Genomic DNA, 55747 nt, shown 5'->3' on the forward strand with positions numbered 1-55747 from the left:
GAGGGGGGAGAGAGAGAGAGAGAGAGACGGGGGGGGGGGGAAAGAGAGAGAGAGAGAGATGGGGTGGGGAAGAGACTGGGGGGTGGCAGAGAGAGAGACTGGGAGGGGAGAGAGAGAGAGAGAGAGACTGGGAGGGGAGAGAGAGAGAGAGAGACTGGGAGGGGAAAGAGAGAGACTGGGAGGGGAGAGAGAGAGACTGGGAGGGGAGAGAGAGAGACTGGGAGGGGAGAGAGAGAGAGACTGGGAGGGGAGAGAGAGAGAGACTGGGAGGGGAGAGAGAGAGAGACTGGGAGGGGGGAGAGAGAGAGAGAGAGAGAGATGGGGTGGGGAAGAGACTGGGGGGTGGCAGAGAGAGAGACTGGGAGGGGAGAGAGAGAGAGAGACTGGGAGGGGAGAGAGAGAGAGAGAGATTGGGAGGGGAGAGAGAGAGAGAGAGACTGGGAGGGGAGAGAGAGACTGGGAGGGGAGAGAGAGAGAGAGACTGGGAGGGGAGAGAGAGAGACTGGGGGGGGGGAAAGAGAGAGAGAGATGGGGTGGGGAAGAGACTGGGGGGTGGCAGAGAGAGAGACTGGGAGGGGAGAGAGAGAGAGACTGGGAGGGGAGAGAGAGAGACTGGGAGGGGAGAGAGAGAGAGAGACTGGGAGGGGAGAGAGAGAGAGAGACTGGGAGGGAGAGAGAGAGAGAGACTGGGAGGGGAGAGAGAGAGAGACTGGGGGGGGGAGAGAGAGAGAGAGAGATGGGGTGGGGAAGAGACTGGGGGGTGGCAGAGAGAGAGAGAGAGACTGGGAGGGGAGAGAGAGAGAGAGTCTGGGAGGGGAGAGAGAGAGAGACTGGGAGGGGAGAGAGAGAGAGACTGGGAGGGGAGAGAGAGAGAGAGACTGGGAGGGGAGAGAGAGAGAGACTGGGAGGGGAGAGAGAGAGAGAGACTGGGAGGGGAGAGAGAGACTGGGAGGGGAGAGAGAGAGAGAGACTGGGAGGGGAGAGAGAGAGAGAGAGACTGGGAGGAGAGAGAGAGAGAGAGAGACTGGGAGGGGAGAGAGAGAGACTGGGAGGGGAGAGAGAGAGAGAGAGAGAGAGACTGGGGGGGGAAGAGAGAGAGAGACTGGGGGGGGAAGAGAGAGAGAGACTGGGGGGGGGGAAGAGAGAGAGAGTTGGGGTGGGGAGGAGACTGGGGGGTGCAGAGAGAGAGAGAGACTGGGAGGGGAGAGAGAGAGAGACTGGGAGGGGAGAGAGAGAGAGAGAGACTGGGAGGGGAGAGAGAGAGAGACTGGGAGGGGAGAGAGAGAGAGAGACTGGGAGGGAGAGAGAGAGAGAGACTGGGAGGGGAGAGAGAGAGAGAGACTGGGAGGGGAGAGAGAGAGAGAGACTGGGAGGGGAGAGAGAGAGACTGGGAGGGAGAAGAGAGAGAGAGAGAGAGACTGGGAGGGGAGAGAGAGAGAGGACTGGGAGGGGAGAGAGAGAGAGAGAGAGAGAGAGAGAGCGAGACTGAGACTGAGACTGGGAGGAGAGAGAGAGAGAGAGACTGGGAGGGGAGAGAGAGAGAGACTGGGAGGGGAGAGAGAGACTGGGAGGGGAGAGAGAGAGAGAGAGAGAGACTGGGAGGGGAGAGAGAGGAGAGAGAGAGAGACTGGGAGGGAGAGAGAGAGAGACTGGGAAGGGAGAGAGAGAGAGAGAGAGAGAGAGAGAGAGAGAGACTGGGAGGGGAGAGAGAGAGAGAGACTGGGAGGGGAGAGAGAGAGAGAGACTGGGAGGGGAGAGAGAGAGACTGGGAGGGGAGAGAGAGAGACTGGGAGGGGGAGAGAGAGACTGGGAGGGGAGAGAGAGAGAGAGAGACTGGGAGGGGGGGGAGAGAGAGAGAGACTGGGAGGGGGGGAGAGAGAGAGAGACTGGGGGGGGGGAGAGGGGGGGGGGGGGGAGAGGAAGGGGGGGGGGGGAGAGGAGGGGGGGGGGGGAGAGGAGGGGAGGAGAGAGAGACTGGGGGGGGGGGGAGAGAGAGCGAGTGGGGAGGAGAGAGAGCGAGTGGGGAGGAGAGAGAGCGAGTGGGGAGGAGAGAGAGCGAGTGGGGAGGAGAGAGAGCGAGTGGGGAGGAGAGAGAGCGAGTGGGGGGGGGGGGAGAGCGAGTGGGGGGGGGGGAGAGCGAGTGGGGGGGGGGGGGAGCGAGTGGGGGGAAGGAAAGCGAGTGGGGGGGATGGAAGAGAGAGAGAGAGCGCGAGTGGGGGGGGAGGGATAGAGAGAGCGAGGGGGGGAAGAGAGTGAGTTGGGGGGGAGAGAGAGACGGGGGGGGGGATTGAGAGAGAGACTGGGGGGGGGGATTGAGAGAGAGACTGGGGGGGGGGATTGAGAGAGAGACTGGGAGGGGGATTGAGAGAGAGACTGGGGGGGGGGATTGAGAGAGAGACTGGGGAGAGAGAGGGAAGCGAGGGGGGCAGGAGAGAGACAGTGGGGAGATTGAGAGAGAGACTGGGGGGAGGGAGGGGTGAGAGAGCGAGGCTGGGGGGAGGGAGGAGAGAGAGAGAGAGAGAGAGGGAGGCTGAGGGGAGAGAGAAAGGCTTGGATGAGGGAGGGTGAGAGAGAAAGAAAGAGTGGGGGGAGAGAGAGACTAGAGAGAGAGTGGTGGGGGGGAGAGAGAGTGGTGGGGGGGGGAGAGAGAGAGTGGTGGGGGGGACAGTGGTGGGGGTGGGGGAGAGGGGTGGGGGGGAGAGGGGGAGAGAGAGAGGCGGGGGGGGAAGAGAGAGAGAGAGATGGAGGGGAGAAGAGAGAGTGATGGTGGTGGGGGGGAGAGAGAGTGAGTGGTGGTGGGGGGGGAGGAAGAGAGTGGTGGCGGGGAGGGGGGGAGAAGAGAGAGTGGTGGTGGGGAGGGGGGGAGAAGAGAGAGAGTGGTGGTGGGGGGGGGGGAAGAGAGTGAGTGGTGGGGGGTGGGGAAGAGAGAGAGAGAGAGTGGTGGTGGGGGGGAGAGAGTGGTGGTGGGAGGGGAGAGAGAGAGGTGGTGGGGTGCGAGAGAGAGAGAGAGAGAGTGGTGGTTGGGGGGGGAAGAGAGAGAGAGAGAGTGAGAGAGGTGGTGGGGGAGAGAGAGAGAGAGAGAGAGAGAGAGAGAGGTGGTGGTGGGGGGGGGGAGAAGAGAGAGAGAGAGAGAGAGAGAGAGAGAGGTGGTGGGGGGGAGAGAGAGCGAGAGGTGGTGGGGGGGGGAAGAGAGAGAGTCGTGGGGGGGAGCGAGAGAGAGAGAGTGGTGGGGGGGAGAGAGAGAGAGTGTGTGTGGTGGGGGGGAGCGAGAGAGAGAGAGAGAGAGAGAGTGTGTGTGGTGGGGGGGGGGAAGAGAGTGGGGGGGGGAGAGAGTGGTGGGGGGGGTGAGTAGGGGGAGAGTGAGACTGGCTGGCATGAGAGTGAGAGACTGGTTGGTGAGAGTGAGACTGACTGACTGGAGAGTGAGTGAGAGACTGACTGGAGAGTGAGTGAGTGAGAGACTGGCTGGAGAGTGAGAGACTGAGGGGAAAGAATGAGAGAGATGGGGGAGAGAGACACAGAGACTGGGGGGAAGGGGAAGAGAGTGACTTGGGTTGGGGGAGAGGGGGGGGAGAGAAAGGTTCTTCCAACCACCTTTACACCCACACCCAATTTCTCAGAAAGCTCGGTGCATGTGTTACAAGGAATATCGTTGGATCACTTCATACCCAATAAACCTGTTAACAATCTGCACACAATGCATCACCTATCTGCACACAATGCCTCACCTATGGCGGGGGGTAAGGTCATGCATATGCTTGGGTAAGGGACTTCGGTTGGGGGAGGCAGCACGCGCTGGGGTTGTTGTGTCTGTTACTACTCTAGTAATTACTCCACGAGGTAAAGTCCACTTGAACTATTGTGACCTTAGTCTATTTATTACAGCTCCTGAATGAGGGTACAGTAAGGTGAGCTCCCTTTTATACTTGGTTACCTGCGGTGTGCAGGTGACCTCTAGGTCTCCGCCAGTTGCACCCTCTGGTGGTACAGGTATATTGTATACAGTGTAAAGATACATTCAGTGGTCTTTTGCAACTGTGCATTGAGTGTACAGGGTATATATATATATATACATACACAACATCACTCCCCCCTAAGTCTTGTGCCACTGGCCTTTGCACTGTGTGCTCTGGCCCTCGACTTGAGTGCCCAAAGCCCTTGCACTTTGTCTGTGCTTGGGGATGGCTCGCTCGATGTGGACCCCCAAGTCCTTATTGCCGCGACATTGGGAAATGGTCAGCAGTGGATGGTTGGAGGTTGCACTGGGGTTTGAGTGGGTTCTGGGTGTGATCCATGTGTGTCCATGGCTACATACCCCCATTTCCACCCCTCCCCCTCCCCCCCCACCCATAGACTATGTGTGTGGCTTGACATATGCATTTACATACATGTACAGAGAATGGAAAAAAAAGTAGGATTGGTTACATCACTGTTTGGGTCTTGCAGAAGTGGAATGAGTACATATGACAGGTAAGGTACATACATGATATTACCCCTGGGGTGTAGGTGCAGGTGAGTGAGGACGCTAGTTCCAGAGTGACCGGACTGTGTCCAGGTTGTCTGATGGTGGCGCTGCGCCACCTGCCAGCTGGGTGGGCTCAGATCGCTCCCCTGGCTGGTTCTCTGGACCTTTGCCGTTGCCTAGTGGTGGGCGGAGCCACAGGACTGTGTGGCCTCCCTGTCCTCCTTTGAGGGCTGCAAGGTCTCCCTGCTGCCCTTCAGCAGTAGTGGGAGCCTGGTCATCCCAGGTCCCGTCTGGAGGGTGCTGACCTCTTACTCCCAGTGCTGGCCCTGGTGGCCAGAGAGGTGGGGCCGATCTGGGGCAGGGTGCCAGTAGAGGTGCCTGTGCTGCCCGCTGATCACTGTCCCTGCAGTGGGTATGCTCCCACTGTGTGTGGCCACACTCCCTGGGGCATCACATAGGTCCCGGAGGCGCAGGCTACATGATCAGGTAGCTCGCTGGACCTGGGTGCTTCAAACGGGAGGTTGCCCTTGGTTTTGTCGGTGTGCATATTGAACCCGGCATCACACATTATTCCATCGTTTACATTCATGATACATTGGCTCCGATCGCACTCGGGTACTAGTTCACCTTTGTCAATTACATCTTTTTCCTCAATTACATATTTTCCGTGTATATTACCGGCATCGCTGAAAATATTACATTTAGATACTTGAATTCATCAATTACATATTTTCCACATATCCTACCGGCATCGTTGTTCAACAGTACATTTAAATACTTGCATTTGTTAATTACATCTGACATTAGTATCACCGGCATCGCTGTACAAAAAGTGGAACTGTCCCTTTAATTGTTCTGGGTTGCCAGTCCTCTTTAAGAGGGCCTTGCAATCTTTACCCCAATCCGGTTCGCTGCTCGGCATCACATGCTGCTCCCTCAACGCTGCCCCTCGTGGTTTGGTGGCGGCCATCTTGATTTCAGGTGGTGCGGGCGCCATCTTCTTTCTCCACGAGATAGGCTGCGGTGATCCTTTTCTCCCCAGGTTCTGCCATTGAAGCCGAAAATTTACCTTCTGCGTCGATCTTCCTTCGGAGTCCTGCCCAACGAAGCTGGTCGAGTGTGGTCAGTGCTTCACTGCTGGGGACGTTGGCCTGATCGAAGACACCAACGTTGATGTGGCTGTCCTGCCAGGGATTTGCAGGATCTTACGGAGATTTGAGGTGTCTACTGTACACTGTCCACGTCTCTGAGCCATGCAGGAGGGCGGGTATCACTACAGCCCTGTAGACCATGAGCTTGGTGACAGATTTCAGCACCTGATCTTCGGCTGCCTGAGGAAGAGAGTGTTCGAAGGCATGCGCTGGTGCACTGGAGGCGGTGTTGAACCTCGTCGTCTATGTCTGCCCTTGCTGATAATAGGCTCCCAAGGCATGGAAAGTGGTCCACGTTGTCCAGGGCCGCGCCGTGGATCTTGATGACTGAGGGGGCAGTGCAGTTTGGCGGGGTCAGGTTGGTGGAGGATCTTTGTCTTATGGATGTTTAGTGTAAGGCCTATGCTTTCGTACACCTCAGTGAAGATGTTGACTATGACTTGGAATTCAGCCTCTGAGTGTGCGCAGACGCAAGAGTCGTCCGCGTATTGTAGTTCGACGATGGAGGTTGGGACGGTCTTGGATCTGGCCTGGAGACGACGAAAGTTGAACAGGTTCCCACTGGTTCTGTCGGTTACTTCCACTCCAGCGGGGAGCTTGTTGAGTGTGAGGTGGAGCATTACAGCGAGGAACATCGAAAAGATGGTTGGCACAATGACTCCTCCCTGCTTGACCCCGGTCCGGACCTGGATTGATTCTGTGATGGATCCGTTGGTCAGGATCACAGCTTGCATGTCGTCATGGACCAGGCAGAGAATGGCGACAAACTTTTGGGGGCAGCCGAAACGGAGGAGGACGCTCCATAGTCCCTTGCGGTTGACCATGTCAAAGGCCTTTGTAAGGTCAAAGAAAGCCATGTACAAAGGTTGATGCTGTTTCCTGCATTTTTCTTGCAGCTGTAAAGATAATGTCCGTTGCAATCTGTAGGTGACGAAATCCAAACTGACTCTGGGAGGAGCTCCTCAGCCACAGGGAGAAGACGGTTGAGAAAGATTCTAGTGACGATTTTCCCAGTGGCTGATAACAGGGAGATTCCTCTGTAGTTGTCCCCTTTTTAAAAGATGGTCACGATTACTGCATCTCGAGATCTCTCAACATGCTCCTCACCTTCTAGATGAGAGAACCCTGGTGGCCATCTTAAAATTCCCCCTTCCACTGTTTAAGCTTCCCCTGGCCCTAATAGGGGATGCATTTCTTACCCCTAAAGCAAAAATCCATGCTGCAAGGGCAGCTACCCGTGTCCACTGCCCATCCCCCAAGCATGCCTGCTTTTCATCTTCAACCTATCGGACTTTCCTGCTGCCAAGTGGAGAATTAAAGTGACAGGCGACCAGAAGCTCAGAGTCACACTTACAGACCAAAATGGAGGTGTTCTGCAAAGCAGTCTCCCAATCTACGCTTGGTTTCCTCAATATAGAGGAGACCACATAGTGAGCAGCGAATACAGTATACTAAATTGAAAGTAGTACAAGTAAATCGCTGTTTCACCGGGAAGGAGTATTTGGGGCCCTGGATAGTGGGAAGGGAGGAGGTAAAAGATGTTGAATCTCCTGTGCTTGAAGGGGAGGGGGTGCCTGCGGAATGGACCAGGGTGTCGCGGAGGGAGTGGTCCCTTCGGAATGCTGAGGAGAGGGGAAGATGTGATTGGTGGTGGGATCATGCCGGAGTTGGCGGAAATGGCGGAGGATGAGCCGTTGAACGTGGAGGCTGGTGGGGTGAAAGGTGAGGATAAGGGGAACCCTGTCGTGGTTCTGAGAGGGAGGGGAAGGGGTGAGAGCAGAGGTGCGGGAAATAGAATGGACACGATCGAGGGCCATGTTAACCATGGCAGAGGGGGCTCCTAGGTTGAGGAAAAAAGACATGTCAGAGGCACTAAAATGAAAGGTGGAGTCATCAGAGCAGATGCAACGGAGTCGGAGAAACAGAGAATGGAATGGAGTCCTGATAGGATGCTGGGTGGGAGGAAGTGTAGTCCAGGTAGCTGTGGGAGTCAGTGGGCCTATATTGGGTACTGGTTGAAAGCCTATCCCTAGAAATGGAGACAGAGAAGTTGAGGAAAGGAAGAGTCGGAGATGGACCATGTGAAGGTGAGGGAAGGTGGAAATTGGATGCAAAGTGTCCTCTTCTTTGCTGTCTCTGCTCCATCTGCCGGTTATGCAGCAGGCCAAGAGGGATGACAACTACAGCACCCATGTCTGGTAGCAAGTGGCCGGACCAGAATTCTTGAAGTCAGAACCAAGGCCTTCTCCACTTGCAGCGTCACTCCGTCACCTCACCAACTTTAAATTATTCTAGAAAGCTCCAAATAGTTCCACAAACTTACACAGAGTCAGTAGAAATCAAATAATTACCTGAAAGTTGATGATTCTTTAAATAGCGCTGGTCGGAGGTTCTTCCTGCTGCTGAGCACATGTTCAGCTGTGCGAGGTTAAGAGATGACGTTAGCTTCAGCGATGATGATGAAAATGGCAGCACTAGTGTGATTGCTATCGCGATCTGCCTACTTACCATACTTCTAGCACATGCTCCGAACAGCCACTTTAACCAAGCTGGCGTCCGGCATGGCCTACACCAGAAGTGTGCGTGCGCTGCTCGGACACCATTTTGACCCCAATTCAACATCCGTAGCACCCAAACAACAAGTTCTACGCAACCAAATTTCTAGGCCCATATTTCTAATCCAAATGTATAGCATTCCATTCAGTGAGATGATTGTGATATCATTTTGTTTGTTTTTTGTTTAAAACAATGTTCTTTTTAATATTATTGGTGCAATGTCACATAATTAATAAATTACTTGCATTATGCATTCCCTAAAAATGTTGCAAGCTTGAATAGCATGGTATTCTGTTTGCCTTTTGGTTGTTTCCACAGAAATTTCTCTCACTATGGCATAACACCTAGTGTAAGCTGAAAACTGCTACTGCTATTACATTTTTGTAAAAGTATCAGGTTTTGGGCTCTCCCGACTCAGTGTAAATTATATAATGTAGTACTACACCATAGAGCACAGGAAGATCCCAAATTGGGTTCCTAACCTGTGCTGAATGAATTGATCTGAATCAGGCAGTGATGGAGTTCTGAAACTGGCCTCCGCACCCCAGAATTAGGGAAGGGGAAAACATTAGTCGGGATTCCTGCTCCGGATCGCTACTCAGTGACTCCTGTTACAAAGTGCGCATGTATGGATAAGATCAGGGGGTGCCGAAGGGATCAGTGCTGGGAACCCAACTATTTACAATCTATATTAATGACTTGGAAGAAGGGACCGAGTGTAATGTAGCCAAGTTTGCTGACTATACAAAGATGGGAGGAAAAGCAATGTGTGAGGAGGACACAAAAAATCTGTAAGAGGAAAAAGACAGGCTAAGTGAGTGGGCAAAAATTTGGCAGATGGAGTATAATGTTGGAAAGTGTGAGGTCATGCACTTTGGCAAAAAAAAAATCAGAGAGCAAGTTATTGTTTAAATGAAGATTGCAAAGTGCTGCAGTGCAGCGGGACCTGGAGGGTACTTGTGCGTGAGACACAAAAGCATAGTATGCAGGTACAGCAAGTGATCAGGAAGGCCAATGGAATCTTGGCATTTATTGCAAAGGAAATAGAGTATAAAAGCAGAGAAGTCCTGCTACAATTGTACAGGGTATTGATGAGGCCACACCTGGAATACTGCGTGCAGTTTTGGTTTCCATATTTACGAAAGGATATACTTGCTTTGGAGGCAGTTCAGAGAAGGTTCACCAGGTTGATTCTGGAGATGAGGGGGTTGACCTATGAGGAAAGGTTGAGCCTCTACTCATTGGAATTAAGATTGAGAAGTGATCTTATCGAAATGTATAAAATTATGAGGGGGCTTGACAATGTTTCCACTGATGGGGGAGACTAGAACTAGAGGGCATAATCTTAAAGAGATGAGGAATTTCTTTTCTCAGAAGGTTGTAAATCTGTGGAATTCGCTGCCTCAGGGAGCTGTGGAAGCTGGGACATTGAATAGATTTAAGACAGAGATAAACATTTTAACCAATAAGGGAATAAGGGGTTATGGGGAGCGGGCAGGGAAGTGGACCGGAGTCCATGATTGGATCAGTCAAGATCGTATTAAATGGCGGAGCAGGCTCGAGGGGCCGTATGGCCTACTCCTGCTCCTATTTCTTATGTTAACTGTTCAACAACCTTCAAATCTCATTGTCTTGTCTCCTATATTCAGAATGGCCACATATGCGAGGTACTGGAAGGTTGCTGGTACCTGTAGGACTGTATACTCGTACAAGTCAGCCTCTTATCCCCCTCCACATCGATCATGACTTCCACCCACCCCCCAGCTCGATTTCCTCTCCTGGTCGTCCCCTCTCTCAAATCACCTTCCCCTTTGAGCACTTACCTGATGGCTGCAGCAGCCTAATATTCAAAGCGATATTCCCCAGCAAGCTGCTGGAGGCATTCAGGTAGGTGTCCACAGCTGGCCAGTGCCACTGAAATGAGGCGCGAGGCCCAACATCAGGCACGCCTCGGGTTCTCCCCTTGAGGCGCAAATGAGCTTCTATACCAATGTATAGCAAATTGATCCACTGTGTACACAATATATTTTGGTCATATTTATTAATTTTATCAAGAAATATAAAGCTTGATCACTCTACACATGATAATGTTCCTCAAATTTTAGTCAAAATATTATTGTACCCAGATGTTCTATCATAGCCAACATATTCGGAAGATGCTAAAGTCATGGTACTATGATGGGCTACACAAGGTTGCAAAGCTACATACACCATAGCAAAGAACAGTTGTGTTGGAGTGAACTATGGCTGCAGTAATTTGCGTTTTGATGAATAAATATATCCTTATTTAGGCTGCAACTGGAATATTATGTGCAGTTGCAAAGACCCTAGTGCAAGGATATGAAAGGAATGGAAGAAGTGCAGCATAAATTCACTACCATGATGCTAGGAATAGTAAGTTACAATTATGGAGAGAGACTTGAGAAATTAGGATTATTTTTCCTTCATGGCTGAGGTGATTAAAGATCTTCAAGATTTTAAAGGGTTATAATAAAGATAAATAGTAAACAATTGCTTCTACTGGTTGGCAAAACAACCAGCGGACACAAATTTAACAATCACACACAAGAGGGGAGGTTGGAAAAACGTCTTTACAGAGGGTGGTCAGAATGTGGAAGACGGGACCATGAATTATTTTATAAGCAAATAGATGTTGCTTGAAAAAGAGGAATGTTAAAGGGTGTGGAAACAAGCAGGAAGTGGGATTGAACAAGATAGCTCATTTGGGTAAAACACAGCCACAGACTTGATGGGCTGAGCGACCCGTTTCTGTGCTCTTATAACATTATGAATTTTGGATGGATTCAGTGGCATTAGTATTGTAAAGTAAATGGATTAATAAACCTTTCAAGGCTTCATTCTAAGTTTGGGAAGTCATCAGAATACTCAGTTGTATTACAGCCGTTAAAGCAATCCAAATCAACTGGTAGGTTACACATAAAAACAGAGCATACAGTAAAGTGACAATCTTTGCATATATGTAGGAAGTGCTGGTATCCACATTAAAATAATTTCTGGGAGCTTACAACCAATGCATCTCATGCAGACTAATGTCACCATAGATGGAAACCTTGGTAACTTCTTTTAAAGTCTTGAAACGATGTTTGTATTCCAACGAATGTTGACCATCCACAGCCACCTTGTACTGATTTGGTTCACCAAGAATCAGAATCTGGAGAATTTAAAAATAAATCGATTTATTACTTTCTAATTTTTATTGAGGTTGGTGCAATGAAGGGACTTATGAATAAAATTGAAACTCAGCACCTTTATCTTTATTAGAATTGTGTAAATGGTATAATTATTTGGGGATTCCATTGCATATCAGAGGATTTCCTTCGTAAATGATTGCAATGGACTCCTGCTTTGTGATTGGAGGACTGGGCCCATGTGATCCCACGGGACATTTCCAAACCGTCTGCACCCCTGGGATCTGTGGGCCTTTACGCTAACGTCTGTCTGGAGGCCTGAGACTGGACCTTTCTGCAGCCTGGATGCCTGGAGGTAGGTTCTCATTTGCATCATCCGGAGGTAGGCCTCCAATTGCAATTTCTACCCCATTGTGTTTTTTTTAAAAAGCATTTAAAAAAACAAGGCATTGCCAAACTGGCACAACTTAGAATACTCAGAAATGGATGGTTAATCAGTGAAGCTAAAATGTACCACTACGAAAGTTACAAACAGCATTACCCCTCCTCAACCTCTCTGCAGCCTTTGGCATGGTCGACAACACCAACCTGTTCCACCATGTCTCTTCAATGTCCAACTCAGCCGAACTGCCATTGCTGGTTTCCATATTTCCTATCCAATAATAACCAGAGCATCTCCAACAGTGGCTTTTCCTCCTACCTCCAGACTTTTACGTCTGGATTCCACAAGGGTCTATCATCCTTGGCCCCCTCCTTATCTTTTATCTATATTCTGCCCATTGGTGAAATCATCCGCTGACCTGGGGTCAGTTTCCACATGTACTCCGACAACACCTGGCTCTCCGGTTCTCGATCCCTCCATTGCCTCTGTGTTGTCAGACTGACACAAATGGATGGATTATTAGTGAAGTTAACAAATGTACCAAAGTTACAAGTGACATTTTCTGTAACATCATTATCCCTCCACAGCCTCTTTGTGTTGCCAGACTGCTTCTCCAACATCCAGTCTTTACCTGACAATCACACATACATTTCCATAGTAATCAAGAGGGGGATCCCTGGCTGATGTCCTTCCCTCCCTCCATCCATCCTTCCCAAATCAATGAAGTACTGAGGCCAAATATTTATTTTTATTTAATCACAGAATTTAACCCTCATTACCCTCGAGAACTCAGTTGTAGTGGTTTAATATGACTGAGTGGTTTACTAGACCATTTCAGAGGGCAGTTAAAAATCAACCAAGTTGATGACAACTAGATTTGCATGAAGGCCAGTTTGAGTTAGGATGTCAGGTTTCCTTCTCTAAAGGATATTGGTGAACCAGTTGCTTTTTTTTTTAAACTGGTAAAAACACTTTTTTTATACCCAGATGTTTGAAACAAAAACTGAATTGAAATTCTCAAATTGCCATGAATTGATTTGAAAAGACTTTATCTGGATTATTAGTCCAGGCCTCCGGATTACTATTGTAGTAACATAACCATGCTACCATATCTGTTGCCCACTTACCTGCACCATTCTGCTGAGATCAGCTGATTCACCACTGTTCAAAAATTAAACCCAGTTTGTATGGCTATTTATTAAGATCGTGGAGAATACAAAACATTTTAATATCTTAACATTTATGAGTTGGCTGATTCAACTGGGGCAACAGTAAGGGTTCCATAATTCCCACAGCACAACTGGATTAAGGATGGAAAAAAGCATGTTATCCCACTCAATCACAATCCAGGTGTTCTGTTCCCTCCTGAAAACCACATGCGAGATTGCTGGCTGCTTGGAGGAGTCCGTGTTCCACATATACGTGGAGTGCGAGAGGTTGCAGTCCCTCTTCCACTACTTGAAGGGGCTGCTCCTCGATTTTTTTTGGTTGCACTTCAGTCCCACGCTCCTGATCTGTGGTCACATGGTGTGTGGGGGGTGGGAGGTTGGGCAAGTCGTAAGACTACCTCGTAGGACTGCTCCTGGGCCTGACCATTAACAGGTCCAGGCAGCGGGTGGTTTGGCATGACTGTCTGCTTCTCTTCCACAGCTACATTTGCGGCAGGTGTCTGGAGATGGAGCACACGGTGTCCACCGGCATTCTTGAGGACTTCCATGACTGGTGGGCACTGGAGTGCATCATCACCCCGGGGAATAGAATTTTTTATTTAATTTAAGTTTCCTTTTAATTTTTGGTTAAGTTACAGTCCTTATTGGTTGTGCCCCTTTAAAAAGGGGGCACACGCTTAACTTTAAATTGGCAATTGCCAGTAAGCAGAAGAGTGAGCACAGGATGGGCCCCAAAAGGATTAGCAATGGAGGTCAGTAAGTACCGCAATGCAAAGTGGCTCAGAAATGTTCTATTTATAAAACTTACAAAATAAAATTGTAAGAAAGGAGTTCTGCATAATGTACAGGTTAAGTGCTTGTTGACACCAAAGTTAATGTAACAGTGAGTGAGGGGGGGACGATACATAAGCCATAGGCTTCTGAGAGCTCCATATCTGCAGTAGGGGTGCAACTTTAAGAAGTTATATAAAATGTCAGAATGACCAAGGCAAGGTAGTATAGCTCTAAGAAATTATTGACCTTAATTGCTTTTAAATCAGGAACAACTCCCAGCATGCAAGGATAAAAGGCAGTGAATTAGTTCAGTTGAAGAGAGAAAGGACCCGAGAGTGAGGAGGTATAGACTGGATCTTGCGGAAACATCTTTGGTGGTATTTCTCCAGCGACTTGAGGTGTCTACTGTACACGGTCCATGTTTCTGAGCCATACTGGAGAGTAATGCCTGTTGCTGCCTTGTTCGTCTAATTAACCACTGGGCCTGCTTTGGTGGTTTCAGAAGTGGGAGTTTGACACTCCGAGAAAGGCCAAGACCCACCATCATGGAGGCAATGCTGTGAGCATTCATGCAGACCTCATTGGCATAACAGGAGCAGACTAACAAGATGCTAGAACTCCAGCAAGAAACAAATTGGATCATGATGGCAAAAGTGGAAAGAACTGAGGCCAAGATTGAGCATTTGACGCAGAGACTGGTATCTGGATCCAAGGCGACAAACTCAGCCTGTTCGGCTGAGCTTGGTATGACAAAAGATGACTCCGGACGATGATATGGAGGCAAACCTTCTTGTCTTTGAACAATGTGCTGAGTGAGAAAAGTGGTCAAAAGAACAGTGGCCCAGGATTGTGATCCTTTTATTTTGGTAGGAGATGCCCAAAAGACTTGGAACCAAGGGGTGCAGCCTATACCCTGGCCCGTACTGGAGTAACCCCCATGGTGAGAGCTCGACTGTTTCAAGCCTGGGCCTATGAGGTGGTGAAACATCTGAGATCAGATGTACGACCTGATATAACTGGTAGTATAGCTTTAAAAATTGTTGACCTTAATTGTCTTTAATCAGGAATGACTCCCAGCCTGCAAGGATAAAAGGAAGGGAAATAATTCAGTTGAGGAGTTTGGAGAGGAAGGAGCAGAGAATGAGAAAGGTGTAGGCTAGAAAGTAATCCCTGTTACTGTCTTGTTCATTGCTGTACTTAAAGACGTAACTGCCGAGGGTTAATAAGCCTCACTTCTTTTCAGCTCTTTGTGTTTAACTAACCACTAGGTCAGATGCTACCTGACCGCTGAGATTTCCAGCATTTTCTATTTTTAGTTCAGATTCCAGCATCCGCAGTATTTTGCTTCAGTTTGTTAGATTAAATATTTTGTAATGTTTGCTGCTCTCTTTATCGTGGTCCTGAATTGCTGGCCCATTTCCAGGGTTGTGGTGGGAATGGCCCCACATGTGGCAACGAATGGAAGAACAGAGGGGCCACAAGAGTTCATCTCCTCCCTCCGATCACTTACCTGAAAGCCTTGGTCTCAGCCAAGGCCTTCTGCCCTGTACTGCTCCATTTTCTGAGTGCCTGTGGCCCTTTCAATGTCGTTCTTGCCTCTTCAGGTGCTTCAGCAGCGATCCTTTGGGCCACTGGCAAGAATCCAGAAAAAGCGTGCCAGGAATCCCAACCTAAAACTAGGCAAGGGTCGTGGCTGGGCAACATCCCTAGCCTCATGGGTCCCTGTCCTGAGTTTCAAATAATTTAACTTCATTTAAGCTTATTTATCTGGCATTACTAATGGGGGACAACGACAAAGAATCTAGGCTATGGAGTTAGCACATTATCGATTCACCTCTCGGATTGGGTTTGAGTTTAACCTAAATCAGGACTATTTCACTTACTTCAAATTTTTCTCCTGGTTTGAATGGAAACTTTAGTGCTTCCCTTTCTTCTCTACCCCACTGATTATTGATTCTGCTATTACGAACGAGTGCTTGACGGCCGTACTCATTAAAACGAGCGTTGAAGTGAAAAACAGTATCATTGCCGGAGTACACATCGATGCCAAACCTGTGAAAATAAAATGATTTAGGCAAATCACTTTTTTCCCCCTGTTATTGCATAGAATGTACAGCATGGAAGCATGCCATTTGGCCCAAGAGGTCTATGCCAGTGTGTACACTTCACACAAGCCTCCTCACATCCCTCTTCTTCTTACCCCATCATCATAATCTTCCGTTATTCTTCATTTAACAAATTAAAAAAACTAGCCCAAATTTTCAGATTGGTATTGAGGGCATAGGTTGCTTGCTGGAGTTTACAGGCATTGCCCTGGAAAGAGGGTGCAGCGTGACCCTACTCCCCTCTCGCCCCACCATCATGGACACCAATTCTGCCAGAATTTTGAGGGTCAACTTCATTTAACAATCTGGGGCAAGCTCCAGGCATCAGAATGCCGCTGATTTGGAATATACCTGTGAAGGCAGGAAATAACATGCTGCTACAAGACTTAAGGACCAGGCATCATTACCGGTTTCTGACCACCCAAAAAGCTCCTTTGCCAAAAAAAAACATCTACAAGGTCGGTTGCGGGACAGACAGCCCCCTGTTCATCCGGTGCTGCTGCAGGAGATCAGAGGAGAGAAGCCCTGTTTGGGATGCATCAACCTTTTCCCCCCCACCGCCCCCACCCCAGGCTCAGCTGCTCATGCCAATACAGATTGCCAGGGCAGCAAGTGCCAGCTCCAAAGCTTCATGCACTCTGTGCACCGTACTGAGTTATCAACCTTATTACTTATGCTGCATTTATATTATGTTATATTGTTGCTGAAATTAGTCCCAACTCTGGCAGCAGAAATCCCCCCCCCACCACCCCCCCATCCCCTCAAAAACCCAAAGCACTGATGGCGAAAAAATCTCCATCTGATACTTGATGTTGAAATCTGCCATTTCTCAGGCTCTCAAGCTACCAATACAAGCCAGCAATACCTCAGACCCCAGGCAAGTACCATGTGCACGAGTAGAAACTCTTATCAGCCAAGCTCCACACACTCCTACCAAATTCTTATGTATGTTATTTTTACACAAGATGTTATCCCAGCTAATATAAACTTTAAAATAGTACAGACAAAAATGCAGTACGAATGTGTTAAGCACGTTATGTGAATTTTGCCGGTCAGAATTTCTGCCCGATGATTGCTACTTGCAAGCAACTGTGTAATGTTGCACATGCAACATCGTGTTCACAACTGGCCTGTCTCCAAAATCCATTTAACAAGTTGTTTGGGGTAGAGTGAAATTTATATTGGACCTGATTTCTATGCAACGTCTCAAAGCATTTCACCTATTTCACTTTTGCATTTGCCCATTAAATGAATGAGTGCATCTTTCACTCATGAATGATAACCTGATATTGATTACATTACTGAGGTAGAGCAAAAATCGTGCAACAAACCTCTCAAATCACAGTTCACGTTTCAGCAATAAAATAAAATTAATGTCCGCTGGAAAAAAGTGAAAGCTGAATAGAAAATATTACTGGCCTCAGCCAATGTCCCCTGTAAGCTGCACTTTGTTCTGCGTGGCCTGCTTCTTTTAACGCACAGTCCTTTTAAATTTCTGCACCTGCGTGGTCTTTGCAATGTAAAAGCTGGTAAGCAACCTGCGTGGGACCGTTCAGATGACTGCGCAGGCTCGCATATTCGCAGAAACATTCTCAGCCAAAAGGTTAACTCATTTTTTTTGCTGACTAACCTGCTGTGCATTATGTTTTTGTTTAAGTAATTGAGCAAAATCCCATGTCAATTAACCCAAGCCAATATTTTTAGATAACAAATTATGCAGTGCTTCAATTTCCTTTCTCTGTATCTTCCAGATGTCACCCAGAAACAGATCATACTTTAATGCAACTGAGATGGGCTTTCAATCAATGTGCAGAGGGAGAGGGTGAGGGTTGGAATAAAGAGAGTTGGTACCTCCGGTCAAAGCAATGCAACAACTTTGGTTTTCCCGGCCCTTATTAAGGAGAAGCAGAGAAAATGCATGTGTGTGGCCAAGATTGGGCTCGGGTATCATGCGCCACTAGATAAAATAGTTTGTCAATACACATCGTCTAGGCTCATACAAGAAGAATGAGCATTTGGGAAATGTCACTGGCACGCAAGGAAAGCTAACTCAGCAATGGTCAGTCCCTGCAGCAGAGGGATGAAATAAAAACAAAACTAATTTCAAATGAGGGATCATGCAGACAAAGAAAGGAGCCAAGCGAGATTATGCCAAGGGGTTTAGCCACAATGAGGATACTGCCAACCAGAGAGACTAGGACCCCAAATTTCTCTCGATAAAGAGTTCATAGAATCATAGAAATTTACAGCACGGAAGGAGGCCATTTTGGCCCATCATGTCTGTCAGCCAACAAGAGGCTATCCAGCCTAATCCCACTTTCTTGCTCTAGGTCCGCAGCACTGCAGGTTACAGCACTTCAAGTGTAAATCGAAGTACTTTTTAAATGTGGTGAGGGTTTCTGCCTCTATCACCCTTTCAGGCAGTGAGTTCCAGACACCCACAACCCTCTGGGCGAAGAATTACTTTAAATTTATGACTGTGGATCCCTCTGCTAATGGAAATAGGTCCTTTCTATCCACCAAATCTAGGCCCCTCGTAATTTTATACACCTCAATAAGGTCTCCCCTCAGCCTCCTCTATTCCAAGGAGAACAAACTCAGCCTGCCCAATCTGTCCTCATAGCTAAGATTCTCCACACCCGGCAACATCCTCGTAAATCTCCTCTGTACCCTTTCCAATGCAATCACATCCTTCCTGTAGTGTGGTGACCAGAACTGCAAGCAGTACTCTAGCTGTGGCCTAACTAGTGTTTTATGCAATTCAAGCATAACCCCCCTGCTCTTGTATTCTATGCCTCGGCTAATAAAGGCAAGCATATCGGATGCCTTCTTAACCACCTTATCTACCTGGCCTGCTACCTTCAGGGATCTGTGGACATGTAATGCAAGGTCCTTTGTTCCTCTACACTTCAGTGTCCTACCATTTGCTCCAGTCGATGGTCTGCGGAGGTTTACATGAGAATTTCCTCAGTCTCTTCATTTGCATATCCATTGGAGTAGTGATTCACTTGAAACCCATGTAAAATGGGAGGTATGTACTGGAGTTCCAGACACCCACAACCCTCTGGGTGAAGAAATCTTCTACCAATTACTTTAAATTTATGATTGTGGATCCCTCTGCTAAGGGAAATAGGTCCTTTCTATCCACCAAATCTAGGCCCCTCGTAATTTGCAGAACTGCAGAACACCAAAGGGCAAAAAACGTTAGTGGGAGTTATGTACAGACCTCCAAACAGTAGTAGTGATGTTGGGGAAGGCATCAAACAGGAAATTAGGGGTGCATGCAATAAAGGTGCAGCAGTTATCATGGGTGACTTTAATATGCATATAGATTGGGCTAACCAAACTGGAAGCAATACGGTGGAGGAGGATTTCCTGGAGTGTATAAGGGATGGTTTTCTTGACCAATATGTCGAGGAACCAACCAGGGGGGAGGCCATCTTAGACTGGGTGCTGTGTAATGAGAGAGGATTAATTAGTAATCTCGTTGTGCGAGGCCCCTTGGGGCAGAGTGACCATAATATGGTGGAATTCTGCATTAGGATGGAGAATGAAACAGTTAATTCAGAGACCATGGTCCAGAACTTAAAGAAGGGTAACTTTGAAGGTATGAGGCGTGAATTGGCTAGGATAGATTGATGAATGATACTTAAGGGGTTGACAGTGGATGGGCAATGGCAGACATTTAGAAACCGCATGGATGAACTACAACAATTGTACATCCCTGTCTGGTGTAAAAATAAAAAAGGGAAGATGGCTCAACCGTGGCTATCAAGGGAAATCAGGGATAGTATTAAAGCCAAGGAAGTGGCATACAAATTGGCCAGAAATAGCGTGAACCTGGGGACTGGGAGAAATTAAGAACTCAGCAGAGGAGGACAAAGGTTTTGATTAGGGCAGGGAAAATAGAGTACGAGAGGAAGCTTGCAGGGAACATTAAGACGGACTGCAAAAGTTTCTATAGATATGTAAAGAGAAAAAGGTTAGTAAAGACAAACGTAGGTCCCCTGCAGTCAGAATCAGGGGAAGTCATAATGGGGAACAAAGAAATGGCAGACCAATTGAACAAGTACTTTGGTTCGGTATTCACTAAGGAGGACACAAACAACCTTCCGGATATAAAAGGGGTCAGAGGGTCTAGTAAGAAGGAGGAACTGAGGGAAATCCTTATTAGTCGGGAAATTGTGTTGGGGAAATTGATGGGATTGAAGGCCGATAAATCCCCAGGGCCTGATGGACTGCATCCCAGAGTACTTAAGGAGGTGGCCTTGGAAATAGCGGATGCATTGACAGTCATTTTACAACATTCCATAGACTCTGGATCAGTTCCTATCGAGTGGAGGGTCGCCAATGTAACCCCACTTTTTAAAAAAGGAGGGAGAGAGAAAACAGGGAATTATAGACCGGTCAGCCTGATATCAGTAGTGGGTAAAATGATGGAATCAATTATTAAGGATGTCATAGCAGCGCATTTGGAAAGAGGTGACACGATAGGTCCAAGTCAGCATGGATTTGTGAAAGGGAAATCATGCTTGACAAATCATCTGGAATTTTTTGAGGATGTTTCCAGTAGAGTGGACAAGGGAGAACCAGTTGATGTGGTATATTTGGACTTTCAGAAGGCTTTCGACAAGGTCCCACACAAGAAATTAATGTGCAAAGTTAAAGCACATGGGATTGGGGGTAGTGTGCTGACATGGATTGAGAACTGGTTGTCAGACAGGAAGCAAAGAGTAGGAGTAAAATGGGTACTTTTCAGAATGGTAGGCAGTGACTAGTGGGGTACCGCAAGGTTCTGTGCTGGGGCCCCAGCTGTTTACATTGTACATTAATGATTTAGACGAGGGGATTAAATGTAGTATCTCCAAATTTGCGGATGACACTAAATTGGGTGGCAGTGTGAGCTGCGAGGAGGATGCTATGAGGCTGCAGAGTGACTTGGATAGGTTAGGTGAGTGGGCAAATGCATGGCAGATGAAGTATAATGTGGATAAATGTGAGGTTATCCACTTTGGTGGTAAAAACAGAGAGACAGACTATTATCTGAATGGTGACAGAATAGGAAAAGGGGAGGTGCAACGAGACCTGGGTGTCATGGTACATCAGTCATTGAAGGTTGGCATGCAGGTACAGCAGGCGGTTAAGAAAGCAAATGGCATGTTGGCCTTCATAGCGAGGGGATTTGAGTACAGGGCAGGGAGGTGTTGCTACAGTTGTACAGGGCCTTGGTGAGGCCACACCTGGAGTATTGTGTGCAGTTTTGGTCTCCTAACTTGAGGAAGGACATTCTTGCTATTGAGGGAGTGCAGCGAAGGTTCACCAGACTGATTCCCGGGATGGCGGGACTGACATATCAAGAAAGACTGGATCAACTGGGCTTGTATTCATTGGGGTTCAGAAGAATGAGAGGGGATCTCATAGAAACGTTTAAAATTCTGACGGGTTTAGACAGGTTAGATGCAGGAAGAATGTTCCCAATGTTGGGGAAGTGCAGAACCAGGGGTCACAGTCTAAGGATAAGGGGTAAGCCATTTAGGACCGAGATGAGGAGAAACCTCTTCACCCAGAGAGTGGTGAACCTGTGGAATTCTCTGCCACAGAAAGTTGTTGAGGCCAATTCACTAAATATATTCAAAAAGGAGTTAGATATAGTCCTTAATACTAGGGGAATCAAGGGGTATGGCGAGAAAGCAGGAATGGGGTACTGAAGTTGCATGTTCAGCCATGAACTAATTGAATGGCAGTGCAGGCTCGAAGGGCCGAATGGCCTACTCCTGCACCTATTTTCTATGTTTCTATGAGTGCATGAAAATTAGAGTGCAGCCTTTAAAAGATCAGTTCTGGCTGAAGATTGCAGTAGCAGCTGGGGAAGCAGCGGTTAAGCCTGGCTCATTTAGCTAAGTATCAGCTCGCTCGACTGCAGGTTGTCGTTAATGTTATTGTGCCATTTGTCAAGAATGTCTAGCACAGGCAGCCAAACAAGGGACCAGGGCATAGCACAGAGGTAGAGAAGAGGGCACAATTTCTTAGAAACAGACCTGTAAACCCTCCTGGGTGAAAGTGAGCTCTAGAGACACAGACTACTGGGTGTTCAGGCCAGGAGACCTCCAAAAATGTCAAATGAGTGCCAACTCCCTCACCCCTAGGACTGCAGACCAGTGCCACAAAAAATTCAATGACCTGACCAGCCACTACAAGTTAATACACCTATCACTCTGCACTTCTTCCTTGTACACCAGCATACTCTTCACTCGCAAAGTAACAGCTGTACAACTAACCCTCTGCAATACACTCTGGTTAAGCAGGGCACGAACTGAGGATCCTACATTATGGCTATCCAAGTACCCCCCTACTCCTCATCACCCAACACCAATTACTTACATGCACATCCCTAAAACGCTTTCCTCCATTTTAAGAGAATGATCCCATTGCGTTTCTTACATTAGCTCTCCCATGCCACTTTGCTGGAGCAAATGCTGCACAATGCCAGAGAGGCAGGCCACCAGAGGGGACATCCCCAATCTGAAGCACCTCATAATCTACAAGAAGGTGGTCTTTGAGATCATGGGGAGACATTTTTGCTCTTGCTATCAGGGATGATGAGGTCAGAGGAATATTGCCGGTGCCAGGTTAATGATTGAACACCTCCACTATTACCATAGTATTCCCAGGACGAACCACACAGCCACAAGCTTCCACCCCTTTCTCTGTCCCCTGAATCCCAAGCAGCCAATATTCATTCATACTTAGCTTCAATCCTCATTTCCTGTAAATCTACCACAGCAATAGGGGAGAGGAAGGGCACAGGAAGAGGAGCAGCAGGGCATAAATGTCTTCCTTGTTGACTAGAATGATCAACTTGCATCCTATAGCGCCTTTAACATGGTAAAACATCGCAAGCCGCTTCACAGGAGCATTATAAAACAAGATTTGACACCGAGCTACATAAGGAGATATTGGGGTAGATGCTTGGTCAGAGGTGGGTTTTAAGGAGCTTCTTAAAGGAGGAAAGAGAGGCAGAGAGGTTTAGGGATTGTAATTCCAGAGCTTAGGGCCTTGGCAGCTGAAAGCACAGCAACCAATGGTGGAGCGATTAAAATCGTATGAGAAAATTAGAGGAGTGCAGATATCTTGCAAGGTGGCGGAGCTGGAAGAGATTAGAGATATGGAGGGGGCGAGGCCAGGGAAGGAATTGAAAACAAGGATGAGAATTTTAAAATCTGGCACTGCTTAACCAGGAGCCAATGTAGGTCAACAAGGTGATGGGTGAACGGGACTTGGTGTGAGTTACGACATGGGCAGCAGAGTTTTGGCTGACCTCAAGTATACAGAGTGTAGAACATGGGAGGCTGGCTAGGAGTGCATTGGAATAGGCAAGTCTAGACGTAACAAAGGCATGCATGAGGGCTTCAGCAGCAGATGAGCTGAGGCAGGGCGGTGTCGTGGGATATTCTGGAGGTGGAAATAGGAGGTCTTACTCATGGCGTGGAAGTGTGTTCGGAAACCCATTTCAGGATTAAATATGACACCATGGTTAAATCATGACGAGGCACATGAGGAGGAGGACCAGGCTACAATGGAGTCCATGGAGCATGAATCTGCCTCATTTTCCCAATCTCTTAATGTCATCCTCTGCATCAGCTTCTTTAGCACATCCACACACCAGCTCAGACACTTTCACTCTGTTGGGGGGAGGGGGTGGGTGGGGGGAATTAGATAATATCAGTGATGATGTGGTATCAGGTGATTCATGGGAGCACGAGGTAGTTGAGGTATGGCAAGTAGGCACGAATGTGCCACCTTCCTAGCAGAGGAAAAAACTGCCCAAAGCTTTAGAGTCATGGGTCTCTGAACTCATAGGTACTTCCCTGAAAAGAAAGATGCTCAAGAAAAATAATTTCTAAGTACAGGCTCAGAGGTCAGTCTCTAAGGATCTGCAGCAACTGTCACTCTCTAGTCTAGAAAAGCTTTCTCTTTGTTGCCGAAATCAATGGAGCGCGTGGCAACTTCATTGAAATTGCAGCAGACCCCCAACTAAGAAGTATCGAGGGACCAATGGAATGCAAGTCATTTTCAATCTTCTGTCATGCAGGCAATCGATCCCTTCCAGGATTAAATACTTTTGGCAGTCAAAGTTTTGGGGCCTTTCACCAGTTTTAAAGAGATCCACCCATGGCCCACTCACTGGAAAATGGCAGGACAGAAAACAGAGGCAGAATTCGGGTTCCACACGATTTTCCGATTTCACAGCTGGCAATCCATCCCTGTTGGGCCCAGGACCCAACTGGAACTGCAGCACTTGTGTTCAAGCTCACATATTAAAAATGGCCATGTGAATGAAGAACCAGAGGACCACAACATCTATGCAAGTGCATCCCAGCAAAATTGAGCACCTTCAAGGGAAGAGTCAGGGGAGATAATATAGGAACAGGAGTAAGAATAGAAGGATAGAGAGGATGAACGCATGGCTGGCGAGTTGGTGTAGGAGGGAGGGCTTTAAATTCCTGAGGCATTGGGACCGCTTCTAAGGGAGATGGGACCTGTACAAACCGGACGGGTTGCACCTCAACAGTGCCGGGACCAATATCCTTGAGGGGAGATTTGCTAGTGCTGTCGGGGAGAGTTCAAACTAGCTTGGCAGGGAGATGGGAACTTGAGAACAAATTCAATAGGGAAGGAAGTAAAGCTGAAATTGGAAAGCAAGAATGTAGAAAGTGAATCTGTAAGACAGAGGAAACAAGGGTATAGTAATCAAGGAGGTCTTCCTGTGCTAAATGGTATATACTTCAATGCAAGGAGTATAGCAAATAAGGCAGATGAGCCGAGAGCACAGGTAGACACTTGGGAGTATAACATTATAGCCATTACGGAGACATGGTTGAAAGAGGGGCAGGTTTGGAAACTAAATATTCCTGGTTACAGGATTTTTAGACAAGACGGAGAGGGTGGTAAAAAGGGAGAGGGGGTCGCGGTATTGATTAAAGAAACTATTACAGCGGTGAGGAGGGGTGATATGTTAGAGGGATCACCAAATGAAGCCGTATGGGTCAAACTGAAAAATAAAAAAGGGGCAATCACACTGCTGTATTACAGACCCCCAAACAGTGGGAGGGAGATAGAAGAGCAAATATGTAGGCACATTTCTATGAAGTCCAAAAACCACAGGGCAGTAATAGTAGAGGATTTCAACTTTCCTAATATTGATCGGGATAAATATAGTGTGAAGGGTCTAGAGGGTGCCGAATTCTTAAAATGCATTCAAGAGAACTTCAGTATGTAACAAGCCCAACTCCGGAGGGGGGCGGTTCTGGATTTAGTTTTGGGGAATGAAGCTGGTCAGGTGGAGGGGGTCTCAGTGGGAGAGCACTTAGGTGCCAGTGACCATAATTCAGTCAGATTCAAGGTAGTTATGGATGAGGACAAGGAATGACCAAGAATAAAAGTCCCAAATTGGGGAAAAGCTAACTTTGCTAAGTTGAGAAGTGATTTGGCCACAGTGGACTGGAAACAGCTACTTGTCGGAACAGTGGGAGGCATTCAAGGAGAAGATCCGGAGGGCTCAGGCCAAGTGCCCTTAAAGAAAAAGGGTGGGAATAACAATTCTAGAGCCCCCTTGCTTTTTGTGGTATACATCAATGATCTAGATTTGAATATAGGAGGTGTGATTAAGAAGTTTGCAGATGACACTAAAATTGGCTGTGTGGTTGATAATGAAGAAGAAAGTCATGGACTGCAGGAGAATATCAATCTACTAATCAGGTGGGCAGAACAGTGGCAAATGGAATTTAATTTGGAGAATGTGAGGTAATTCATTTGGGCAGGACTAATAAGGAAATGGTATACACATTAAATGGAAGGCCACTGAGAAGTGTAGATGAACAAAGGGACCTTGGAGTGCTTGTCCACAGATCCCTGAAAGTAGCAGGCCAGGTGGTTAAGAAGGCATACGGAATGCTTGCTTTTATTGGCCGAGGCATAGCATACAAGACCAAGGTGGTTATGCTTAAATTGTATAATACTCTGGTTAGGCCACAGCTGGAATACTGCATGCAGTTCTGGTCACCCCCCTATTATAGGTAGGACGTGATTGCAATGGAAAGGATGCAGAGGAGATTTACGAGGATGCTGCCTGGAATGGAGAATCTTAGCTATGAGGACAGATTGGATAGGCTGGGTTTGTTCTCATTGGAACAGAGGAGGCTGAGAGGAAACCTCATTGAGGTGTATAAAATTTTGAGGGGCCTGGATATAGTGGATAGCAAGGGCCTATTTCCCTTGGTGGAGGGGTCAATTACGAGGGAACATAGTTTTAAAGTAGTTGGTGGAAGGTTTAGAGGTGATTTGAGGGGAAGCCTCTTCACGCAGAGGGTTATGGGGGTCTGAAACTCACTGCCTGGAAGGGTGGTAGAGACAGAAACCCTCACCACATTTAAAAGGTGCTTGGTTGGCACTTGAAATGCCGCAACCTGCAGGGTTACGGACCTAGAGCTGATGTGGGATTAGACTGGATAAGCTCTTGTTGGCTGGCACAGATATGATGATAAGTATTTCAGGGAATCGATTACGACCAGGGTGATCTCCTGGACGGGTCGGAGAGAAATTTTCCAAGATTTTTTCCCCCCCAATTGGCCTTGGTTTTTACCTTTTTTTTTTGCTTCCCCAGGAGATTGCATGACTCTGGTTGGGGTGGAGTGTAAACTGTTGCGAAGCATGGGGTATCGCAGTTGTGTGGGTGGACTAGCTGAGCCGGATGCTCTTTACCTTTCCGCCATTGTTCATAGGTTTATATGTAACCTTCAGGGCTGCTGATCGAGGGCCGTGTGGCTCTTTGTTGGTCGGCGCAGACACGATGAGCTGAAATGGCCTCGTTCTGCGCTGTTGATTTTTATGTTTCTAAGCCATTTAGCCCTCGAGCCTGTTCTGCCATTCAGTGAGATCATGGCTGATCTGTGACCTAACTCCATATACCCACCTTTGTCCCATATCCCTTAATTACTTTGGTTAACAAAAAGCCAGCAATCTCAGATGTAAAATGAACAATTGATCTAGCATCAATTGCCGTTTGCGGAAGAGAGTTCCAAACTTCTACCACCCTTTGCGTGTAGAAGTGTTTCCTAACTTCATTCCTGAAAGGCCTGGCACTAATTTTTAGGCTGTGTCCCCTAGTTCTAGACTCCCCAAACAGTGGAAATAGTTTCTCTTCATCTACCTTATCTGTTCCACTTAATATCTTAAACTTGGATCAAATCATTCCTTAATCTTCTAAATTTCAGGAAATACAACCCTAGTTTGTGTAATCTCTCCTTGTAATTTAACCATTTGAGTCCAGGTATCATTCTGGTAAACCTATGCTGCACTCCCTCCAAGGCCTATATATCCTTCCTAAGGTGTGGTGCCCAGTAGTGCTCACAGTACTCCAGGTGTGGTCTAACCAGGGCTTTGTGTAGCTGTAGTAAACTTCTACCCCATTGTATTCCAGTCCTCTAGATATAAAGGCCAGCATTCCATTAGGCTATTTCATTACTTTCTGTACCTTCCCATGACATTTTAATAAGATTACGTAATCTTCATTTTCTTTACTATTATGTGAACATCTAACAATTGACCAATATTATTGCATAAGTTGGAACTGTAAATGAATGGTACAATATTCAATGAATTTTAAAATAAAAAGGTTTCATCCACATCAAAATTTACCTGTCAACATTCTTTTTGATAGTCCCGCTAATCTTGATCATTTTTTGTGGCATCCAACCTCCTGGGATATCAATGTTGTAAGGTAATGGCTGTAAATACCAAAATAAAAAGGTTAAATGTTATGAATAGGGAATGTAAAGATTTGCCAGTAGCTGTGGCATCACTATTCTATTTATATTGTAGAACATCCAGTGAAAACAGTTCTGAATTATGACTAGTTTCACAGTGTGCCAAATTCATCTCCAGGATAGATTCAGACACGAACAAAAGACAATGCACGTTGGAGTTTTTAGCAGTTTAGCTTCTCACTTTCTTTTTATATTGAAGGAAGGTGCATACACACTGATTAGGTTTTTTTAAAAAAAGGCACATGGATTGGTCATACAAGTGGTTCGAGTGTGCCACTCATCCAGAATAAAATGGCAATTCCAAGCAGAATTCCTCCCCTCCCCTCCCAGCAAGACATTGACTCATCCCCTGTAGAGGGTGCTGCACTAAAATAGCTCTGTAATTAAAGTAAGTTCCAGTGAAAAATCCCATAGAAAGGCTATGTGCAAGTGTAATGAATGGCTAGTGCTGTTCGTTTGTAAACTAAGAGCAAAATCCGGCCCATCGACTTCAATATCCTTTCTATAATTGGATAACCAAAACTGTACACAGTACTCTAACTGGTCTAACAAATGTTTTGTATCATTACTTATTCTTGTACTTTATGTCCTTATTTATAAAACCCAAAATTATCGTGCCCTTTTTAATGGCTTTATCTACCTGCAATTGTACTTTTGGGAAATGATGTATTAAACCACTAGTTCTCTGTTTATCCTGCAGCGTCTTTTCATTGTGTATACTCCCATTTCCTGTTTTTCCTCCTAAAATGCATTTCTGTACACTTATCCATACTAGCTTGCATCAACCCTCTTCCAATTCCACAAACATAAGAACATAAGAAATAGGAGCTGGAGTAGGCCATATGGCCTCTTGAGCCTGCTCCGCCATTCAATAAGATCATGGCGGATCATTGATCTCAACTCCACTTTCCCGCCCCATCTTCATATCTCTTGATTCCTCTTGACTCCAAAAATCTATCTACCTCAGCCTTAAATATATTCAGAGACTCAGCATCACAGCCCTCTGGGGCAGAGAATTCCAAAAATTTACAACCCTCTGAGTGAAGAAATTCCTCTGCATCTCTGTCTTAAATGGCCTCCCCCTTATCCTGAGACTGTTCCCGATAGTCCTAGACACTCCAGCCAGTGAAAACAACCTCTCAGCATCTATGCTGTCAATCCCCTTCAGAATCTTGTATGTTTCAATGAGATCATCTCTCATTCTTCTAAATGCCAGAGAGTATAGGCCCATTCTACACAATCTCACACCTTAAGACAGCCCTCCCATCCCAGGAATCAGTCTTGTGAACTTCCGTTGTATTGCCTCCAGGGCAAGTATATCCTTCCTTAGATAAGGAGACCAAACCTGTACGCAGTACTTCTCACCAAGGCCCTGTACAATTGTTACATGACTTCCTTACTTATACTCCAAACCCCTTGCAATAAAAGACAACATGCCATTTGTCTTTTGCCTTCCTTATAGCTTGCTGTACCTGCATGCTAGCTTTCTGTGTTTCTTGCACAAGAACACCCAAATTTCTCTGAACACCAACATTTAAAAATTTCTCACCCTTTAAAAAATATTGTTTTTCTATTCTTCCTATCAAAATGAATAACCTCACATTTCCCTAAATTATACTCCATCTGCCACCTTACTGCCCACTCACTCACTCAATCTATTTATATCTTTTTGCAGACGCTTTGTGTTCTCCTCACAGCTTACTGTCCGACTTAGCTTTGTATCGTCAGCAAACTTGGATACATTACACTCGCTCCCTTCATCTAGGTCATTAATATAGATTGTAAATAGCTGAGGCCCCACCACTGATCCTTGCGGCACCCCACTAGTTAGTGCTCAGCTAGGTACTGCTCAGTTTGTGGGGTGCGAGGTAATTACAATATTTCAGCTCAGTGTATGGGAGAGCTCAAATGTGGATTGGGAGCTTCCTTCCTTCCACTCTGTTTCTCTCCACAGGGAAGAAAGCGTGGTTGAGGGTCATGCGTGATTGGAACCTTCTGTGCACATGCACTGCCACAATGTCAAGATTGCATGTGCCTGCGCGGCTTTATTGGGGACGATGTTTAAGCTCCACCCGCAGTTCATGCAAATAATCGCTCCGTAGAAGGATATGTTGATAGGGCGAAATAAAGTAAGGCGGGACGAGGCTCGTATGGAGCACAAAAACTGGCATAGACCTGCTGGGCCAAATGTCCGGATTTTGTGCATAAAATTCAATGTAATTCTATGTAGTATCTGTGCTCACCAGGGAGAGGGGGACCAAAGCACAGGAGAGGGAATTCAATGTGCGGTTGGGGTATGATCATGATATAAAGGCTGCAACAGCATTCAGCTGACAAGGGTGGTGCTGTTGTCGTTTGGCAGACCGACTTCTACCTTGCAGAGGCTAATCGCCAACTCTGACACCTCCTCCTACCTCCCCCTGGACCATGACCCCACCACTGAACATCAAGCCATTATTTTCCAGACCGTCACTGACCTCATCTCCTCTGGAGATCTTCCCTCTACAGCCACCAACCTCATAGTTCCCCAACCCCACACAGCCTGCTTCTACCTCCTTCCCAAGATCCACAAACAGGACTGCCCCAGTAAACCCATCGTTCCAGCCTGTTCTTGCCCCATAGAACTTATTTCTTCCTATCGCGATTCTATTTTTTCTCCCCTTGTCCACTCTCTATCCATCTACATCCGCAACTCCTCCGGCACCCTCCACCACTTTAATAGTTTCCAGTTTCCTGGCCCCAACCGTCTCCTGTTCACCATGGACGTCCAATCCCTCTACACTTCTATCCCCCAGCAGGATGGTCTGAGAGCGCTCCGCTTCTTCCTCAAGCAGAGTTCCAACCAGTCCCCATCCATCACCACCCACCTCCGCCTGACTGAACTAGTTCTCACATTGAACAACTTCTTCTTTAACTCCACTCACTTCCTCCAAATTAAAGATGTTGCTATGGTAATCCGCATAGGTCCTAGCTGTGCCTGCCTTTTTGTGAGATATGTGGAACATTCTTTGTTCCAGTCCTACTCGGGTCCCCCTCCCTCACTTCTTTTTCTAGTACATTGATGACCGTATCGGTGCAGTTTCCTGCTCTCACCCTGAACTAGAAAATTTCCACCCTTCCCTCACCTTCACATGGTCCACCTCCGACTCTTCCCTTCTCCGACTTCTCTGTTCCATTTCTGGGGATAGGCTATCCCGTAAGGACTCCATTCCATTCTCCCAGTTTCTCTGTCTCTGTCACAGCTGTTCTGATGACGCTAGCTTTCACACTAGTGCCTCTAACACATCTTCCTTTTTCCTCAACCAAGAATTCCCCTCCACTGTGGTTAACATGGACCTCTATCGTGTTCATTCTATTTCCCACACCTCTGCTCTCACCCCTTCCCCTCCCTCTCAGAACCACGACAGGGTTCCCCTTGTCCTCACCTTTCACCCCACCAGCTTCCACATTCAACGGATCATCCTCCAGCATTTCCACCACCTCCAGTGTGATCCCACCACCAATCACATCTTCCCCTCCCCTCTCAGCATTCCGAAGGGACCGCTCCCTCCGCGACATCCTGGTCCATTTTGCAGTCACCCCCACGCCTTCCCACGGCACCTTTCTGTGCAAGCGCAGGAGATGCAACACCTGCCTTTTTACCTCCTCCCTTCCCACTATCCAGGGTCCCAAACACTCCTTCCAGGTGAAACAGTGATTTACTTGTACTTCTTTCAATTTAGGGTACTGTATTCGCTGCTCACGATGTGGTCTCCTCTACATTGGGGAGAACAAACGCAGATTGGATGACCGCTTTGCGGAACACCTCCATTCAGTCCGTAAGCGTGTCCCTGAGCTTCCGGTCGCCTGTCACTTTAATTCCCTGCTCCACTCCCACTCACTCAGACACCTTCGTCCTCGGCCTCCTACAATGTTCCAATGAAGCTCAACGCAAGCTCGAGGAACAGCACCTCATCTTTTGTTTAGGCACTTTACAGCCTTCTGGACTTAACATCGAGTTCAACAATTTCAGATAACCTCCGCCCATTTTTGGCTCCCTTCCCCCGATCTTATTTTTCTCTCTCTTTGTCTCCAATGGCAGCTAGACATTAATCCGCCATTCACACCCCATCTTGACTAACCTTTTTCTAACTTCTATCATTACCATTTCAATTCGGCCCATCATCTCTTTTGTGTCTCTAATCTCTCCTGCCTTCCACCCTATCACAGACCTTCCCTTTTGTTCTTTCTTCTGCTCCCCTTCCAGTGCTCCTTCAGAATCTGTTCTTTTCGAACACTCACTAGTTCTGACGAAGGGTCATCGATCTGGATCGTTAACTCGGTTTTTCTCTCCACAGATGCTGCCTGACCCGCTGAGATTTCCAGCAAGTTCTGTTTTTATTTCAGGTTCCTGCATCCACAGTTTTTGCTTTTGTATCAGCATTTATTGCCCAACTCTAATTGCCCTCGAGAAGGTGGTGGTGAACTGTTGTAATCCTTGTGGTGAAATAACTCCCACAGTTCTGTTAGGGAGGAAGTTCCAGGATTTTGACCCAGAGACGATGAAGGAACGGTGATATATTTCCACGTCAGGATGGTGTGTAACTTGGAGGGGAACTTGCAAATGATGGTGTCCCCATGCGCCTGCTGCCCTTGTCCTTCTAGGTGGTAGAGGTCGCGGGTTTGGGAGGTGCTGCCGAAAAAGCCATGGCGAGCTGCTGCAGTGCATCTTGTAGATGGTACACACTGCAGCCACGGTGCTCTGGTGGTGAAGGGAGTGGATGGGGTGCCAATCAAGTGGGCTGCTTTGTCCTGGATCATGTTGAGCTCCTTGAGTGTTGTCAGAGCTACACTCATCCAGGCAAGTGGAGACTATTCCATCATACTCCTGACTTGTGCCTTTTAGATGGTGTAAAGGCTTTGGGAAGTCAGGGGGTGAGACACTTGCCGCAGAATACCCAGCTTCTGACCTGCGCTTGTAGCCAAAGTACTTATGTGGCTGATCCAGTTAAATTTCCGGTCAATGGTGACCCCTCAGAATGTTGATGCTGGGGGATTTGGCGATGGTAAGGCTGTTTAATGTCAAGGGCGGTGGTTAGACTCTCTCTTGTTGGAGATAGTCATTGCCTGGCACTTGTGTGGCACGAATGTTACTTGCCACTTATCAGCCCAAGCCTGAATGCCATCCAGGACCTGCTGTATTCAGGCATGGCCTGCTTCATTATCTGAGGAGTTGCGAATGGCACTGAACACTACGCAATCATCAGTGAATATCCCCACTCTGACCTTATGATGGAGGGAAGGTCATTGATGAAGCAGCTGAAGATTGTTGGGCCCAGGACACTGCCCTGAGGAACTCCTGCAGCGATGTCCTGGGGCTGAGATGATTGACTTTCAACAACTGAAACCATCTTCCTTTGTGCTAGGTATGACTCTAACCACTGGAGAGTTTTCCTCCCGATTCCCATTGACTTTTGTGTTCCATATGGCTGGATTTTTGTAACAAGCCTTATGACCATAAGTGTAATTGCCTCTGCTGCAAACTCCACTTCCTCCATCTCCTCCTTGCTCCTGACCGCCCAACTCTCCTATCCACTTTACTCCTATCCCTATCACTCTCACTCTGCATTTTTTTCTTGACCTCTCCAAGTCCCATATTCTGTTCCCTCAACACCCTCCCCACTCAAGTACCCCTCCTGGCCAACATACTCATCAACAATATTACTGGCTCCCTTTCCTAAATGCTGTTAAGATGCCCACCTCCACCTGTCAACCACTCCATCTACTACCCAATGTCTAAACTGACTTTCCTCTTGCTCTAAGGTCCTCAAATATGCTTAGCCTCTTAGCTCTACAATCAGCTCTTCCAAAACTTCCTGTTCAAAATTCTTCAGTAGAGTTTCAACCATACAGCACCAAGATTGTGTTAGGGCTGTAGATGATGCTTGTCTGCTTCAGGCAGATCTTAATGTGTTGGGAAATTGGGCTCGTGACTGGCAAATGATATATAACTTAGATAAGTTATGCATGTGGGCAGGGCAAATGCTCAACATTCACACAACCTTCAGGGAAATGCATTAAAGAAAGTGGAGATAGAATGAGATTTGGGCAGTCTACTGCATACATCTTTAAAGAATCATGAGCAAAACCGTGAAGCGATAGCTAGGACAGACAGGGTGTTGGGGTGTAACCCTAGGACAATTGAGTACAGGATGAGGCATGCTATTTTGTCCTTGTGCAAGACCTTGGTCAGACGTCACTTGGAATACTGTGTCCAGTTCCGGTTTCCTCACATGGTGGGTGATATTGATGCTTTGGACATGGTACAGAGGAGGGCCACTAGACCAAGGTTAAAGCATCTTAGTTATCAAGATGGGTAAAAAAAAGTTGGGACTCTGCACTTTAGAGAAGCATAGACTTAGAGGTGCTCTGATTGAGGTTTATAAGACAATGAAGGGAATAGATTTTGTTGCAATTGATAGTTTGTTCCAATTAAAATAGGTTAGGGAGGAGCAGGGATCACACATTTAAGTTGTATAAGGCCAGATCTAGGTTAGATGTCTGGAAATGGTTGAAGAATAGTGGACCTCTCTGGAACAGGCTGCCATCTCATGCAGTGGATTCTGATTTGCTGAATTCCTTCAAGCGGGAGGTGGACCTGTTTCTGACTGGGACGGAGATCATCTCTTACAGAAGGTAGACACTGCAGGGAACTCTGGGTCAGAGTGATCTCCTGGACTAATTTTAATTGCCTACATGGGTCAGAGAGGAATTACCCGGATTCTTCCCTCCCCCCAAATTGGCCTGGGTTTTTTTAAGCTGTTTTTTTGCCTCTCCCAGGAGATCACATGGTTTCGGGTGAGGTGGAGTATATATATTGTGATACACAAGCTATTGCAATTGTGTGGGACAGGCTTGATGGATCAGAGAGTCTTACCCGTCCATCATTGTTCGTACGTTTGTAAGACAACCTGGCCAAAAACATGAATGACATCCTGAGAGACTGGATCATACAGCATGACCTTCTAGAAACCTCTACACAGCATTTTATACAGCGACAATGACACTCTCCTCTATTGCCTCTCATCTGTTGCCCAGTTCCACAGGATTGCCCCCATTATGGTTTCACTCCTACTTCTCTAATGACTTCTCTTCCTGCCTCTGTACTTCTCAAAATGCATATTTTCAACTCAACTTTCAGTTCCCTTTCCTAATTCTTCTATCAAGGCCGGCACCTAATGCTTTATCTATTTAATCTCACCCTCGACTCCCACCCACTGTATGGAATTTCTTGTGATGTTTTCTATGTTAAAGGCACTATATAAATACAAGTTGTTACTATAATGCATGTTTGATCAAAACAAGAGAATGGAACAGAAATTTGATCCACATACAAGACATAGCTACAAAAGTGCAAAAGACTAAAACATCTGAGATTTGTGGATTCTCAATTAGAGTTGCACGTAGCTCACACTGGGAAAACATGATCTACAACTCATTGAACACACAACATACATTACTAACTTATTTCAAAGAAAACCAATACTTACCAACACAGCACCTTTTTGTTGACCAGGTTGATGAGGGGCTCCAGGTGGACCAGGACAGGGCTGTTGAGGTGGACCATAAGGGCCAGGCTGCCCAGGCCAAGGTCCAGGCTGTCCAGGCTGTCCAGGCCAAGGTCCAGGCTGTCCAGGCTGCCCAGGCCAAGGTCCAGGCTGTCCAGGCTGTCCAGGCCAAGGTCCAGGCTGTCCAGGCTGTCCAGGCCAAGGCCCAGGCTGTCCAGGCCCAGGCTGCCCAGGCTGTCCAGGCCAAGGCCCAGGCTGCCCAGGCTGAGGCTGCCCAGGCTGTCCAGGCCAAGGCCCAGGCTGCCCAGGCCATCCTGGCTGTGGATTTGTAGCACCAGCATTCAATGTGGCAGCACTTGAGGCATCAGGACCCAATGCAGCTTCCAACTAAAACAGAAATAGATATGGATTTTTTAAGCTGACCATAGGATAGGAACATATAAGTATATAAAAATAATTAATGCAATATAAATACATAAGGAAGCTTTTTTTTGGTGGGGGAACGGGGAGGGGGGAGGGGGAAAGAGAAAAAAGACAAGCAACTTTCAGTGCACTAATATTTGAGCAGATTCATAACTACAGCGAGAGCCGCAAGTTCCGTCAAGGAAAAAACTCACCCAATAACTCATTTTTTTTAAGGACACGGACTAGTAGTGCACTGAGCCACATGGACCAGAAAGATCCTAGGTTTAATCCCTTTCTGTGGGGAGTTGGGTGATCTTATCTAAACAACAGGAGGGGCACTGCAGTTCTCCCTGGACTAAGATGGAAAAAAACAACAATAGCCAGGACTCCTGCTTCCAAGACCACTGTGGCCATGTGCACTTATGTTGATATTGGACACGGAGGGATTAGGGTTTGCTCATAGCTTCCATTGTTGATTACCATACAAGCTTGTGTACCAAAGCTTGAGGGGTCAAAAACTGTGGCTATCACTGTAGCTTCGGCTAGACAATCCCCTGGTTGAATTTGGTCCACTTCATGAGTCCAAAAAGTTCCACTGCGTATCTCTCAGTTAAAGAAATTTTCTTTATCAGTAAGTAACCTTTAGCATTATTGTTGCCAAATTAAGTTAATCTAAGGGCTAAGTCATGGCAGGAGAGCTCGGACACGTGTTATGCTCCTCCTGGGCTATGTGGGAAGTCAGGGACACGACTACATGTGCGGGAAGTGCATCCGCCTGCAGCACCTGACAAACCGCATTGCGGCACTAGAGCTGCGGGTGGATTCACTCTGGAGCATCCGCAATGCTGAGGATGACATGAATAGCACGGTTAGTGAGTTGGTCTTACCGCAGGTAAAGGTTACACAGCCAGATAGGGGATGGGAGACCAACAGGAAGAGCAGTGGAAGGATGATAGCGCAGGGGTCCCCTGCAGTCATTCCCCTGCGAAACAGATACACCGCTTTGGGTACTGTTGAGGGGGATGACTCATCAGGGGAGAGCAGCAGCAGCCAAGTTCATGGCACCGTGGGTGGCTCTGCTGCACAGGAGGGCAGGAAAAAGAGTGGGAGAGCTATAGTGGTAGGGGATTCTATTGCAAGGGGAATAGATAGACGTTTCTGCGGCCGCAACCGAGACTCCAGGATGGTATGTTGCCTCCCTGGTGCAAGAGTCAAGGATGTCTTGGAGCGGGTGCAGGACATTTTGAAGGGGGAGGATAAACAGCCAGTTGTTGTGGTGCATATAGGTAACAACGATATAGGTAAAAAATGGGATGAAGTCCTACAAGATGAGTTTAGGGAGCTAGGAGCTAAATTAAAAAGTAGGACCTCAAAAGTAGTAATCTCAGGATTGCTACCAGTGCCACGTGCTAGTCAGGGTAAGAATCGCAGCATAGCTTAGATGAATATGTGGCTTGAGGAGTGGTGCAGAAGGGATGGATTCAAATTCCTGGGACATTGGAACCGATTCTGGGGGAGGTGGGACCAGTACAAACCGGACAGTCTGCACCTGGGCAGGACCGGAACCAATGTCCTCGGGGGAGTGTTTGCTAGTGCTGTTGGGGAGGGGTTAAACTAATATGGCAGGGGGATGGGAACCTCTGCAGGGAGACAGAGGAAAGTAGAATGGGGACAGAAGCAAAAGATAGAAAGAGGAAAAGTAAAAGTGGAGGGCAGAGAAACCCAAAGCAAAAAGCAAAAAGGGCCACATTACAGCAAAATTCTAAAGGGGCAAAGGGTGTTAAAAAGACAAGCCTGAAGGCTCTGTGCCTCAATGCAAGGAGTATTCACAATAAGGTGGACAAATTAACTGCGCAGATAGCAGTTAATGGATATGATGTAACTGGCATCACGGACATAGCTCCAGGGTGACCAAGGCTCAACATCCAGGGGTATTCAACATTTAGGAAGGATAGACAGAAATGAAAAGGAGATGGGGTGGCACTGCTGGTTAAAGAAGAAATTAATGCAATAGTAAGGAAGGACATTAGCTTGGATGATGTGGAATCGGTATGAGTGGAGCTACGGAATACCAAAGGGCAGAAAACGCTAGTGGGAGTTGTGTACAGACCACCAAACAGTAGTAGTGAGGTTGGGGACGACATCAAACAAGAAATTAGGGACGCGTGCAATAAAGGTACAGCAGTTATCACGGGCGACTTTAACCTACATATTGATTGGTCTAACCAAACTGGTAGCAATGCAGTGGAGGAGGATTTCCTGGAGTGTATTAGGGATGGTTTTCTAGACGAATATGTCAAGGAGCCAACTAGAGGGCTGGCCATCCTAGACTGAGTGATGTGTAATGAGAAAGGACTAATTAGCAATCTTGTTGTGCGAGGTCCCTTGGGGAAGAGTGACCATAATATGGTAGAATTCTTTATTAAGATGGAGAGTGACACAGTTAATTCAGAGACTAGGGTCCTGAACTTAAGGAAAGGTAACTTCGATGGTATGAGGCGTGAATTGGCTAGAATAGACTGGCGAGTGATACTTAAAGGGTTGACGGTGGATAGGCAATGGCAAACATTTAAAGATCACATGATGAACTTCAACAATTGTACATCCCTGTCTGGAGTAAAAATAAAACGGGGAAGGTGGCTCAACCGTGGCTAACAAGGGAAATTAAGGATAGTGTTAAATCCAAGGAAGAGGTATATAGATTGGCCAGAAAAAGCAGCAAACTTGAGGACTGGGAGAATGTTATAATACAGCAGAGGAGGACAAAGGGTTTAATTAGGAGGGGGAAAATAGAGTATGAGAAGAAGCTTGCTGGGAACATAAAAACTGACTGCAAAAGCTTCTACAGAATTGTGAAGAGAAAAAAATTAGTGAAAACAAATGTAGGTCCCTTGCAGTCAGATTAAGGTGTATTTATAATGGGGAACAAAGAAATGGCGGACTAGTTAAACAAATACTTTGGTTCTGTCTTCACAAAGGAAGACACAAATAACTTTCCGGAAATACTAAGGGACCGAGGATCGAGTGAGAAGGAGGAACTGAAGGAAATCCTTATTAGACAGGAAATTGTGTTAGGGAAATTGATGGGATTGAAGGCCAATAAATTCCCAGGGCCTGATAGTCTGCATCCCAGAGTACTTAAGGAAGTAGCCCTAGAAATAGTGGATGCATTGGTGATCATTTTCAAACAGTCTATCGACGCGGGATCGGTTCCTATGGACTGGAGGGTAGCTAATGTAACACCACTTTTTAAGAAGGGAGGGAGAGAGAAGACGGGTAATTATAGACCGGTTAGCCTGACATCAGTAGTGGGGAAAATGTTGGAATCAATTATTAAAGATGAAATAGCAGCACATTTGGAAAGCAGTGACGGGATCGGTCCAAGTCAGCATGGATTTATGAAAGGGAAATCCTGCTTGACAAATCTTCTAGAATGTTTTGAGGATGTAACTGGTAGAGTGGACAAGGGAGAACCGATGGATGTTGATGTATTTGGACTTTCAAAAGGCTTTTGACAAGGTCCCACACAAGAGATTGGTGTGCAAAATTAAAGCACATGATAGTGGGGGTAATGTACTGACGTGGATAGAGAACTGGTTGGCAGACAGGATGCAGAGAGTCGGGATAAAGGGGTCCTTTTCAGAATGGCAGGCAGTGACTAGTGGGGTGCCGCATGGCTCAGGGCTGGGACCCCAGCTAGTTACAGTATACATTAATGATTTGGATGAGGGAATTGAGTGTAATATCCCCAAGTTTGCAGATGACACTAAGCTGGGTGGCGGTGTGAACTGTGAGGTGGACACTAAAAGGTTGCAGGGTAACTTGGACAGGTTAGGTGAGTGGGCAAACGAATGGCAGATGCAGTATAATGTGGAAAATGTGAGGTTATCCACTTTGGTGGCAAAAACACGAAGACAGGTTATCTGAATGGCGGCAGATTAGGAAAAGGGAAGGTACAATGAGACCTGGGTGTCATGGTTCATCAGTCATTGAAAGTTGGCATGCAGGTATAGCAGGCGGTGAAGGCGGCAAATGGTATGTTGGCTTTCATAGCTAGGGGATTTGAGTATAGGAGCAGGGAGGTCTTACTGCAGTTGTACAGGGCTTTAGTGAGGCCTCGCCTGGAATATGGTGTTCAGTTTTGGTCTCCTAATCGGCGGAAGGACTCCATTGAGGGAGTGCAGTGAAGGTTCACCAGACTGATTCCAGGGATGGCAGGACTGACATATGAGGAGCGACTGGATCGACTGGGCCTGTATTCACTGGAGTTTAGAAGGATGAGAGGGGGTCTCATAGAAACATATAAAATTCTGACGGGACTGGACAGGTTAGATGCAGGAAGAATGTTCCCGATGTTGGGGAAGTCCAGAACAGGGGACATAGTCTAAGGATAAGGGGTAAGCCATTTAGGACTGAGACGAGAAGAAACTTCTTCACTCAGAGAGTTGTTAACCTGTGGAATTCCCTACCGCAGAGTGTTGTTAATGCCCGTTCATTTGATATATTCAAGAGGGAGTTAGATATGGCCCTTACGGCGAAAGGGATCAAGGGTATGGCGAGAAAGTAGGAAAGGGGTACTGAGGTGAATGATCAGCCATGATCTTATTGATTGGTGGTGCAGGCTCGAAGGGCCGAATGACCTACTCCTGCACCTATTTTCTATGTTTCTGTCAGAATAAGCTGATACACTATCAGAGAATAAAAAATAACAAGATGTCCTTGCGCTAGCTCTCAGAGCATATACCACCATCCCACAACGTTGTCATTTCACTCCAGTGGGGACCCGAGGTGTGGTGGATTCCTGAAATAGTTTCCAATTGGAGGGGGCAAGTAACAATGGACTTCTCAGTGGCGAGTGTGTGGGGAGGGAAGACTGCCATCAAGGATTGGTTGATCAGTCAACTTTGAAGCAACCCGAAAGAAACCAAAAGAAGGCCAGTGTGTGAGATGGACAATGCTGGAGTGAGAGTGAGTGAGAAAAAAAAGAGACAGCATGAGAAAGAGAGCACACAAGCGAGCAGAGAGCAAAATGCTGTGGTCCAATGACTCCAAACATACTGAGAGTTAAATCATACAATGGTTACAGCACAGAACGAGGCCATTCGGTCCATCAAGTCTGTGCCAGCTCTCTGCAAGAGCACTTCAGCCAGTCCTACACCCCACCCACTTCCCGTAGCCCTGCAATTTTTTCTTCTTCAGATACTTATCCAATTCCTTTTTGAAGCCACAATTGAATATGCCTCCACCACCCTTTTAGGCAGTGAATTTCAGATCCGAACCACTCAATGTGTAAAAAGGTTCTTCCTCGTGTTGTCTTTGGTTCTTCTGCCAATCACCTTAAATCTGTGTCCTCTGGTTCTCGACCCTTCCACCAATGGGAACAATTTCCCTCTTTCTACTCTGTCTAGACCCCTCATGATTTTGAACACCTCTATCAAATCTCCTCTCAACCTTCTCTGCTCTAAGGAGAACAACCCCAGCTTCTCCAGTCTACGGTTAAGAAAGCAAATGGCATGTTGGCCTTCATAGCGAGGGGATTTGAGTACAGGGACAGGGAGATGTTACTACGGTTGTACAGGGTCTTGGTGAGGTCACACCTGTATTGTGTACTGTTTTGGTCTCCTAACTTGAGGAAGGACGTTCTTGCTATTGAGCGAGTGCAGCGAAGGTTCACCAGACTGATTCCCGGGATGGCGGGACTGACCTATCAAGAAAGGCTGGATCAACTGGGCTTGTATTCACTGGAGTTCAGAAGAATGAGAGGGGAAATGTTTAAAATTCTGACGGGTTTAGACAGGTTAGATGCAGGAACAATGTTCCCAATGTTGGGGAAATCCAGAATCAGGGGTCACAGCCTAAGGATAAGGGGTAAACCATTTAGGACCGAGATGAGGAGAAACTTCTTCACCCAGAGAGTGGTGAACCTGTGGAATTCTCTACCACAGAAAGTTGTTGAGGTCAATTCACTAAATATATTCAAAAATGAATTAGATGTAGTCCTTACTACTAGGGGGATCAAGGGGTATGGCGAGAAAACAGGAATGGGGTCCTGAAGTTGCATGTTCAGCCATGAACTCATTGAATGGCGGTGCAGGCTTGAAGGGCCGAATGGCCTACTCCTGCACCTATTTTCTATAACTGAAGTCCCTTGTCCCTGGATTCATTCTTGTAAATCTTTTCTGCACCCTCTCTAAGGCCTCCTAAAGTGCGGTGCCCAGAATTGACACATACCTGTACCTCCAGTTGAGGCTGAACCAGTGTTATATAAAGGTTCATAATAACATCCTTGCTTTTGTACTCTATGGGGTCAAAATCGCCATGTTTCGCGATGCCCGTTAACGCCTCCGGGGGAGGGCGATATCGGGGTGCCAAACAGTTTTCACCTGGATGGGGCACAGCCGTCTCCCAGGATACTGCGCGGGAGCTAGTAGAGATGTTGCCATGGTAACGCACCGCTGATAGCGCCCCGGGCTGTGCAATCAGCAATGACATCATCGCCGTGCATGCCAACCCCTTTCCATCGCGCGGCGGAAATTGGACAGCGAATCTGCCGTGAGCGGTATCAATGTCAGCTTCGTGGGTCGCAAATTGGGACGACCTCCACTTGCGGGTCGGAAGTTAAAGGGCAGGTGGGAAGCGCCCTGCGTCGACATCTTGGCAGTTTTGCCGACTCACCAGTCGGTCCGACTTCTGCTTCCCTTGCGTGGTCCAGGCTGCCATCGTGCAGCCCAGCACTCCGTTTTAGGTGTCGGGCGGTGGCCTCGGCACCATGCCACCCTGGTGGCCCAATGGAGGCCCGGCAAAGTGCGCAGCGGCCCTCCACTTTAACCGAAGGGGAGAGGCGTTGAAATGTGCCCCAGAACCCGCCCGAAGAGGAAGTGGAGCACTCCACTTTCTTTGAGGGAAGGAAACAGCAATTTCGCGGACGGGCCGGGACTTCCGCAGTCCCGTCCCGAGTCAGTTACCGCCCCCAATTGGGGCACCGGGGAATTTCTCCCCCTATGTCTCTATTTATGAAGCCCAGGATCCCGTTTGCTTTTTTAACCGCTTTCTCAACCTGCCCTGCCACCTTCAACAATTTGTGTACACATACCCCCAGGTCTCTGTGCCTGCACCCCTTTTAGAATTGTACCCTTTCATTTATATTGCCTCTCCTCTTTCTTCCTACCAAAATGTATCACTTCGCACTTTCCTGCGTTAAATTTCATCTGCCACGTGTCTGCCCATTCCACCGGCCTGTCTAGGTCATCTTGAAGTCTATCACCATCCTCTTCACTATTCATTATATGTCCAAGTTTTGTATCATCTGCAAATTTTGAAATTGTGCCCTGTACACCCAAGTCTAAGTCATTAATCCATATCAGGAAAAGCAGTGGTCCTAGTACTGACCCCTGGGGAACACCACCTTCCTCCAGTCCGAAAAACAACCGTTCACCACTACTTTCCATTTCCCGTCACTTAGCCAATTTTGTATCCCTTTTATTCCATGGGCTTCAACTCTATTGGCAAGCCTATTATGTGGCACTTTATCAAACACCTTTTGGAAGTTCATGTACACCACATCCACTGCATTGCCCTCATCAACCCTCCCTGTAACCTAATCAAAAAAATTTAGTATTTAAATACAATTAAGGTGATTGGTTTGTAATTTTCACAGACAAAGGGACAGAATCAGTAATGGGAACTGAGAAACACTGCTAAAGACCCCAGAACCTCAGGTAATCAAAGCAGAATTTGACAAAAATCGGTCACAACAAACCAGTGACTATGATAAGATCTCCTCTTGACTCAAGACTTAAATCATGTAGTTTACTCTCTAATGTGACACAGATCTGGCTTAATACTCCTGTGCCTCATTCTGGTCACTTGCCTACTCCTGGCCCCACCCCACATTCCTGTCTCTTCTGGAATATCCAATGCTGATTGATTCTCTTTAGTTCCTAAACTTCCACTCTGGTCTGGCAGAACAATTTTTGTCAAATTTACCACATGCTGATCAATAGGGCATCTTATCTGTGCTCTCAAGTTTTTTTTTGTGCAAAATAGTATTGGGGGTGGGGTGAGAGGGGGAAAAAGCATCATGCAAGAGGTAGCCTGCCAATACTCACAGGTAGAGCCGCCACTGTGGAGCATAAATGGGTGGCAGAGAAAAAGGGCACAAACATTGGAGGAACAAATAAAGGTGCAGAACTTCAGATTAAATCACTGGTTAATAACAAACATTTTATTCCAACATTGCCAAAATAGAATTTCCACAATATGACTTTAATATGAATATCAATTGTTATAAATCTTTGTGTTTAAGTTTTACTTGTACTTTGACTCAGCAGGAATCTTGCATCTAGTTTTCTACACATACTTACAGAAAAATCATCCTGAAAACAAAAAGAGAAGAGATGACATGTTAATTTGAACGTTTGCAACTAAGAAACAAACTTCTACAGTTTAGAATTGAATTAAAACACAAATAGCAGGACATATGCATAGAAAAACTGAGCCAACACCATTTAAACATTGATTGAATACTGAAGTTAACATGGCATAATTTAATTCAACTGCCCATTGGGGGGGAAGAAACCGTAGAAAGAGAAGGGGAACAAACCCTACTGAAATTTAACAATCAGCAATCAGTTGTTAACTGGGGGCACTCCATAGTTTTGAATGTAGTTAAAGGGAGAGAGCGAAAAAGAGAGTGTGAAAGAGAAAGGGAAAGAAAGAAAGAAAAAAGAGGGGGAAAGTATTAAGTACTCCAGGTAAATGACAGCACAGGTTGCAACTCTGCCCTAATTAACTGCTGACTATGGGATATATGATGATTAAACATTTTGCATTCAAAAAACTCTTCTACTGTAAACAGTACAAGTCTGCTGCAGAAAATGATACAAAATTAAATTTAATATAAATAGGACTTGGAGTGCTGGATTTAACTAGTGTCCAAAAAAAGAGTACCTGTAGTTATTCAGGCAAGCTTATTTTGCATGCCTTTAACTTTACTGGTATGTGGGTAGAACCAGATGCCTAGAATGGGTGTGTAGCAAGCACCACTAAGAATCAACCCATACATCTGTAAAACTGTATGTTCCTGGTTGTTTGTAGTTATTTTTTTCAGTTACTACAGAAAGGTAGCAACTGCCTGAAGAAATAAAATCATAACAACTGTGGAAACCACCCTAATAATATAAAGGTGGTTTCTATAGAAATAGAAATTGCAGCTAGTATTATCGACAACATACAACAAGTTTAATACAAGTAAGAAATCTTCTCCCGCCCTAAACTATGCACAATCAGGCCACACTACTGTATATGGCTTCAGCAGTATAACCCAATGGTTGTGAGAGAAGATAGCTCCAGAATGACATTTTGTGGCATTTGTTCAAGCAGACACGATGTGATGGATGTGATACTTTATTCTATATACAAGCAACAAAAATCTGTATGTGCTGAAAAGGTGTGTTACTGTTGATGGGAGTATTTTCAGTACATTAGTATTCATCTGCACCTTTCTCTGAATTTATATTTTAAAAATCTACCTTGTAGGATAAATCCCAGTAAAACAATAGCCCTGGACCACCCATGTGCACGTCAAGTTAAAATGATTATAGGGCACACTGGTAATCAAAAAAAGGCTGGAAACACTCAAACAAATGTTCTAACAATGGAACCAGGCCTGAAACATGAACAAACTTGCATGTTCTCCCCACAGATGCTGCCTGAGTGTTGCCACCATTTTCTACTTTTATTTCACATTTTCAGTAAATGCAGTATTTTGCTTTTCGTTTACATTGAGAATCAAGCTGTCCTCCTGAGCATCCCTGATTTTAATCGCTCAACCATTGGTGGCCGTGCCTTCAGCTACTTAGGCTCTAAGTTCTGGAACTCCCTACCTAAATCTTTCCGCCTCTCTACCTCTCTTTCCTCCTTTAAAACACTCCTTATAAACAACCTCTTTGACCAAGCTTTTGGTCATGTGCCCTAATTTATCCTCGTGTGGCTCGGTGTCAAATGTTGTTGTCTTGTACCACTCCTTGGGTCGTTTCATTACCGTAAAGGCGCTAAATAAATAAGTTGTTGTTGTCTTCACCCTACTTCCAGGGAAGTAAGTCCACTTCATTCCCATTCTTGAATGCGGATCTAAAATCTCCCTTCTATTTCCCACATTACAACAGTGACTACGCTTTGAAAGTACTCCATTGGCTGTAAAGCACTTTAGGACATCCTGAGGTTGTGAGAGGTGCTATAGAAATGCAAGTCTTTCTTTTTTGAGTGAGACAATCTCTGGCATACCCAAGAAACGGGGAGAGTGTGAAAGCGGCAATGCCCCAGCCCAGCGAGACGCCCCGAGCCCGGCTCGGCCAGTCACACTGCTCTCGCGAAGAAATGTTTGTAAACTCGAGTTTTTGAGCTATACGAAGATCAGTCCATTCTCACAAGGCACTAAATTTCGACATTTCTTACCATGATTCTGCTGAGAGCGACAGAGCGTGAAATCTGAAAGGAGAAAGGGACGAAATGATCAGGTGGTGCCGGAGTGAGAGGATGACCCGCCCCGGATGGCCAGGAAAACTGGAGCAACAGGTTTCCCACAACTTCCCTCCCGGCAACTCCCAGAGCTCCCCGGACCGGCAGCACATCGCTCGCCGAGGTCCCAATACCCGGCCTCCGTCCCGCTTCAGCCCCCAGTACCTGATCCGAGTCCCGTTTCAAACTCAGCGACCGATCTCGTTTGTTACAGTTTTCTAAAACTCCGCCGACGCCCTGATACAGTCATAACGCCGCCTTTACCCGCAGAGAATCTGGGTGGAGCTGCAGAAATTAGTTTAGACATGCCCTTATTTCAGAAATAAATGGAAAAATTGCAACGTAACCGTCCTTGAATCATGGGGCTAGCAGTGCCCAGGTAAAATAGCCTGATGAACCGGAATCATATTTTTCATTGTTTGATGTTGATTGCAAATGCCAATACCTCTTGAATTTCTGAGGATTATAACTTAGAACAGATTGATCAACCGAAAATGACTGCGGGAGGACAGGGGAAAGCTGTTCTGTACTGCACTGAAGGATGGGGTCAAACCGTGGAGGTGGACAACATCTGCTGCTATGGTTGCCAACTTCATAGAAGAGCTTTAAATGACATCGTTACCAGTCTACAACAACAACAAGAAGTTGTATTTATATAATGCCTTTAACATAATAAAATGTCCCAAGGTGTTTCACAAGAGGGAGGGATTCAAATTCCTGGGGCATTGGGACCGGTTCTGGGGGAGGTGGGACCAGTACAAACCGGACGGTCTGCACCTGGGCAGGACTGGAACCAATGTCCTCGGGGGAGTGTTTGCTAGTGCTGTTGGGGAGGATTTAAACTAATATGGCAGGGGGATGGGAACCAATGCAGGGAGACAGAGGGAAACAAAAAGGAGCCAAAAGCAAAAGACAGAAAGGAGATGAGGAAAAGTGTAGGGCAGAGAAACCCAAGGCAAAGAACAAAAAGGGCCACTGTACAGCAAAATTCTAAAAGGACAAAGGGTGTTAATAAAACAAGCCTGAAGGCTTTGTGTCTTAATGCAAGGAGTATCCGCAATAAGGTGGATGAATTAATTGTGCAAATAGATGTTAACAAATATGATGTGATTGGGATTACGGAGACGTGGCTCCAGGATGATCAGGGCTGGGAACTCAACATTCAGGGGTATTCAACATTCAGGAAGGATAGAATAAAAGGAAAAGGAGGTGGGGTAGCATTGCTGGTTAAAGAGGAGATTAATGCAATAGTTAGGAAAGACATTAGCTTGGATGATGTGGAATCTATATGGGTAGAGCTGCAGAACACCAAAGGGCAAAAAACGTTAGTAGGAGTTGTGTACAGACCTCCAAACAGTAATAGGGATGTTGGGGAGGGCATCAAACAGGAAATTAGGGGTGCATGCAATAAAGGTGTAGCAGTTATAATGGGTGACTTTAATATGCACATAGATTGGGCTAGCCAAACTGGAAGCAATACGGTGGAGGAGGATTTCCTGGAGTGCATAAGGGATGGTTTTCTAGACCAATATGTTGAGGAACCAACTAGGGGGGAGGCCATCTTAGACTGGGTGTTGTGTAATGAGAGAGGATTAATTAGCAATCTCATTGTGCGAGGCCCCTTGGGGAAGAGTGACCATAATATGGTGGAATTCTGCATTAGGATGGAGAATGAAACAGTAAATTCAGAGACCATGGTCCAGAACTTAAAGAAGGGTAACTTTGAAGGTATGAGGCGAGAATTGGCTAGGATAGATTGGCGAATGATACTTAGGGGGTTGACTGTGGATGGGCAATGGCAGACATTTAGAGACCGCATGGATGAAGTACAACAATTGTACATTCCTGTCTGGCGTAAAAATAAAAAGGGGAAGGTGGCTCAACCGTGGCTATCTAGGGAAATCAGGGATAGTATTAAAGCCAAGGAAGTGGCATACAAATTGGCCAGAAATAGCAGCGAACCTGGGGACTGGGAGAAATTTAGAACTCAGCAGAGGAGGACAAAGGGTTTGATTAGGACAGGGAAAATGGAGTACGAGAAGAAGCTTGCAGGGAACATTAAGGCGGATTGCAAAAGTTTCTATAGGTATGTAAAGAGAAAAAGGTTGGTGAAGACAAACGTAGGTCCCCTGCAGTCAGAATCAGGGGAAGTCATAACGGGGAACAAAGAAATGGCGGATCAATTGAACAAGTACTTTGGTTCGGTATTCACTAAGGAGGATACAAACAACCTTCCGGATATAAAAGGGGTCAGAGGGTCTAGTAAGGAAGAGGAACTGAGGGAAATCTTTATTAGTCGGGAAATTGTGTTGGGGAAATTGATGGGATTGAAGGCAGATAAATCCCCAGGGCCTGATGGCCTGCATCCTAGAGTACTTAAGGAGGTGGCCTTGGAAATAGCGGATGCATTGACAGTCATTTTCCAACATTCCATTGACTCTGGATCAGTTCCTATGGAGTGGAGGGTAGCCAATGTAACCCCACTTTTTAAAAAAGGAGGGAGAGAGAAAACAGGGAATTATAGACCGGTCAGCCTGACCTCAGTAGTGGGTAAAATGATGGAATCAATTATTAAGGATGTCATAGCAGTGCATCTGGAAAATGGTGACATGATAGGTCCAAGTCAGCATGGATTTGTGAAAGGGAAATCATGCTTGACAAATCTTCTGGAATTTTTTGAGGATGTTTCCAGTAAAGTGGACAAAGGAGAACCAGTTGATGTGGTATATTTGGACTTTCAGAAGGCTTTCGACAAGGTCCCACACAAGAGATTAATGTGCAAAGTTAAAGCACATGGGATTGGGGGTAGTGTGCTGACGTGGATTGAGAACTGGTTGTCAGACAGGAAGCAAAGAGTAGGAGTAAACGGGTACTTTTCAGAATGGCAGGCAGTGACTAGTGGAGTGCCGCAAGGTTCTGTGCTGGGGCCCCAGCTGTTTACATTGTACATTAATGATTTAGACGAGGGGATTAAATGCAGTATCTCCAAATTTGCGGATGATACTAAGTTGGGTGGCAGTGTGAGCTGCGAGGAGGATGCTATTAGGCTGCAGAGTGACTTGGATAGGTTAGGTGAGTGGGCAAATGCATGGCAGATGAAGTATAATGTGGATAAATGTGAGGTTATCCACTTTGGTGGTAAAAACAGAGAGACAGACTATTATCTGAATGGTGACAGATTAGGAAAAGGGAAGGTGCAACGAGACCTGGGTGTCATGGTACATCAGTCATTGAAGGTTGGCATGCAGGTACAGCAGGCGGTTAAGAAAGCAAATGGCATGTTGGCCTTCATAGCGAGGGGATTTGAATACAGGGGCAGGGAGGTGTTGCTACAGTTGTACAGGGCCTTGGTGAGGCCACACCTGGAGTATTGTGTACAGTTTTGGTCTCCTAACTTGAGGAAGGACATTCTTGCTATTGAGGGAGTGCAGCGAAGGTTCACCAGACTGATTCCCGGGATGGCGGGACTGACCTATCAAGAAAGATTGGATCAATTGGGCTTGTATTCACTGGAGTTCAGAAGAATGAGAGGGGACCTCATAGAAACGTTTAAAATTCTGACGGGTTTAGACAGGTTAGATGCAGAAAGAATGTTCCCAATGTTGGGGAAGTCCAGAACCAGGGGTCACAGTCTGAGGATAAGGGGTAAGCCATTTAGGACCGAGATGAGGAGAAACTTCTTCACCCAGAGAGTGGTGAACCTGTGGAATTCTCTACCACAGAAAGTAGTTGAGGCCAATTCACTAAATATATTCAAAAGGGAGTTAGATGAAGTCCTTACTACTCGGGGGATCAAGGGTTATGGCGAGAAAGCAGGAAGGGGGTACTGAAGTTTCATGTTCAGCCATGAACTCATTGAATGGCGGTGCAGGCTAGAAGGGCTGAATGGCCTGCTCCTGCACCTATTTTCTATGTTTCTATGTTTCTAAGAGCATTATTAAACAAAATTTCACACTGAGCCATATAAGGAGATATTACAACATGTTGGTCAAAGAGGTAGGTTTTAAGATGTGTCTTAAAGGAAAAAAGAGAGGCTTAGGGAGGGGATTCCAGAACTTTGGGCCTATACAGCTGAAGGCACGATCGCCAATGGTGGAGCAATTAAATCGGAGATGCGCAAGAGGCCAAAATCTGGAGTCAGTGACTAGGGAATGTAGTTTGCATTGGGAACCGAAGACAATGGGCGACAGATCCATATGGAATACGTAGGGACCCGGTGCACATTGCGCATTCGCCGAAAATCAGCTTTTCCAATCTGTCAAGATGTCTCTTGACAGATCTTCCACATCCCAGGGAGAAAGACATCCGCGCAGGCGAGATTGGACTATTTGCCCATCTCTTGCTCAGCGAATGTCCTTCAAACTCTTAAGCCTGGTAAAAGCAGGCACAATAATGTAGAAGTGTCATATTCAGTCCTTCATACAAACATGACATTCCAATTCTTAACACCATGTATTCTGATTGGTATCAAGCAGATTAGTGAATGTAGCAACCATGGGCCAAGAAACTATACAGCTTTTCATTATGTTGTGTTTGGTGTTTTAGGGAGTTATTCTCATTGATAGTAATAGGAACACGGAGATATGGAGTTCCCATTACTATCAATGAGAATACTGTACTGTGATTGGTTGTCCAGGCCCACGTGACTCCAGCTTCTCTGTCAGTATCTCGAAGACGTGGGCGCGCTACGATGCACGGGAAAAAGGCGGCCTACGACCAGAATCGAAGGCGCCTCCAGGAGCACCAACTTCGCAAAAGAATTTCTGGTCAGAGGCGTTTACCTTCTCCTCCGACTGGAATTTCAGGGTCAATGGCTTCATCCTTCCCAATATTTTGTTGGAGGAAATTTCTGCTCATACAGCACTGGTATCGGATAAGCAGTCTGACAATTTAGAGACAGTGGAGGGATCGAAAGAAGTGGCGGTGAGGTTGACCTGGGTGTTATCAGCATACATGTGGAACCTGTCGTGTTTTTGGATGATGTCGCTGAGGGGCAGCATGTAGATGAGAAATAGGAGGGGGCCAAGGATAAATCCTTGGGGGACACCAGTGGTAACGGCACAGGAGTGGGAAGAAAAACCATTGCAGAAATCTGTGTCTATTCAAACAAATTATACTTAACATGCCTGGAATCTGAAATAAAAATAATAAATGTTGGGAATGTAAACAATTGGAAAAGCTCAAAAAGAATCTGGCAATATGTTGCAAGTTGTAAATTGTTTTGTCTAGCAAACCCCTTGAAATTCAATAACAAGCAATAAGTCTGGCGATATAACATCAATATTTAAGAAATATTTGTTTTGCATTGTTTTAAAAGGCCAACACAATAATGTTGTACCCTTGTTTAGAAAACTGCAGAGAAAGAAGAAAGACTTACATTTATATAGCACCTTTCACAATCACCGGACATCTCAAACACTTTACAGCCAATGAGTCACTGTTGTAAGAACTTTAGCAAAGCGTTTGATAAGGTCCCACATGGCAGACTGGTCACAAAGGTAAAAGCCCATGGGATCCAGAGCAACGTGGCAAGTTGGATCCAAAATTGGCTTAGAGGTAGGAAGCAAAGGATGTTTTTGTGACTGGAAGGATGTTTCCAGTGGGGTTCCGCAGGGCTCAGTACTGGGTCCCTTGCTTTTTGTGGTATACATCAATGATCTAGATTTGAATATGGGGAGTATGATTAAGAAGTTTGCAGATGACACTAAAATTGGCTGTGTGGTTGATAATGAAGAGGGAAATCCTGGATTGCAGAAGGATATCAATCTACTAGTCAGGTGGGCAGAACAGTGGCAAATGGAATTTAATTTGGAGAAGTGTGAGGTAATGCACTTGGGGAGGACACATTAAACGGTAGGCCACTTAGAAATGTAGATGAACAGAGGGACCTTGGAGTGCTTGTGCACAGATCCTTGAAAGTAGCAGGCCAAGTGGATAAGGTGGTTTACAAGGCATATGAAATGCTTGCCCTTATTGGCCGAGGCATAGAATACAAGAGCAGGGAGGTTATGCTTAAATTATATCATCATCATCATCATAGGCAGTCCCTTGGAATCGAGGAAGACTTGCTTCCACTCTTAGAATGAGTCCTTAGGTGGCTGAACAGTCCAATACAAGAGCCACAGTCCCTGTCACAGATGGGACAGACAGTCGTTGAGGGTAAGAGAGGGTGGGACAGGTTGGCCACGCGTTCCTTCCGCTGCCTGCACTTGTTTTCTGCATGCACTCGGCGATGAGACTCGAGCCGCTCAACACCCTCCCTGATGCAATTCCTCCACTCAGGGCGATCTTTGGCCACAGACTCCCAGATGTCTGGTTAGGCCACAGCTGGAATATTGCGTGCAGTTGTGGTCGCCCTATTATAGGAAGGATGTGATTGTACTGGAGAGGGTGCTGCCTGGAATGGAGAATCTTAGCTATGAGGACAGATTGGATAGGCTGGATTGTTCTCTTTGGAACAGAGGAGGCTGAGAGGAGACCTCATTGAGGTGTATAACATTTTGAGGGGCTTGGATATAGTGGATAGCAAGGGCCTATATCCCTTGGTGGAGGGGTCAACTACGAGGGGGCATAGTTTTAAGGTGGTTGGTGGAAGGTTCAGAGGGGATTTGAGGGAATGCTTCTTTATGCAGAGGGTTGTGGGGATCTGGAACTCACTGCCTGGAAGGGTGGTAGAGGCTGAAACCCTCACCACATTTAAAAGCTGCTTGATGGGCACTTGAACTGCCATAATCTGAAGGGTTATGGACCTAGAGCTGGTAAGTGGGATTAGACTGGATAACCTCTTGTTGGCTAGCGCAGATACAATAGTAAGTACTCATCATCAACATAGGCAGTCCCTCGGAATCGAGGAAGACTTGCTTCCACTCCTGAAGTGAGTTCTTTGGTGGCTGAACAGTCCAATACGAGAGCCACAGACTTTGTCACAGGTGGGACAGAGAGTGGTTTAGGGAAGGGGTGGATGGGACTGGTTTGCCGCATGCTCTTTCCGCTGCCTGCACTTGATTTCTGCATGCTCTCGGCGATGAGACTCAAAGAGCTCAGCACCCTCCTGGATGCACTTTCTCCAGTTAGGGCGGTCTTTGGCCAGGGACTCCCAGGTGTCAGTGGGGATGTCGCACTTTATCAGGGAGGCTTTGAAGGTGTCCTTGTAACGTTTCCGCTGCCCATCTTTGGCTCATTTGCCATGAAGGAGCTCCGCATAGATCACTTGCTTTGGGAGTCTCGAGTCTGGCATGCGAACTATGTGGCCTGCCCAGCGAAGCTGATCGAGTGTGGTCAGTGCTTCAATGCTGGGGACGTTAGCCTGGACCAGGACGCTGATGTTGGTGCGCCTGTCCTCCCAGGGGATTTGTAGGATCTTGCGGAGACATCATTGGTGATATATCTCCAGCGACTTGAGGTGTCTACTGTACATGGTCCATGTCTCTGAGCCATACAGGAGGGCGGCAGTGTGCCAGTGCAGCCTTCGGCCACCTGAGGAAAAAAGTGTTTGAAGACCAGATCCTCAAATCTACCACCAAGTTCATGGTCTACAGGGCTGTAGTAAAACCCGCCTTCCCGTATACAGGGAATCAAATACAGCCAGAGTGATCTCGTGGACTAGTTTCGATTGCCTGGATGGGTTGGAGAGGAATTTTCCCAGATTTTTTTTTCTCAATTGACCTGGGTTTTTATCCGGTTTTTGCCTCTCCCGGGAGATCGCATGGCTCCAGTTGGGGTGGAGTGTAAAATGTTGCGATGCATGGGGTGTCGTGGTTGTGGAGACTGGTTGGGCCGGATGCTCTTTACCTTTCTGCCATTGTTCATTGTTAATAGGTTTATATGTAACCTTCAGGCTCTTTGCCGGCCGGTGCGGACACAATGGGCCGAAATGGCCTCCTTCTGCGCTGTCAATTTTTATGTTTCTTTTCTACGTAATGTGGGAAATGCAGCAGCGAATTTGCGCACAGCAAGCTCCCATAAACAGCAATGTGAGAATGACCAGATAATCTGTTTTTGTTATGTTGATTGAGGGAAAAGTATTGGCCAGAACACCGGGGATAACTCCCCTACTCTTCTTCAAAATAGTGCCAGGGGATCTTTTCCATCCACCTAAGAAAGCAGATGGGGCCTCATCAGAACGACCACTCCTCCGACAGTGCAACACTCCCTCAGCACTGCACTGGAGTGTCGGTCGAGATTTGTGTGCTCAAGTTCTTGGAGTGAGACTTGAACACACAAGCTTCTGACTCAGAGGTGAGTGTGCTACCCACTGAGCCACAGCTGACACTAAGAAAACTATTGTTTGCTCTCAGACTCTACATTGAATCATGTAATGTTACAGCATAGAAAACAAATCATTTGGCTCATCAAATTTGTGCTACTGTTTTTTTCCATATGAGTCACTAAGCCGAATCCCATTCTCCTGCTCAGCCAATAGCCTTTAATACTCATCTTTTTCAGGTAAATACCTAATTCCCCTTTTGAAAGGACTTATGAATTCTGCTTCAACAAGGGTTTGTGGCAGGGAATTCCACATTCAAAGCACTCTGTGCAAATAATTATTTTCTAATTTACCCTTTAATTCTTTTTGTGACTGTCTTTAAATTTGTGCCCTCTTGTTATCACCTTGTGGACTAGTGGAAACAATCTATCATTACTTATCATAAATCTTCTTAAATTTGAAGATTATCAGGTCACCCCTTTATCTTCTAAGCTCTAGTGCAAAAAGTCCTAATGTTTCAATTCTCAACTTAATACAACTATTTTAGCAGAAACTTTAAACAAATGCCCCCTTTTGGCACTAGAACCCAAAAATTAACAATTTAAAACTGTGTCAGAAACCTTTAATCAAATTAGAATTTGGTTGCCGGGGGTGATGATGCACTCCAGTCCAGAAGGCCGTGAGCGTACCGGTGGACACCGTGTGCTCCATCTCTAGGGACACCCTGGCTCGAATGTACCCGCGGAAGAGAGGCAGGCAATCGGGCTGAACGACTCCCTTGACCGCCCGCTGCCTGGACTGGTTAATGGCTACCTTGGCCATGCCCAGGAGCAGTCCTACAAGGAGGCCTTCCGACCTGCCTGCTCCTCTCCGCACAGGATGCCCAAAGATCAGGTGGGAGTGTGGGACTGAAGTGCAACCAGAATTTGAGGAGCAGCCCCTTCAAATATTGGAAGAGGGGCTGCAACCTCACACATTCCACATATACATGGAACATGGACTCCTCTAGACTGCAGAAATTGCAGGTGGCCTGGGAGTCCGTGAACTGACTTAAAAAACGATTGCACGGGACTGCTCCATGCAACACTCTTCAGGCCAAGTCCCCAATAAATAAAGGGAGGACTCCAGCATAGAGAGCACTCCATTGGGGACCCCCCGCCTCCTCCGGATGGCATGGCGAGTCCAGACGTCAGACGAGGATGGCAAAGTGGAGAGTGTGCAAGAGCAGCCCATACGGGAATCCCCTCCGCACAGAGCTGAAAGGTACGGAGGGGATTTCCCGGAGTTGTGAGGCGCTGGCTCCCGAGGGAGGTTTCGGGGCTTGACGCTGATGAGGAATTCCTCAACTTAATACAGGCAGTACAATTTGCCTTCATGTAATCATACATAATAATGGACATGCTATACTCCTACATACCAGTATGTCATCTTGTTTGACATAAACAAAATAACTTTTAACTACACTTCTGTAACTAACCTTCAGAGTCTGGATGAA

General features: G+C 46.6%; 1 protein-coding gene across 1 annotated transcript; it reads right to left on the minus strand.

Moving 5' to 3' along the window:
- Positions 1–10196: 10196 nt before the first annotated feature.
- Positions 10197–46289, minus strand: LOC139263309 (galectin-3-like). The gene is made up of 6 exons (XM_070879172.1): positions 46212–46289; positions 45984–46016; positions 35106–35510; positions 27449–27537; positions 15530–15698; positions 10197–11344 (listed from the first exon to the last, which is right to left on the minus strand). Exons 2-6 carry the CDS (start codon positions 45984–45986, stop codon positions 11195–11197), a joined length of 816 nt encoding a protein of 271 aa, XP_070735273.1. The 5' UTR covers positions 45987–46016; positions 46212–46289; the 3' UTR covers positions 10197–11194.
- Between the last annotated feature and the right edge of the window lie 9458 nt (positions 46290–55747).

Source organism: Pristiophorus japonicus, chromosome 4, assembly GCF_044704955.1.
Source record: "Pristiophorus japonicus isolate sPriJap1 chromosome 4, sPriJap1.hap1, whole genome shotgun sequence".
Lineage (NCBI taxonomy): Eukaryota > Metazoa > Chordata > Chondrichthyes > Pristiophoridae > Pristiophorus > Pristiophorus japonicus.

Bases quoted from the DNA above. Each gene is read 5' to 3' on its own strand.
- LOC139263309 (XM_070879172.1), bottom strand. The intron at 27,538-35,105 runs GTAAGTATTGGT...TGGTATTTACAG, and splicing joins AACAAAAAGGTGCTGTGTTG to CCATTACCTTACAACATTGA. The intron at 15,699-27,448 runs GTAAATTTTGAT...TTATTTTCACAG, and splicing joins ATCAAAAAGAATGTTGACAG to GTTTGGCATCGATGTGTACT.